The 72,089-nt window shown below is 43.1% G+C and overlaps 1 protein-coding gene across 1 annotated transcript; it reads left to right on the top strand.

The window, feature by feature from the left end:
- Positions 1 to 20,257: 20,257 nt before the first annotated feature.
- Positions 20,258 to 60,096, top strand: LOC140478642 (claudin-16-like). The gene is made up of 5 exons (XM_072571858.1): positions 20,258 to 20,371; positions 38,241 to 38,343; positions 48,164 to 48,328; positions 56,210 to 56,401; positions 60,011 to 60,096. Exons 1-5 carry the CDS (start codon positions 20,258 to 20,260, stop codon positions 60,094 to 60,096), a joined length of 660 nt encoding a protein of 219 aa, XP_072427959.1.
- The last annotated feature ends 11,993 nt before the right edge of the window (positions 60,097 to 72,089 follow it).

Below are 72,089 nucleotides of genomic sequence, written 5' to 3'. Positions count from 1 at the left end.
AGCATTTATTCCCATTCCTAATTAAGAATCAATCAAATTGCTGTGGATCCGGTGTCACGTGTAAGCCAAACCAGGTAAGGACAGCAGTTTCCTTCCCTAAAGGATATTAGTGAACCAGATGTTTTTTTTCTGATAATCAACAATGGATTTGTGGCATCTTTAGACTCTTGTTGAATTTTTGTTGAATTCAAATTCCACTATCTACCTTGGCACCATTTGAATCAGGACATTACTTGGGTCTCTGCAATAACAGACCAGAGACAGTACCTTGGCTATACCCTCCCCTATATTTGCCTTCCTAAGCACTTATAGCACCTGCATGCTTTTTTATAATTCATTCTTGGAATGTGGGCTTTGCTAGCTCTAATTGCCCTTGAGAGGGTGGTAGTGAGCTGCCTTCTTGACCCACTGGTCTAAGCGTTGTAGGTGGACCTGACCTGTAGGTAGACAATGCTGTTAGGGAGCGAGTTACAGAATTTTGATCCAGCAACACTGAAAGAATGGAAAGGTTGGTGAGTGGCTTAGAGAAGAACTAGCAGGTGGTTATGTTCCCATGTAACTGCTACACTTGTTCTTCTGAACATAAGTAGTCATGGGTTTGGAAGGAGCTGTCTAAAAATCTTTGATGAATTTCTGCTGTGCATCTTGTAGATTGTTTCGGGCAAAAGCTTTTGCCCGAAACGTTGATTTCGCTGCTCGTTGGATCCTGCCTGAACTGCTGTGCTCTTCCAGCACCACTAATCCAGTATTTGGTTTTCAGCATCTGCAGTCATTGTTTTTATCTTGTAGATTGTACTCACTGCTGCTACTGAGCATCAGTACTGATGGAACGATTGAACGTTTGTGGATGTGTTTGCAGGCTGCTTTGTCCATGATTATGTCAAACTTCTTGAGTGATGTTGGAGTTGAACTCATGCAAATGAATGGGGAGAATTCCATCATACTCCTGACTTGTAATTTTAAGTGGTCATCGGGCTTTGGGGAGTCAGGAGGTGAGTGAATCTCTCCAGTTTATTTTTTGTTCATTCATGAGATGGGGGTATCACTGGTTAGGCCAGCATTTATTGCCCATTAATTGTCCAGAGGACAGTTTAAGAGTCAACCACTGTGTTGTGGGTGTGGAGTCATACATAAATCAGACCATGCAAGGATGGCAGTTTCCTTCCTTAAAGAGCATTAGTGAACCAGGTGGGTTTTTCTAACAATTGACAATGGATTCATGGTCATCATTAGACTTTTAATCCAAGACATTTTTCATTGATTTCAAATTCCACCATCTGCCATGGCGGGACTTGAACATGGGTCCACAGGACATTACTTAGGTTTCTGAATTAATAGTCCAGTGATAGGTCACTAGATCATTGATTCCCCTTCCTTGCCTCTGACCTGGAGATCTCAGTTGTACTTCGGTCAATGGTATTGTCCAGGATGTTGATAAAGGACTATTCAGCAATGATAACATCTTTGAATGTCAAGAATGGTGGTTAGTTGTCTCTTACTAGAGAGAGTCACAGCCTAGCATATGTATCACATGAATGTTACTTGACATTTGTCAGCCCAGGCTTGGATATTATCCATATCGTTTTGCATTTGGATATGGATTGCTTCAGTACCTGAGTAGTTGCAAATAGTGCTGAACATTGTAGAGTTATATGTTGATAAATCATGGTTCTGTTTTTTCTGTGGTTAAAGTGTATTTGTTTGTTATAAATACTGGTTCTTGTTAAATACAGGAACTTGCTCATTGGTTTCTGTTAGCCTGAGTACATCAGACAGGTGAATTGGGGACTTCACAGGGGACTTCACATACCTTAATTAAATCTTTAATGTCTATGATGACCCCGGAAATAATGGGTTCAAGTTAGGGGTGGCACAGTGGTTAGCACTGCTGCCTCACAACGCCAGAGACCCGGGTTCAATTCCCGCCTCAGGCAACTGTCTGTGTGGAGTTTGCACATTCTCCCCGTGTCTGCATGGGTTTCCTCCGGGTGCTCTGGTTTCCTCCCACAGTCCAAAGGTGTGCAGGTTAGGTGAATTGGCTATGCTAAATTGCCCATAGTGTTAGGTGAAGGGGTAAATGTACGGGAATGGGTCTGGGTGGGTTGCTCTTTGTAGGGTCGGTGTGACTTGTTGGGCCAAAAGGCCTGTTTCCACACTGTAAGTAATCTAAAAAAAAAGTGTAAATGTATCTTCCCAAGTAGGTCATCACACACTTTAAGATGAAATAAAAGGTATGCTTTATTAACAAAGCACTCAAAATGTGGGAATTGTTTGTTTCTTCTATCACACGTATAAACACTCAGGAAATTAAGGAACACAGGAGAAGTCATATTTTATAAATTACAAGTTTCAGTATATCTTTTCATGTTTTCTGGCGAAGACATAGACTTGGTACTGAATAAATCACAGCTGCTGGCTGCCAGGTTCCAACGGCCTGATAAACATAGAATGAAAGTGTAGTGCTTGTACTGAGGTCAGCCAGATGGACTTCATAGAATCTGAGTTCCCTGATTAGGGTTGTCAACCTGGTCCAATCACGGAGCCTTGGCTGACATATATAAACAGGAGATTTCCAACACCCTGGAGTCGTTCAGGGAGAGGTGGGCGCCACAGGGAGTGGAGTGCATCATTTCTCCCTCCAACTCTATTTTGATTTGATCCCTACCCTCCCCTTCACTGTTTTGATCACACAGCATTGCCCTGTGGTTTGAAGGGCAGTGCTTGTCACTGGCCACTCGGGTGTCTTTCCTATCTTCCTGGTGGTGGAAATTGAATAAAGATTCGTGCACTTTGTGTCTTTTCACTGTGTCTCACACCTGCACACACACACACTATGGGTGCTGGGGAATAAAAATAAGCACTACCGCACTTAGGCGGTAAAAAAAAAAGAAAAAAAAAACAAAAAAAAAACAGGAGATTGCCCGGGTGTCCTTGGAGAAGGAGCACGCGGGTGAAAGAAAAAAAAAAAAAATGAATAAACAGGAGATTTCCAACACCCTGGAGTCGTTCAGGGAGAGGTGGGCGCCGCAGGGAGTGGAGTGCATCATTTCTCCCTCCAACTCTATTTTGATTTAGTCCCTACCCTCCCCTTCACTGTTTTGCTCACACAGCATTGCCCTGTGGTTTGAAGGGCAGTACTTGTCACTGGCCACTCGGGTGTTTTTCCTATCTTCCTGGTGGTGGAAATTGAATAAAGATCTGTGCACTTTGTGTCTTTCACTGTGTCTCACACCTGCACACACACACACCGTGGGTGCTGGGGAAAGAATAAGCACTACCGCACTTAGGCGGTAGTGTGGGGTTTAATAAAAAAAATAATAATAAAAAGAAAAAAAAAGAAAAAAAAGAAAAGAAAAGAAAAAAAATTAACAGGAGATTTACGTTAGGAAAAAAAAAAGAAAAAAAAAGAAAATAAACAGGAGATTTCCAACACCCTGGAGTCGTTCAGGGAGAGGTGGGCGCCGCAGGGAGTGGAGTGTATTATTTCTCCCTCCAACTCTATTTTGATTTAGTCCCTACCCTCCCCTTCACTGTTTTGCTCACACAGCATTGCCCTGTGGTTTGAAGGGCAGTGCTTGTCACTGGCCACTCGGGTGTTTTTCCTATCTTCGTGGTGGTGGAAATTGAATAAAGATCTGTGCACTTTGTGTCCTTTCACTGTGTCTCACATCTACACACACACACCATGGGTGCTGGGGAAAAAAATAAGCACTACCGCACTTAGGCGGTAGTGTGGGGGTTAAGAAAAAAGAAAAAAAATAAACAGGAGATTTCCAACACCCTGGAGTCATTCAGGGAGAGGTGGGCGCCGCAGGGAGTGGAGTGTATTATTTCTCCCTCCAACTCTATTTTGATTTAGTCCCTACCCTCCCCTTCACTGTTTTGATCACACAGCATTGCCCTGTGGTTTGAAGGGCAGTGCTTGTCACTGGCCACTCGGGTGTTTTTCCTATCTTCCTGGTGGTGGAAATTGAATAAAGATTCGTGCACTTTGTGTCTTTTCACTGTGTCTCACACCTGCACACACACACCATGGGTGCAGGGGATAAAAATAAGCACTACCGCACTTAGGTGGTAGTGTGGGGGTTAAATTAAAAAAAAGGAAAAAAAATATATAAACAGGAGATACCCTGGCGTTGTTCAGGGGCAGATGGGTGCCACAGGGAGTGGAGTACATTGTTTTCCCCATAAAAAAGAGAAAAGAAAAAAGAAAAAAAAAATAATAAATAAACAGGAGATTTCCAACACCCTGGAGTCGTTCAGGGAGAGGTGGGCGCCGCAGGGAGTAGAGTGCATCATTTCTCCCTCCAACTCTATTTTGATTTAGTCCCTACCCTCCCCTTCACTGTTTTGATCACACAGCATTGCCCTTTGATGTGAAGGGCAGTGCTTGTCACTGGCCACTTGGGTGTTTTTCATATCTTCCTAGTGGTGGTAATCGAATAAAGATTCGTGCACTTTGTGTCTTTCAGTGTGTTTCACACCTGCACACATACACACCGTGGGTGCTGGGGAAAAAATAAGCACTACCGCAGTTAGGCGGTAGTGTGGGGGTAAAGAAAAAAAAAGGAAAAAAAAATAAATAAACAGGTTTGTTATTTCCCCCTCCAACTCTCTTTTGATTTAATCCCTACCCTCCCCTTCACTGTTTTGATCACACAGCATTTTTAAAAAATGATAAACAGGAGATTTCCAACACCCTGGAGTTGTTCAGGGAGAGGTGGGCGCTGCAGGGAGTAGAGTGCATTATTTCCCCCTCCAACTCTATTTTGATTTAGTCCTTACCCTCCCCTTCACTGTTTTAATCACACAGCATTGCCCTTTGATGTGAAGGGTAGTGCTTGTCACTGGCCACTCGGGTGTTTTTCCTATCTTCCTGGTGGTGGAAATTGAATAAAGATTCATACACCTTGTGTCTCTCACTGTGTCTCACACCTGCACACATACACAATGGGTGCTGGGGGAAAAAAATAAGCACTACCGCTGTTAGGCAGTAGTGTGGAGGTTAAATTTAAAAAAAGAGAAAGAAGAAAAAAAAGAAAAGAAAAAAATAAACAGAAGGGTGCACAAAAAAAATAAACAGGAGATTTCCAACACCCTGGAGTTGTTCAGGGAGAGGTGGGCACTGCAGGGAGTAGAGTGCATTATTTCCCCCTCCAATTCTATTTTGATTTAGTCCCTACCCTCCCCTTCACTGTTTTGATCACACAGCATTGCCCTTTGATGTGAAGGGCACTGCTTGTCACTGGCCACTCGGGTGTTTTTCCTATCTTCCTGGTGGTGGAAATCAAATAAAGATTTGTGCACCTTGTGTTTTTCACTGTGTCTCACACCTACACACACACACACACCATGGGTGCTGGGGAAAAAATAAGCACTACCGCAGTTAGGCGGTAGTGTGGGGGTTAAATTAAGCAAAAAAAAAGAAAAGAAAGAATAAAAAAGATAAACAGGTGATTTGCTTTGGTTTGAAGGGCCACTGCTTGTCACTGGCCACTTGGGTGTTTGCCTATCTGGAAAGTTGGATCAGTGTGTGACTGTGTGTGCGTGTGCACGTGCAAGGACTCTCCTCCTTGAAGGGGACTGTCCCTGTTGCTGCTTGGGGCCTGCCTCACTGCTGCTGCCTGGGACTTGCCTTGGGGCCCCTCCCCAGGACCTCCACCAAATAAAAATAAACAGGAGATTTCCAACACCCTGGAGTTGTTCAGGGAGAGGTGGGCGCCGCAGGGAGTGGAGTGCATTATTTCCCCCTCCAACTCTATTTTGATTTAGTCCCTACCTCCCCTTACTGTTTTGATCACATAGCATCGCCCTTTGATGTGAAGAGCAGTGCTTGTCACTGGCCACTTGGGTGTTTTCCTATCTTCCTGGTGGTGGAAACCGAGTAAAGATTTGTGCACCTTGTGTCTCTCACTGTGTCCCACACCTGCACACACACAACATGGTTGCTGGGGGAGAAAAAAAAGCACTACTGCAGTTAGGTGGTAGTGTGGGGTTTATTTAAAAAAAAGAGAATAAAAACCCAGGAGATTCAGAGTCTTCTCAGTTTAGGAGACTGACTCTGTGTTGGCTGGTGCTACAGTCAGCGTTTTACTGTTAACCTGGTCCAATCAGGAAAGCCCTGGCTGACTGATATAAACAGGAGATTCAGCATCTTCTTGGTTTAGGGGACTGACTCTATACTGGCTGGTGTTACAGTTGGTTTCTGCCCCTTTTTTCTGTGGTAGAAACCTGATTCCTGAACTGGCTGAATTATTTATCCAGTTTGTTAATGGACATTCCTTTTCGTGAGGACTGATTGTTAAACTCCTGATGTACATAATGTGTTTCAGGTGTAACTCAGTTCTCTTTAGGGGATTGTTGTTTCGCTGGCTGGTTACAGCCTGTTATTCTTTTTTTCCCCTCTTTGAGGAAAGGATAATGTTAATTTTGTGGTAGGGCCTAGCCCTTGGATTCTAGTTTCCTCTGTTTTTTGTATGTGTCTTCACTTTTTATTGGTGGTTGGACTGAGCCCTTGTGGAAGACATACATTTTACCAGAGGAACTGTTCCTGTGGGGAGGCCTAGCCCTGGGACTGGGCCTCTGAAAATTGAACACATGTGTGGGTGTGCTTGGAGGAGAGCACTTGCTGTATCCTGGAGTTTGGGAGAAGACCTTTCTTTGGGGAGTGGACCAAACCTCTGTGAGTTAACTGCACCTGTACAATGTACTGTTCCTGTGTGTGGGCCTGGTTTTCCAAGGCTGGGCCAGGACTCCATGGAGACTGAACACTTGTGTGCTGTGGGGTGTGCATTTGCTGCCTTCAGGAGTGGACTCCATTTTGGACAATGCACCTCAAAAACTGGAGTGGACTCCATTTCTGGGAAGGGACTATATTTTGAAGTCTCTCTATATATTTGGATTGTGGACCAGAAAGGACTCTGTTTTTACATAATTAACTGTTTTGTGTTGTTTGGATCTATCACTTGCACTGGATTGTGTCCCTGGGTCTGGCAGGCCTTAACTGTGAACTGGGAGGCTCATGGGTCATCCTGAAAGCTGTCCCCCTGAGAGCCGGAGGTTGGGTAGGCTGTTCCGAAAGCTGGAGGATGGTTAGGCCACCCTGATGCCAGTTGCCCTGAGAGCCAGATGGTGGGTAGGCCGTTCTGAGCGCTGTCGTCCCGAGAAGGGGTAATCTGGACGGGCTGTCCTAGAGGTGGTCGAAAGGTGTCAGAGACCCAAGAGCCAGAAGGCGCGTAGGGGCAGGCTGAGATCCAGAAGGCTTGTGGGCTACCCTGCACGCTGTCGTCTGAGGGAAGGGGACGGGCTGTCCTAGAGATGGCTGGAAGGTGTGCCAGGATAGCCCACTGGCTGGATGTCGCATTGGCGTGGGTGAGAGCCCAAGAGCCAGAAGGTGGGTAGCCGTCCTCAGCGCAGTCATCCCAGGCGGGCTGCCCCAGACGTGGTCGAAAGGTGCTGAGGGTGGTTAGTGAAGCCGGAAGGTGGGTAGGCCGTCCTGACCGCTGTCACCCTGGACGGGTACCGGGGTGGGCTGTCCTAGAGGTGGTTAAAAGGTGTCAGGGCGGACTGAGAACTGGAAGGGGCATAGGGAGGATCGAGAGCTGGAAGGTGCGTAGGGGTGGGATGCCTTAGAGTGGCTGGAAGGTGGGAGGGATGGGGGCTTGCTGGGTCTGTATTGTCTGCACCTTTTTTTTAATGTAACTGGATTGTCTTATATATAAACATCACTGTCTCTGTCTTTTTATATTTGAAACTGAGATTTGTGGTTTGTCCTCAATTACGTGTAAACTGGTTGAACAGTAGGGTTTGGGGCCTAGCTTTGCTGCTCCTCTCCCTTGTAAAATTGCTGTTGTATACAGCTGTAACAGTTAACTGTTTTTTGTAATTTTGTTTTAATAAAATATTATAAACAGGAATGTCAGGCATCCTGTTCAATCTGAGCGCTGTCTCTGAGAAAGCCAGACCAGGGTCAAGTACTATGCACATGTAAATAAAGTGACTTGGTGATGGGATGCCAGCCTCTGGAGTTATTTCAGTGGTGGTGAGGGTGGGATTAATGATGGAACCTTGCAAAAGTGCCTACTTGCTGAAGCCCACCTTGACTTCAAATAGGCACTATAACTGGCTTTGTCAATAGAAAATGCACCAAATGAAACATACGTGTTACAGGGTATACCGCTGGAAGTGGACACTCTCTCACCAGGCTGACTGAGCTTGAGGGACACCACTTGAGTGAAGGGAATTACATAGCTTCACTCAGGATAATATCCTGAACAGAGGCACCAAAGTCAAGCCTTGTTCAAATGGTTAACATTTTCTGCAGGATCCGGGCCAGCAAGACAGTGTAGTTGCTGCCAGTATTCGGACGCAATACAGTGAAAGAGTCCAACAAGACCCTAAATTGAGTAAGAAAACTTACAGGCCAGTATCCAGGAGAATGCACACCTTGGAAAGTCCACCCATGTCTGGTTTTGAAACTGGTAAATTGCTTAGCAACGTCCAAATCAGAACCAAAGTAAATGTCTGGTTAAATGGTCATCTAGTTGGGATGGAGGTCAATAACAACACGGTTGTATCAGTGATTGCAGAAACTGTCTTTAACAAACTTCGCTCTGGGCTCCAACACTTAGGTTTGCACCAGGCCTTGGCTAGACTGAGAAACTATACCGAGGAACCTTTACAGATTAAGGGTACAACTTCAGTTCTGGTTTCCTGTGAGAAGCAGTTGGTTAATTTACCACTGATTTGTAATAAAAAGCTTGGGCCCAAGTCTGCTGGGGTGAAATTGGTCAAAAAAGATTCACCTTGACTGGCTCAACATTTCTCAAATAGAAAATGGCTATCTGAGTGAAATCCTAATTAAACAGCCAGACATTTTTCAAAAAAGTCTAGGGACTGTCAAAGCAGCCAAGGCCACCTTGCATGTTGACCAGGAAGCAATTCCACATTTTGGTCTGCCCAGTACCATTTGCCTTACTGGCTAAAGTAGAGGCAGCTATCAGGTGGCTGGAAAGTGAAGGAATCTTCAAAACGGTTCAGTTTCAGGAATGGGCAGCACCAGTTCTGCTGAGTGTGAAGGCTAATGGGTCAGTCTGCCTTTGTGGGGATTTTAAACAAACAGTTAGATAGATACCAATCCTTTGTATTGAGACCTTATATGCAAAGCTGGTGGGGGGGGGGGTGATATCCTTCGCAAAGCTGGACATCAGCCGTGCCTACCTGCAATTGTGGTTAGATGAAGGTTCCCAGAAGTAATTAAAACCTATATTAAAATTAAAACCAGCCTATATCATTTTCAGCAGACAATGGAGAACATTTTACGAGGTCAACAGCATGAGGATGATGTGCTAATAAAAGGGAAGACCATAAAGAACATGTAGAGAACTTAGACACAATCCTTAAATGTTTCCCCCAGGTGAGGGTATACCTTAAAAGTGAAAACTGTGCTCCAGGCATCCTGGGTGACCTACTTGGGCTACAAAGCCGACAGGACTGGATTACATTCGTTTGAAGATAAACTGAAGACAATCAAAGGTCTCACGGCTCCCATATCTGTAACAGAGCTTAGGACTTTCTTTGGATTGTTGAATTATTATGGAAAGTTCATATGTAACTGGTCTCCACCCTGACACCCTTACATCTGTTATTGAAAAAAGGGTCAGCCTTGGAAATGGTCTCGTAACCAAGATGTAGCCTTTAAAGAAGTGAAGAAGCAGCTATTATCATCTAAGGTGTTGGCATACGACGATCGCAGACAAGATCTGGTGCTGACATGTGAGGCCTCCCCAGATGTAGCATTGGCTCACAGATGGCCCAGTGGAGTACGCTTCCAAGACTTTGGCTGATGCAGAGTCCAAATACACCCAGATAAAGAAGGAAGGTGGTCAGCTTTGAGAAAGTTCTACCAATACCTTTACAGATACAAAGAGCACAGGAACAGGCCCTTCAGCCCTCCAAGCCTATGCTGACACATTTTGCCTTTCCATACTAAAACTGTCTTCACTTGTAGGATCCATATCCATCCATTCCCTTCCTATTCATATGTTTGTCCAGGGTTTTCTTGAAAGCTGCTACTGTGTCTGCTTCCACCCCTTCTCTGGTAGTGTGTTCCAGACACTCTCCACACTTTGTGTGACAAAACCTGCCTCACACATCGCTTTTAAACTTCTACCTCTGCATCATGAACCTGTGTTCCCTGGTAATTGACCCTTCTACCCTGGGAAAATATCTCATACTTTCCATTCTATCCATGTCATTTTATAAAAATTTATCTGGCCACCCCTCAACCTCCTGCATTGCGATTAAAAACAAACCCAGTCTATCCAACATTTTGTCATAGCTAAATTCCCCCGTACCAGGCAACATCCTGGTAAATCTTTTCTGTACCCTCTCCAAAGCATCCACATCCTTCTGAATGGGGTGACCAGAACTGTATGCAATACTCCAAATTTGGACTAATTAGAGTTATATAAAGCTACAGCATAATTTGCCTATCCTTATATTCAAAGCCCCTTCCAAGAAGGCAAGCATGCCTTAGGCCTTTTTTACCACCTTATCGACCTGAGTTGCCAGCTCCAGTGATCTGTGGACCTCTAGACCTGATTCCTCTGTATATCAGTACGTCTAAGGGTTCTGTCATTCACTGTATAATTTCCATCTGGACTTGACTTTCCAAAATACATCACCTCATGTTTGTCTGAATTAAACTCCATTTGCCATTTTTCTGCCCATGCCTCCAACTGATCTGTATTCTGCTGTATCCACTGGCAATCCTCCTCACTATCCGTAACTCCACCAATCTTTGTATTGTCCACAAACTTACTAATTAGATCAGCTGTGTTTTCCTCTGGATCATTTGTGTAAGCCATGAACAGCAGAAGTCCCAGCACTGATCCCTGGGGAAGCATTCTTCCACCTCTATCCTCTGTGTCCTATAATTAAGCCAGTTCTATATTTACCTTGCCAGCTCACTCCTGACACTATGTGACTGTAAACTTGTAATAGTAACAGACCACAAACCCCTGCTGGGGGCTACTCAAAAAGGACAAGGCCAAGCTGCCCTTAGCTTCAGGTTGAATTCAGCAGTGGGCTCTCTTTCTAAGTGTGTGTAATTGCAAGTTGGAACACCATTAGGAGACCAAGTAGCAAATGCCTTGAGCCACCTCCCACTGGCAGATACATCACTGGTGGTGCATCCAATGGAAGAATCTGTTCTGGTTTTAAATTTTCTGGATACCCTCCTGTCACTGCTGACAATATCAGACTGTGGATGCAAAAAGATCCAGTCCTGGCAAAATTAAAACAGCTGGTGGTGATGAAAAGAAAAAAAAGGGGAATCCCAACTAGAAACTGAAACCTTTCTGGACTCTGTGAGACCATGGCATATTATTAAGGGGAGCGAGGGTGATTGTTGTGAGCAAAGATCACTGTCAGATATTGGCTGAACTTCACCAGGATCATCCAGGGGTATCCAAAATGAAGATATTGGCGAGAAGTTATGTCTGGTGACCAGAATTGGATGCAGACATAGCTGCCATCACTGGGGTAGTGCCCAAATGTCAACAAGAACAAAATTACTGCATTCCCACATCCATGGGAACGGCTGGGTAAACACTGGATACAGTACAATTTGACTACACCGGTCCTTTCATGAGCTCAACCTTCTTAGCCATTAAGGATGCCCACTCAAAGAGGCTGAACATGCATTTGTCAAGCATGGGGTTGATGATATAAAGGCTGCACGCATCTTTTGCAATACACACACTCCTGAAGCATTGGTCACAGGCAAGGGCCATTATTTACCAACAGGGAATTTGAGTACTTCCTAAAGTCAAATGAAGTGCAGCATATAAGGACAGCTCCATCCCTTCCATTGTCCAATGGTCTGGCAGAAAGAGCAGTCCATACTTTGAAAGCAGTCTTAAAGAAACAGCCTACAGTTTCATTCGATGTCAAACTGTCCCAGTTCCTATTTGATTATCGGACATCCCTTATGCAAACACAGAGAAAACTTCAGCAGAGTTACCAACGGGGAGATTGAATCCGACCTTCCCGGACCTGGGCGGTGCGGGTGGATTGTGTGTTTGGGGGGTGTGGGGGGGGTGTGGTTGGTGACGATGACAATGAAACGGCATCAGGAAAGGCAATGCTGGACACAAGACTTCTCTAAACGAGAGGGTGGTTCACTTCAGGAGATGAAGTTTGATGTTGAAACCATGCATATGGCTTTGCATGGGTAAAAGGCATGATCAACGTGAGGTCAGGCCCTGTGACGTACAAAGTTCGAATAGGTGAGGCAGTTCTGAACAAGCACGTGAATTACATGAAAGCTGCAAACTCTCAAACCGGGCATGAGCAAAACCTACCCGACCCTTCAGAACAGCTGGAAAGGCTGTTGGAACCCATGAATTCACTCCCTCCGTCTTGTGTCGCAGATACCTCAGAGTCTGAGATGGACACAGCACATGTTGCAACCTCGACACTTTATTGCTTGAAGAAGGGAATGAATTTCCTTCCAGTGCAAGAAGTGAGCTAAGGTCCAGTACGCACCACTTGTTTACGAGGCTGAGTCGGAGGAAATGGATCCAGTGTAAAAATGCCACTGGAGTGCCTATGTCCCCGGACTTGGGGGTGAAGGGATGGGACGTATTGACTGTAACAAGGTCAGCCAGGTGGACCTCATAGAATATGAGTTCCTTCATTGGGGCACTTAACCTGGTCCATTCAGGGAGCTTTGGCTGACAGATATAAACAGGAATGTCTGAGGTCTGTTCACTCTGAGAGCTGGCTCGGAGAAAGCAGGACCAGGGTCACGTACAAAGGTCATGTAAATTGTTGATAGGATACTGGCCTCTTGGAGTTATTTCAGTAAGAATATAAGAAATATGAGCAGGAGCAGCTATTTAGCCCCAATGTCTGCTCTATTATTCAATAAGATCGCGGCTGATCAGCTGTTGGACTTAGTTCGCACTCCTGAACTCCTCGAAGTTTCAACAATCTATCTACCCCCTATTTAAATATTTTAAGTTATCTGGCCTCTGCAACTCTCTGGGGTAAGGAATTCCAGACATTCACCATCATCAAAAAATTGACTTTGTGGCCCAGACTTAAATGAAGGTTTCCTTATTCTGCAACCAAATCCCATCGTTGGAGATTGGATCTGTAGTGGAAACATCTTTTCAACCTCAACCCTATTAAGCCCCCTCAGATTCTTGCATGTTTCAATAAAATTACCCTTCCTTTTTCTAAATTCTAATGAATAACAGCCTAACTTGTTTGACCATTCTCAAGCACATGACTTTCAAACCAGGAATCTGCCTAATGAAGCTTTTTTGAACTGGCTCCAGTGCCAGTCCATTCTTTGTTAAACACAGGCCAAACATTGTACACAGTACTCCAGGTACAGTCGCACCAAAACCCTGGACATGTGTAACATTACTTCCCTAGCTTTCAAACTCTAGTTCCCAGCAATAATGACCAACCTTTCATTTGTCATCTTAATTGTTTGTTACACCTTCTTTCTGACGTTTTGTGTTTCACTACACAAGAGCACCCAGATCCCTTTGTCTTTGGGATCTATCTTGATTTCAATAGTAATTTGTTTTTAGAGTCTTTTTACCAACGTGCATGATCTCACCATTTCCCTTATTAAACTTAATTTCCAAACTTTTTGCCCACTTACTCAATCTTTCTTCTCACAACAAACTCCCCCTCTATTTTTGTATCATCATCAAATTTCCTTCCGGGTTTCTCCAGCAATTTCTATTTTTGTTCGTGAATATACATGCCCATTTTGTCTTCAAAGCACAGGGATCCGTTAAGTAGCGTATGCAGCTTCAAGCACAAACAAATGCATCACCCTGTGAGTCTTACAGACAGTCCTGAACTGGTTGTCAGAGTAATGCCTTACCCATTCAGAATTATCCAGCACATGTCCACATTTAATGCTAGACACTATTGTGAAATTTTGTAAGTGTAGGCTTGTTGGGTACAGTCAGTGCATTGCTTCTTGTGAATACCTGACAGGATATGCTGAATGATGCCAGTATTTGGAATGTCTGGCCTAAAATGCCTGGCTTTATGCAAACACTACAACTCATAAACCACATTATTCATTTGTGTTATAGGCAGACTTTATTTTTGACTCACGGCAAATACTCAAGTTCTTTATTACCAAAACAACTTTAAGCCGGTGTTTAAGAATTGCAGATTTATGGTTCTAAGTTTTTGTCTTTTGATGATGTTCATGCCAAAAAGGAGTGATGACATCATACAGGCTTCCCTCTATTTTCATGCTACTTTTGACAAGAAAAATGCTGCAATCAACCAAGATCTGGATACAAGGAAGCCATCTTTCTATATAAAGTTATGTTTGTAGATGGATTTAAGTTGCATTTTCCTCATTGGAGCTGTGTTCTCAGGTCCATTTAACTGTTTTTAAGAAAATACCTATAAGTAAGACCATAAGACATAGGAGTGGAAGTAAGGCCTTTCGGCCCAATGAGTCCACTTCACTATTCAATCTTGGCTGATGAGCATTTCAACGCCACTTACCCGCACTTTCCTCGTATCCCTTAATTCCTTGTGAGATTAAGAATTTATCAATCTCTGCTTTGAGGACATCAAACATCCCAGCCTCCATTGTGCCCCATGGCAAAGAATTCCACAGGCCCACCACTCTCTGACTGAAGAAATGTCTCCTCATTTCCATTTTAAATTGACCCCCTCTAATTCTAAGGCTGTGCCCACAGGCCCTAGTATCCTCTCATTCACCCCTTCTAAGCCATGCATTATCTTGTCAGTTTCTATTTGATCTCCCTCAACCTTCTAAACTCTAATGACTACAATCCCAGGATCCTCAGCCGTTCATCATGTGTTAGGCCTACCATTCCAGGGATCATCCGTGTGAATCTCCGCTGGACACGCTCCAATGCCAGTATGTCTTTCCTGAGGAGTGAGGCCCAAAACTGGACACAGTATTCTAAATGGGGCCACATATAAAATCTCAGTAGCATATCGCTGCTTTTACATTCCAACCCTCTTAAGTTAAGTGACAACATTACATTTGCTTTTTTAACCACGGACTCAACCTACAAGTCAACCATTAGAGAATCCTGGACTAGCACTCTCACATTCCTTTGTACTTTGGCTTTAGGAATTTTCTCATCATTTAGAAAATAGTCTGTGCCTGTATTCTTTTTTCTGAAGTGCAAGTCCTCGCATTTGCTCACGTTGAATTTCATCAGCCATTTCTTGGACCACTCTCCTAAACTGTTTAAATCTTTCTGCAGCCTCCCCACCTCCTCAGAACTACCTGCCTGTCTGCCTAACTTTGTATCATCACCAGAATGCCCCACGTTCCTTCATCCAGAATATTAATATATAAAGTGGACATCTGCAGCCCCAACACTGAATCCTATGGGATAGAACTTATCACCACCTGCCATTCTGAAAAAGAACCTTTTATCCCAAGTCTCTGCCTTCAGTCAGACAGCCAATCCTCAATCCATACCGGTAGCTCGAACAACATGGGCCCTCACCTTACTCAGCACCCTCCCGTGAGGCACTTTATCAAAGGCCTTTTGGAAGTCTAGATAGATAACATCCACTGGGTTTCGACCTCTTCAAAGAATTCTAACAGGTTTTTAGACAAGACTGCCCCTTACTAAATCCATGCTGACTTGTTCTAATCTGACCCTGAACTTCCAAGAATTTAGAAATCTTATCTTTAACAATGGATACTGGAATTTTACCTACAACTAGGGTTTGGCTAATCGGCCTATAATTTTCCATCTTTTAGCGAGTTTTGAGAAGATTTGTAGCTCAAGTTGAGGTTTTGGATGTAGGTTTGTTCGCTGAGCTGGCAGATTCATTTTCAGACATTTCATTACTCTACTAGGTAATATCTTCCGATGTGTAACTGGAACTCTATCAACAAACACATCGAGTTAGACCCCATCTACCACCCCCTGAGAAAAAGAACAGAAATTATATCACCACAGGAAATGACATCACCAAAGAAACCCAAGCATATAAATAGAAAGTAGGAATCATCAGCAGTGCTTCGCCCGGAGACCCACTGAAGATGTTACCTAGTAGGGTGACGAAACGTCTGTAAATGAACCTTCCAGCTCAGCGAGCAAACCTACATCCATTTCCATCTTTTGTCTTGATCCTTTCCTGAACAAGGGGATTACAACAATGATTTTCCAATCATCTGGGACTTTCCCTGACTCCAGTGATTTTTGAAAGTTTACAACCAAAGCCTTCGCTATTTCTTCAGTCATCTCCCTCAGAACTCTAGGATGTAGCCCATCAGGGCCAGGAGATTTATCAATTTTTAGACCTTTTAGCTTTTCTAGCACTTTCTCTTTTGTAATGGCTACCATACTCAACTCTGCCTCTTGACTCTCCTTAATTGTTGGAATAATACTCATGTCTTCCACTGAAGACTGACACAAAGTATTCATTAAGTTCTTCAACTATATCCTTATCTCCCAACACTAGCCTTCCTGCATCAATTTGGAGTGGCCCAATTTCTATTTTTGCTTCTCGTTTGTTTCTTATGTATTGAAAGAAACTTTTACTATCATTTCCAATATTACTGGTCAGCTTACCTTCACATTTGATTCTCTCTTTCCTTATTTCTCTTTGTTATCCTCTGTTTGTTTTTGTAGTCTTCTCAATCTTCTTATTTCCCAGTGATCTTGGCCACTTTATAGGCTCTCTCTTTTTCTATGATACACTTCCTGACTTCCTTTGTCAGCCATGGCTATCTAACCACACACCCCCACCCACAACCTCCACCGCCGATCAAGTTTCTTCTTTCTAAGTAAAGGCTGTGCCTGGAGATTGAATTAGAAAGAAACACTGTATTTTGAACAGCTGTTATTTTGTCTGTGGATGGAGGGAGCTATGGAATCCATTCAAGTAGTGGAATTTAAGCGGACAGCAGAAACTATGGCAACATGAGCAGTACCACGTTCTGTAACTGGATCACTATTACTGCAGGCCAGGCTCTGCAGTCTGTGTTTCAGGGAAAGTATGTGAAAGGTGGAGATTGTTGAGATGATACACGCTGGCATGCAACAGGAAATCAAAACTATCATTGTGCTGACATACAGTGACGAAGATACTAAAATGAAAGTAACGGTGCAGAATAAGGTGTTTCCACAAGGAAAAGACAACACACACAGGTCAAACCTCTCCATCAACAGGAGAAGCAAGGAACATACACTGTAAATTGGGTATCCAACCAGAAATGTTTTTATTTTAAAGCTTTTTTTCATTGTGTTCAAATCTCTCCATGACTTCACCCTCCCTATCTCTGTTACCTCCACCAGAACCTACAGCCCTCCCTATTTCTATAACCTTCTCCAGCCTGTACAAACCTCTCTATCTCTATCATCTCCTTCAGCCTACAGACCACTTCTTATCTTTGTTGTCTCCCCTAGCATCTACACCCACCTTTTTCTGTAACCTCCTCTAGACTGTACAGCTTTCCTTATCTCTCACCTCCTCCAGCACTCACACTCCTCTCTATTTCTGTAATGTCATCGAGCCTGTGCAACCCTCTCTATCATCTCTTCCAGCCTGTACACCCCTTCCTAATTCTGTCACCTACACCCCAGCATCTACACTCCTCCCTATCTCTGCAAACTCCAACCGTCCCTATTTCTGTCACCTCCCCCAACCTTCACAAACAATCTTTTCTCTGTAACCTCCACCAATTCTTACAACCCTCCCAACTTCTGTAACCTACCTCTGCCCCATATAACCTTCCCTATCTCTGTAACCTCCTCCAACTCTCTCTATCTCTATCACCTCCTCTAGCCTCTACCATTCTTCCCATCTCCATATCCCCCTACCCCTACATACATTTGAAGTCCTTGCTTTTCTCCAATTCTAACTTCTTGAGGATCTTTAAGTTTGTGCACTCTGCTAGTGGTAGTTGTGCTATCAGTTGCTTGGTTCCTATGCTCTGGAGCTCTTTTCTTAAAGTCATCCTACCTCTACCTATTTCCCTTCCTTTCAGATGTAAAATTAAATACTTTTACAAAATCAACTGTTGTTTGAAAAAGATTCTGTAAAGTGCTGCAGGATGTTTTACAATGGACTTGGGAGGTCATGTTGCGACTGTGCAGGACATTGGTTAGGCCACTTTTGGAATATTGTGTGTAATTCTGGTCTCCTTCCTATCGGAAGGATATTATGAAATTTGAAAGGGCTCAGAAAAGATTTACAAGGATGTTGCCAGGGTTGGATGATTTGAGCTATAGGGAGAGGCTGAATAGGTTGGGGCTGTTTTCCCTGGAGCATCAGAGACTGAGGGATGAACTAAAAAATGGTTCATAAAATCATGAGGTGCATGGGTAGAATAAATAGACAAAGTATTTTCCCTGTAGTCTAGAATAGAAAGCATAGATTTATAGTGAGAGGAAAAAGATATAAGGGGGATGTAAGGGGCAACTTTTTCACACAGAGGGTGCATGTATGGAATGAACTGCCAGAGGAAATGGTGGAGGTTGGTATAATTGCAGCTTTTAAAAGGTACCTGGATGGGTGTATCATAGGAAATGTTTGGAGGGATATGGGCCGGGTGCTGGCAAATGGGACTAGATTAGGTTAGAATATTCGTTAACATGGATTACAGTCATGGAGTGATAGAGATGTACAGCATGGAAACAGACACTTCGGTCCAACTCATCCATGCCGACCAAAAAACCTAAATCAATCTAGTCCCATTTACTAGCACTTGGCCCATTTCCCTCTAAACTCTTCCTATTCGTGTACTCACCCAGATACTGTTTAAATGTTGTAATTGTACCAGCCTGCACCACTTCCTCTGGCAGCTTGTTCCATACATTCACCACCCTCTGCGTGAAAACGTTGTCCCTTAGATCCCTTTTAAATCTTTTCCCTGTCACCCTAAACCTATGCTCTCTAGTTCTGGACTCTCCCACCCCAGAGAAAAGACTTTTGTCTATTTACATCGCCACCTGCAATTTCCCCTCCAAGTGTCCTTGTGTTCTGAGGAAAGGTCACTCGAGCTGAAACATTCACTCTAATTTCTCTCCACAAATGCTACCAGACCTGCTGAACTTTTCCAGCAATTTTTGTTGTTGTTTCTGATTTACAACTTGCATAGTTCTTTCAGATTTAATAGAGTCAGGCCAATCAGCCCATCAAATCTCTGCAGACACTTTCGAAGATTGTCCAGTTATTGCCACTCCTCCTGCTCTTTCTCCAATATTCCCAGAAATCTTTTTTCATCAAATATTTAACCAATATAGTTACCACCTGTTCCCATTATTAGTTATTCACCGTCCTATCTGGTTCATTATCCACTTCTTTGTCTGTCCAACTGTTCTTCTCTTCTTTGGTCTCTATCTCCACATACCATTACTCCTGAACCCCTCCCCGCACCCCATCTTCTGCGTATAAACCGACATTTTTCTAGCTAAGATTGGTTCTGAGGAAGGGTCACTTGACTCGAAATGTTAACTCTGATTTCTCTTTGCAGATGCTGCCAGACCTGTTGAGTTTTTCCAAAAATGTTTGTTTTTGTTCCTTTTGAAGGCTTCATTTCGTGCACAAAATTAAAAATGTTTTCCTCATCTCCCATTTGTTATTTTTCAGTTACCTTACACCTGTGTCCTTTCGTTATTGAGCATTCCACCACTAGAAACAGATTCTCCTTATTTACTGCGACTAAATATTTCATCCTTTTCAACACCTCCTCTAAATTAATAATTATCTTGCCAGTTCCGTTTTTGGATTTTGAATTATCTCCCTTGCTTTCCTGGCCCCTACTGTTGGTTCTTTGATCATATTGTACCATTCCTGAGATTTTTTTTGTTCTGACCTGTATTCTTGTCAGCTTATTCATTTCTGCTGTTTGTATCCTTTAATTCATCAACATTTTTCCTGCTGTGTATAATAATTCACTAATTATGACCTCTCCTTCATTCCAGCTTTGTTCCAGATCCTCATTGCTTTCCTGTTGTCCTTTACAATGTCCTTGAGTTTACACAGGTGACTTCCTCAACTCTGAAATAAAAAGTCCACAGTACTAATGAGATGGTGTGATTGGCTGGAGTCTCTGATCAGTCACCTGGTATTCAGGTGAGTTTGACCAAAGTCAGTCAGTGCAGGAATCTGCAGCGAGTGAAGCACTGAGAGCTGGGATTGAGAGTGACGGTTTGTTGACCTCTCAATGTTGTTTGCACCTTGATAGTCCAGGCGAAGACGGGCTAGGATGAGGCAGGTGCTGCAGGTGGTAGCTTTTTTCATCTCTCTGGTTTCTGCCTGCTTCCTTATTGTGGCCACATGGACAGACTGTTGGATGGTGAACGCAGATGATAGTTTGGAGGTGAGTCTGCCAGGTAGTCAAGGAAGGGAGGGATGAGGACGAAAATCAGAGTTGAGGCTTTTGTAGCATAAAATGCAGATCTTCTTTCTGAGAACTGTTTCCGAAATCCTCAGCTGCTGGGCAAAATTACTTATAAAATTTTGACATGAGGTTACTGTTGAACCTACATTTATTTTAAATTCCACAATAAATCCAAACCTGATTGAAACAACTTCTTCTGAATCTGGCCAACGCTTTGGATCAAATAGCACTGTGTGAATTAGCAATTAAGTGAGGAGGGAGGGTCACAAGCCCCTGTGGCGTCCTTGAATTTTCTGAATGTTAATTTTAAACAGGTCGGTAGAGTTGATGAGGTAAGGGGATGAAACAGTACAAGACCAATATTGATAGATACAGAGAAGAAGTGTAATCATGTTAAATGGTGAAATAGGCTGGTGAAGCTGAATGGCCTCCTATTCCTGTATTACTGGCTCAAAGGGGCAGAATTGTTTCCTCCAGGCCCTGTGCAACAGGGTCAATGGAGCCGAATGGTCTTTTCTCCTTGCTAGGTTGAAGAAAATTGAAGTTTTCTTGGGGCAGGTCTGAAGTAAAATGGGAGTACTTTTTCACACAGACTGTGATCAGCAGCTGGAGCAGATTGTCAGGAAGGGTGTGCATAGTTGGGACATTAGATTAGAGTGGTGCTGAAAAAGCACAGCAGTTCAGGCAGCATCTGAGGAGCAGTATAATCAACATTTCGGGCAAAAGCCCTTCATCAGGAACACAGGCAGAGAGCCTGAAGAGTGGAGAGATAAGTGAGAGGAGGTTGGGGTTGGGGAGAAAGTAGCACAGAGTACAATAGGTCAGTGGGGGAGGGGATGAAGGTGATAGGTTACGGGGAGGGGGGAGTGGATAGGTGGAAAAGAAGATAGGCAGGTAGGACAAGTCACGGGGACAGTGCTGAGCTGGAAGTTTGGAACTGTGGTGAGGTGGGGGAAGGGGAAATTAGGAAACTGTTGAAGTCCACATTAATGCCCTGGGGTTGAAGTGTTCCGAGGTGGAAGATGAGGCATTCTTCCTCCAGGTGTCTGGTGGTGAGGGAGAGGGGGTAAAGGAGACCCAGGACCTCCATGTCCTCGGCAGAGTGGGAGAAGAAGTTGAAATGTTGGGCTACAGGGCGGTATGGTAAATTGGTGCGGGTGTCCCAGAGATGTTCCCTAAAGCGCTCTGCTAGGAGGCGTCCAGTCTCCCCAATGTAGAGGAGACTGCATCGGGAACAACGGATACAATAAATGATATTGGTGGATGTGCAGATAAAACTTTGGATGTGGAAGGCTCCTTTAGGGCCTTGGATGGAAGTGAAGGAGGAGGTATGGGCACAGGTTTTGCAATTTCTGCGGTGGCAGGGGAAGGTGCCAGGGTGGAAGGGTAGGTTGTAGGGGGGGGTGGACCTGACCAGGTAGTCACGGAGGGAACGGTCTTTGCGGAAGGCGGAAAGGGGTGGGGAGGGAAATATATCCCTGTTGGTGGGGTCCGTTTGGAGGTGGCGGAAATGTCGGCGGATGATTTGGTTGATGCGAAGGTTTGTAGGGTGGAAGGTGAGCACCAGGGGCGTTCTGTCCTTGTTACGGTTGGAGGGGTGGGGTCGATAGTTGGGACATTGAATTCAGTTGATGAATTATGGGATTCTGTCATGGGAGACAGATGTGTTTAGGTTCTGAGAGGAGAAAATTTGAACTGGTTAAATGATCCTCCTTCAGCTGAGCTTATCAGTGGGCCTCAATTGCTTCATTTACCTGAAGGTCACCCACTTGGAGACTTGAACACATAGTCCAGGCTGACATACCCAGTGCAGGAAGTGCTGCACTGTTGGAGGTGCTGTCTTATGAACCGGCAGGAAGCTTATCTCCTCTTACAGATAGACATAAAAGATTCTGCTACTCTAAAAAAGAGCAGGGTAGTTCCAGTGTTTGTTCCTCATCATAGTGGCTGAGTGGTTAGCGTTCCAGCCGCACAGTGTTGATTCCACCTTCAGGGCAACTATCTGTGTGGGGTTCACACATTCTTCCCATGTCTGGGTGGGTTTCCTCCCAACTATGCTCCAGTTTCCGCCCACAGTCCAAATATGTGTACGTTATAGGTGGGTTGGCTATGCTAACTTGACCATAGTGCCTAGCTATGTGTAGATTGGGTGGAATAGCCATGGGAAATGTAGGGTCACAGTGATAGGGTAGGGGGTGGGATGCTCTCGGAGGGTCAGAATGGACTCGATGTGCTGAATGGCTTGCTTCCGTACTGTAGGGATTCTAAGATTCTAACAAATGTCACAAAAAAGAACATCTTCGTTCTGTTTGTGGAACCTTGCTGTGTGCAAATTGTTTGCTGCATTTCTAGCTTACCACAGGGCTATTTCAATGGCTGAAAATTGCTTCACAAAGTACTAAATGTATGAAAGGCCTGTAAACACAAGTCTTTCTTTGTGATCTTGTGAATAAAGATCTATCAGCAAAAATAGCTAATTATCATAAAACCAAATCATCCCAATTGAAAAGCTGCATGAGCTCCTGAACCTCCCATTGGGCTAAACATCTGTGAAGAGGAAAAGTGCCTGGAAATTCGGTATAAACAGGGATTACAAAGCAACTTGAATTCACAATTCAGAATGTGGTTATTTCAATGTAAACTCAGTGCTTTACAGTTTAAGGGGGAGGGGGGTGTTTAACCACCAGCCACTCCCTACCCAGTGATAGTGACAAGGGAAAATAATTGTCGAGTTGCCTTGCAGTGACTTCACCCTCTTCTCACCATGTAAGCAATCAAACACTGAGCTGAGAATGGTTATTGCGGTCTTTCTCAACTCACCAACAGTTAAAGACCTTAAGTAGCCGATTACTGGCCATTTTAGTTCCTCAACTCACCACTGTCACCACTGGCCAATTATTTATCTTCCCAGTAGGTTAGAAATTTGGGGCAATTGGATTTACTGGTGGGAGCTTTTGGGGGGGGGGGGGGGGACTAGCCACTATCTTCACTCTTGTCCTCCAAGGCCCTGCACCCCATCTCCCCATTCTAGTAAGAAGCAACAGAAAATCAGTTGGATTCCCTACTGTGACTAGGTCTCAACTAAGTGTCTTTAGGACACTGATTGGCTAGCCTCCAATTATCTGGCAGCTTCTGGTGAGGCAGGATTCCATGGAAAGGCTCTTAATAGAGCAAAAAGCTTGACAGTCTGCTTTTTATAAGTTGATTGGATAATAATTTGGCAAGTTTCCCATTGAATGGATGTAGTCTGTCAGTTGCCAGACAGAGTTCTATTGTCAATGTACCCAGTGCCACTCTGGACCAGGTGGGCTGAATGGCCTGGCTCAATGCTGCACGGTGGCACAGTGGTTAGCACTGCTGCCTCACAGCGCCAGAGACCTGGGTTCAATTCCTGCCTCAGGCGACTGACTGTGTGGAGTTTGCACGTTCTCCCCGTGTCTGCGTGGGTTTCCTCCGGGTGCTCTGGTTTCCTCCCACAGTCCAAAGATGTGCAGGTTAGGTGAATTGGCCATGCTAAATTGCCCGTAGTGTTAGGTAAGGGGTAGATGTAAGGGTATGGGTGGGTTGCGCTTCGGCGGGGCGGTGTGGACTTGTTGGGCCGAAGGGCCTGTTTCCACACTGTAAGTAATCTAATCTAATCTAATCTAAAAAAAACTTCTATATAATATTTAATATTGTGTTCATTTTAGGTGGTTAATTGTGCGTGTAATGCAGATGAATGTCAAGCCTCACAGGGTCTGGTAATATTCAGATCATAATAATCAGCAGGAGCTGTGTGTGAAACCACTGTGTTATAATAAGCTGCTCACTCACTCTGAAAGATGCACACTATTCAATGTAATGATTAACTTGATTTAACACACATTAACTTCAGAAATTTCAGCCTGATTTGGAGATATTCCCACTCTCAATTGTTCAGACTTCCCAATTAGGTCATGCCAAGATCATCATATCTCCCATGGTTGGTGGTGACCTTTAACTGGACTGGGATTGTGGTGGGACATTACATCTAAGTCACTACACTGAAGCAGGCTATTCAGCCCAACCACCTTGTGCTGTTGCTTACCCTCCAATGTTAGAAAACAGTCCTGATCATATTTACATCACTCAGTTCCTCCATCTCTCTTACTCCTTTTCCTTCATCCCAATTCCTAAACCCCTCAATCCCATATCATTGGAAAGGACAAAAACTGAAGAATTTGAAAGTATTTTCAATGAGAAGTGTCAAATGAATGATCCATCACAGCATCACAGTTGCCAGTCTTCAACTAATTCAATTCACTCCATGTGAAAACACTAGAAGCTGGATAGAAAGGCTATGGGCCCTCATAACATTATGCAATAGCACTGAAAATTTCTCCAGAACTAGCTACAGCTGCAACCAAACTGTTCTAGCACGCAAAAAATACTGTCACCTTTCCTGAAAATGTGGAAAATTGTCCAAGTTTTGATGACACATTGTGTGTGGTTTATAGATAAATTAATATCATTTTTAGAGTTTGAATTTTAAGGCAATTTGCATATGGGTTTGTTTACTTTGGAGAAATGTTTTGAAAAGTAGTCAAAATGTCTTTCCACAACAGTGACCTACCACAGCATCTATCAGACAGCAGGTGACTGCAAACCTTTACAGTTTTAATAGAAGATTGTTCATACTGCGTTTATGACTGGGAGTATAACCATTGAAAGGTATTGGCTTATTTTTCACTGAAAATAACCAGAGTTAGTTCTAGTTTAAGAAATCCCAAAGATTGAAAGCTCTCAGGGCAGTTTTAAAGGTGATCTGACTAGTGTCATGATTTGTAGACGCCGGTGTTGGACTGGGTGTACAAAGTTAAAAATCACACAACACCAGGTTCTAGTCCAACATGTTAATTTGGAAGCACTATCTTTTGGAGCACTGCTTCTTCATCAGTTGGTTGCAGCGCTCTGAAAGCTAGTGCTTCCGAATAAACCTGTTGGACTAGAACCTGGTGTTGTGATTTTTAACTGACTGGTGTCAGAAGTTTATTTCGTAGAAAAATATAGGATGATTCAGGGAAAGCTGAGGTACCTTTAATGTAACCATTTAGCTTGTAAGATTTCCAGAGCAGGGGACTATTTGGTTCGAAATTAGTAGAAGCAATTAAGTTAACTTAATTATTTGATATATCAGGATAATTTCTCTTGATTTTGATCACTATAACGTAATGATTTTTGGGAATAGGTAAGACTTTGTTTTGCTGTGTATTTAAGATTTTGCAAACTGTGTTCTGTATTTAAATCGCTTAATTTACTCTGCTTTATTCTATTTCTCATATAATAAAGTTCTGCTTATTGTCAGAGAAAATCTGTAGCTTTGTGTGAATATATTTCCGTGAATGTCCACCATTTTTTATTTAAGAAAAGAGGTTTATCACACCAGGTGTCATTCTGGGTTCTGACTTGTCCACTAGTAACATCAACTAAGGTCATAATAGTATGTGGTGTCCACAAAAAACAAGACAATTCAACCCAATTAATTACTGCTTCATCAGTTTACTTTCATTAATCAGTAAAGATGGTGTCATCAACAGTGCTGGCAAATGTAGTAATCTGTTCATTGAGGCTTAGTTTGAGTTCTGCCAGGGCCACTCGGCTCCTGATTGCATTCCAGACTTTCTTCAAAAATTGACAATAGAGCTGAATTCCAGAGGTGAGGTGAGAGATCCACCCTTTGACATCAAGCCCGCATTTGATCAAGTCTGACATCAAGGAGCCCCAGCTAAACTGTTGGAACCAAGGGGGGAAACTGATTGGTGGCACACCCAGCACAAAGGAAAATAGTTGTGGTTTTTGGAGGACAGTCACCTGAGCCGCAAGACATTACAGCAAAAATTCCTCAGGGTGTCCTCCGTCCAACAATTTTCAATAATAATGAAAAGAGAAAATGCTGACCAAATTCAGCAGTTCCAGTAGCATTTATGGAGAAAGGGACAGAGTTAATGTTTCAAGTGAAGGTGGTGGGTAAATGATATTTTAGTGCTGTTGACAAAGGAGGAACAGCAGTGAGTGGAACAGATGGTGAAGTTAGGTGCCCAGAACAACAGACAAAAGGAGTGTTAATAGTGGCAAAGGAGAGATTTAGGTTTAAAGTAGGTGTTAATGGGGGGGATCCGAGATGGTGGTGAACTAATAGGTCTCCACATCACAACATAGGCAAAGTGATGTTTTTACCCTCCCCTTACTGGCTGTTTTTGTACAAATCGGCAGTTTTAAGTTCCCATAATCTCTGTACATTATTTTTAGTGATCAGGGAAGATGACCAAAGGTAAAGGGCTGTGTCGATCGCAACAGTTAGGGCATCCCCCTGCAGTAACGGACATGCCCACAGCCGCAGCGCCAACCTCTGTGGAGACTCCTTTGAACTTAACCTGTTCAGCAGAGCCTGGTTCCAGGGTTGTTACACTCCGAGAGAAAATCGAATCAGCGATGGAGGAGACCCAGACTAGGCTGGAACCAATTTACAAAAGCATGAGCAGGAGATCCAGCATTTCGGGCAGCACGTGGAGGAGGTTGAGCAGCAGACTGTGGCGTTGGAGACAGTGGCAGGATCCAGGACTTGGAGAAACAGGTACGGGCAAAAGTGGAGCAGGTCGACGACCTTGAAAATCAAGGTCAGAGGAAGAATATCAGTGTTATTGGGTTGCTGGAACGAGAGGAAAGGGATCAGCCAGTCAGCTTCTTTGAGTAATTGCTTCAGCAATTCTTGGTAATGGAAGCCAAGGTGGGCCAGGTGCAAGTCGAATGAGCTCACCGGTTCACAGTGCGCAGGCCTGGATCAGACTAGCACCCCTGCCCGGTTCTAGTATTATATTCTATATTATATTCTATATTCAATACTATATTCCAGTATTATATAGACAATTAAATGGCATTGGAAGCTTCCAAAACGTTGGGGAAGGATCCACAGGCCCTGATCTACAAAGGATTGAAAATTATGTTCTTTCAGGACTTTTCTGCAGCTGTGATCCACAAGAGGAAGACCTTTGATGAAACAAAGAAGAGGCTGAGATACTTGAACATTCAGTACTCTGTAAGGTACCCAGCAGTGTTGCGTTTCAGCCACGGAGGGTCCGTGCATCTCTTTGATTCATCAGAAAAGGCAAAGGACTACCTGGACAAAGTGAAATTGACTGGCTGGTTCAAGTAATATAGACAATAGTGTTTTATTTGTTTTCTCTGTTGTTTACTTTGTTTACCTGGTTTTGTCCCTTTAATATGTGGGGTTTCTTTCTTTCCCCCTTTATTTTATTCTTCCCTTTTTTTTCTTTTTCTTGATTTGGGGTGTTTTTTAAATCAGTAATAACAGAGGTTGATGTATGGGTGGGATGGGTTAAACGCCCCCTTCTAATTCCCTTGTTTATAAGATACATGTATTCTTTACTTTTGTTTTGCCTGGGTTTGGGGCGTGGCTTCAGCTAGAAATAGCCATGGAGGTGTTAGTGGGTTGTGTGAGTGCCCCCTCTGGGCAAGGGGGAAAGTCTCCTATTATCTGTTTTTTGTGTGGGTTTACTGTAGGAGTTTTGTTTTAGTAGCTTTTGTAGTTGTGTTTTCTAGACTTTATGGAATTTTTTACTGTTTCCACTCAGCGCATTATGAGTAGGCTCCTTCCTCTCGGGGGGTCACAGGCTGTTTCAGATAGCTATGTTCATTTAAATGGTGCACCTGGAACATTAAGGGGACATCACTCACTGATTAAGAGAAAGAAAGTGCTTTTGTTTCTTAGAAAAGAGAGGGTTAATGTCGCTCTGTTGCAAGAAACCCATCTAGATAATAAGGAGCATTTAAAGTCCCAGCAGGGAGGGTTCAGCTTGGTGTTCTTTTTGTCTTTCAATTCTAAAAGCAAGGCAGTGGCTATACTCATTCAGAAGAATCTCCCATTTCAGCTGTTAGACCAGATTAAGGACAAATATGGACGGTTTGTGACTCTCAGAGCTCTAATACTCGGGGAGGAATATGATATCTTTATTGTCACCTGGCACACCCCCTTAAAGTTTTAACTGATGCACATTCCAGGCTGATGGCCCTTGGAGTGTACTATCTGATTATGGGGGAGACTTCAATTATCTTATGGATTCTGATGTGGACAGGATACGCAGGGGTCTCCCAGACACCTCCCTGCAATCCAAACAATGGTGGACTTATGTGTGGAGTTAGGGCTGGGCGGATGCCTTCACACTGAGGGTCGGGACTTTACCTTTTTCTCCAACCCACACACGTGCCACACAGGTATTGATATATTTTTTGCTCCGACAGTATTTTTTTGGATTCGGTACTATCCTGTACAATTGGGAACATAGCCATTTCTGATCATACAGCAGTGTATTTGAAGATTAAGGCTAGAGGTAATGGGACAGGTTCACAGCATTAGCGCATGGATCCTTTTCTCCTGAAGGACAGCAAGTTTATTGGTTACTTTATGCGGGAGTTTTAAACTTTCTGGGATATTTGGGTACGGCCAGTAACCCGTTGTTGCTCTGGGAGACTGCCAAGGTCTACGCAAGGGGTATAATTATCTCTTCTTCAGTGAGCTGGAAGGTAGTAAGTTTGCAGATGACACCAAAGTTGGAGGTGTAGTGGACAGAGAAGAGGATTACCTCAGATTACAACAGGATCTGGACCAGATGGGCCAATGGGCTGAGAAGTGGCAGATGGAGTTTAATTCAGATAAATTTGAGGTTCTGCATTTTGGGAAAGCAAATCTTAGTAGGACTTATACACTTAATGGTAAGGTCCTAGGGAGTGTTGCTGAATGAAGAGACCTTGGAGTGCAGGTTCATAGCTCCTTGAAAGTGGAGTCGTAGATAGGATAGTGAAGAAGGCGTTTGGTATGCTTTCCTTTATTGATCAGAGTATTGAGTACAGGAGTCGGGAGGTCATGTTGCGGCTATACAGGACATTGGTTAGGCCACTTTTGGAATATTGCATTTGATTCTGGTCTCCTTCCTATCGGAAAAATGTTGTGAAACTTGAAAGGGTTCAGAAAAGATGTACAAGGATGTTGCCAGGGTTGGAGGATCTGAGCTACAGGGAGAGGCTGAACAGGCTGGGGCTGATTTCCCTGGAGCATCGGAGGCTGAGGGGTGACCTTACAGAGGTTTACAAAATTTTGAGGGGCATGGATAGGATAAATAGACAAAGTCTTTTCCCTGGGGTCGGGGAGTCCAGAACTAGAGGGCATAGATTTAGGGTGAGAGGGGAAAGATATAAAAGAGACCTAAGGGGCAACGTTTTCACGCAGAGGGTTGTCCGTGTATGGAATGAGCTGCCAGAGGATGTGGTGGAGGCTGGTACAGTTGCAACATTTAAGAGGCATTTGGATGGGTATATGAATAGGAAGGGTTTGGAGGGATATGGGCTGGATGCTGGCAAGTGGGACTAGATTGGGTTGGGATATCTGGTTGGCATGGACAGGTTGGACCGAAGGGTCTGTTTTCATGCTGTACATCTCTATGACTCTATGACTCTATGATAGAAGGGAGAGCAGCAGCATATGCTTGAGGTCTGGTTGAAGGCAGCCAAGCTGCATATTTTGACAGACCGTTGCGTTCTCTGAATTCTGCACTCACTCAGACAGCAAAGAGAGAGATTTCCTTTGCAAAACAAAGGCTATCAAGTATGGTGATAAACTAGGTAGATACCTGGCATATCTAGCCAGGAAGAAAAGCACCCCCCAATCTATCACATCCATTAGAGAGGGTACTGGTACTCCCACTTGTGAGTTGGAAAAGATTAACATGGCATTTAGGAAGTTTTATTTTGATCTGTATCAATTGGAGGGCTGTGAGGACAGGTTGGTGAGGATGGAGTCCTTTTTTAAATAACTTGGACCTTCCAGGGGTAACTTCAGAGCAGGCGTCCCTTTTGAATGCTACACTGTCAATCCAAGAGATCCAGGAGGTGCAATGCAGGTCCAAAGTGGCAATGCACCCAGCCCAGATGGATTTCCGAGCAAGTTTTATAAGGAGTTTATAAATATGCTGGCCAGGCTAACGTTGGACATGTACAATTATTCGTACAGTCAGGACTGCCTTCAGTCCTCTCTGAGAGAAGCTAAAATCTCCCTTATTCTCAAGACAGAGGAAGTCCCAGAGGGCTGTGCCCATCTCACTGCTAAACATGGATTTTAAAATTCTGTCTAAAACGCTAGCGTTGAGATGGAGAAGGTCTTGCCCTCTGTTGTAAAGGAGGATCAGGCCGGTTTTATTAAGGGTCACAGGTTCTCTAACAACATTAGAAGAATGCTGAACGTGGTCCGGGTGTTCCAGCAGAAGCCAATTACAGGCTTGCTAGTCTCCCTAGATGCTTATTATATCCCATATGAGTACTCCCGTTGATGTTAACTACATAAGTGTTGCAGAGACTTAATGGTTGGCTTGGTTCTAGCGTCACAGGCAACCTCTTATTAAGCTTGCTAAACTGCAGCTTCCACAGGGGATTGGCAGGAGGGTAGAATTCCTAGACTTCAAGAGATAGCAAATAAGTTCCCTATTACCTTATGTGAATGAGTAGACTTGTCAAGATCTGAGGTCAATATGGCTGGACATTGACGCCTCTCAGGCAAAATGTCCCCTTATTGGTATGCTGATTATGGACAAGATGAGGACTGTCACAGAGCATTGTAGAAATCTGATTGTCATTAACATGGTCAAAGCATGGAGAATGATATGACAAAACAAACTAAACTTATATAAAGTCTCCCTTTTACTCCCATAGTAGGAATGCCAGGATTGATTGATTCTGCCTTTAGATTATGGGAATCTAGAGGAGGCTCCTGTCTGGGAGACATATTCGATGGGGAGGTCATGATGTTTTTCGATTGGTTGTCATTAATATGAAATGTCCAGTCGGGACCTCTTTCGTTATTCAGATTAGGGACTTTATACAGAAAAAGACCACACTATTGATTAATCCTTATAAATCTAATGTGGAGAGGAGAGTACTTGGCTCCACAGGTATTCTCTCGATTAGTACCCTCTACCATTTACTGGGAGGTGGCACTTCAAGAGACATTGGACAGCTCTGTGGGATCTGGGCTTGAGAATTGGCAGTGGACATCTCGTCAGAGGTATGGGAGGACATTTGGGAGAACGTGAGAAAGATTTTGATCTGTAATAGAACATGGACTGTGCAACTGAAGATTGTCCACAGGGCCTATTTGGCCCAGAGCGGCTTGCGAAATTTTAAAAAGGAACGTTTCCAATGTGCCTCAAATGCAAAATTAGCTTTGGTACTCTCACCCATTGCTTGTGGTTGTGCCACAAGCTTTTCAGGTTTTGAGGTGCTATAGCAAATGTTTTGGAAGTGATCTTGGAAACTCAAGTCAAGCTAGACCCAGTATCCCTCCACTTGGGCCTGCCAAATCTGCCTTCTCTAGACAAGCATGGGAAGAAACTGTTTAATATTCTTACATATTGTGCGAGGAAGGACATTCTGATGAGCTGGATCTTAGAAAATGCTCCCAGCCTGTCAGGATGGCACAGGTTAGCTATGGAACTTGGCCCCCTAGATGTCCTTACCAGTATGGTGCACCAGAAAACGGAACTTTTTTATAAGACGTGGCAGCCCTTTTTTGAACTATATAGTTACAGACATGTTGGCTGTATTTATTGGGGCCTTTGTATAGCCACGAGGACTAGCTCTGGCAGGAAGAATACCGAATAAATATGGGTATGCCAACTGATGCTCCCAATGATGGGGAGCTTCACTGAGGTTGCGCTAAGTAGTGTAATTTAATTTAACTTAATTGAGTTTAATTTATTTTGTTTAATTATTTATTGAATTGTAGTATGGGTAGATTTTTTCTTTGATTTGTTTTGTAAAGTAGAGTAGTAGTTAATTTATTGTTATTGTTGTTACATTATAAGATTGTTATACTATTTTTATTGTAATCTTATAATTTTGTAAAAAATAACCTTTTTCAATAATTAAATAGGTGTTAATGATAGGTTTGAATAAGAGAAATTAGGTTTGTTCTACTGAGAGCATGGCCAACAAAACGTGGTGGTTGTAATCAAAATGCAGGATAATGTTCATGCTCTGAAGTTGCTGAACTCATGTTGAATCCTGAAGATTGTAAAACATCTAAATGGAAAATCAAATGTTCTTCGGCTGCCTGAAAGCAGCTTCCGTGGAGGCCTCAGATTGAAATGTGACCATGCAGCAAGGTAGCTTATTGAACTGACAAGCAACTGCAAGGTCTGAGGTCATTCTTACAGACAGAGATGTTCCTCATTTCAGTCATGTAGCCTGCACTTGGTCTCACCATTGTAAAGGAGACTGCATTGTGATCAGTGACTATAGCATAAGAGTTTGAAAGTGAGGCTCTGAACTGTGAGGAAGAAGAAAATGAATGAGTAAGTGCCACTCCTTCTGTGATTGCAAGGTACTGTGAGGGGTGGGTGAAGAGATGTTAGGAGTGATGGAGAAGGAACAGGGTGTCACAAATGGAGCAATCCCTGTAGAATGCTAACAGTGGAGGGGAGGAGAAGATGTATTTGTTGCTGGTTACCTGCTGGAGGTTATGGAAATGGTGGAGAATGATCCATTGAATGTGGAAACTCGTGGAATGGATATAAGGGCCCTATCATCATTCTGGGAGAGAGGGGAAATGGTGAGGGCAGAAGTGGGTGGGAAATGGGTCAGACATTGCTGGAGCCCCTGGCAACTACAGTGGGGGAGCCCTTGGTTGAGGGAAAAGAATGACATGTTGGTGGCAGTCCAGTGGAAGTTGGCATCTTCAGCATAGATGTGATTATTCAACTGCCTCATTTTAAAAAATGAACTTATTTGGACATTTTATGACACACCCTCAGTGCAAGATAGGAACAAATCAAAACTGCCACAGGACCCTGTACTTGAATGACTTCAATGATCCTCCAGTCGTTATAATGTCAAAGGTGCAGGTATCTGTTGATAATTGCACAATGGTCAGTAATGTTTGTGACTCCTCAGATACCGAAGTCGGAAGACTTGAACATTATCAGCTTTGATCTGACAAGTGGTGAGTAACATATGTGCAAGTACCAGGGAAGAATCATATCCAACTAGTTAGAATCCAACAATCACTCATTTACATTCAATAGCAGTGCTATCACTGAATCCCCTATTATCATGGGGGTTACCATTGCCCAGAAACTGAACTGGACTTACCATATAAATACTGTGGCTTCAAGAGAAGGTCAGTGATTCTATTTTCTCTTCGTTCTTCAGTTTCTTGGTCCTCCTTTGCAGTATTCTAAAATGCACTCAATTGTCAGGATTACTTCTACTTTGGTCATTTTATAAGGTTCCCCCATTAAGCTAATACAATTTTTATTTTCTCTTAGTTGGCACAGTTGGATCACATTTCTTGTTGGTTTTTGGTGCCTCAGGGGAATGTAAATTTATTATAAATCATGTATAAATATTTAAAATGCCAGCCATTGGCTGTCTATCATCATGTCTTACACTGTAATTTTACAATTTACCACACCCTTTTACTTTCCTGACTACATTTATTTAGATTTGAGATTCCAGTTTTGGATTAAACTTAAAACGTAATATATAGTTTTGTCATATTTGGTCACTCTCTTCTCAAGGTTGCATTACAATTAGCTTATTAATTATCCCTTTCTCAGCGCCTAATTATAGATCTAAAATAGCCCATTGTCTATTTGTTTCCTGAACATACTGTTCTAAAAAATAGTCATTACACATTCAAGGAATTCATCCTCCATCGTTTTGTGCCAGTTAGGTTTACTCTATGTATAGAATGAAGTCCACCATGATTCTGTGTTACCAGCGTTCCATTCACCTCAAATTTCCAGATTTATTCCACATCCTACATTGTCACTACTGTCTGTTAGCCTATAAACAACTCCTACCAATGTTCCCTATCCTTTGATTTATTTTTTGGCTCCATCCCGACTGATTCTATACATTGTTCTTCTGACCTCTCACTAATGTACTGACAAGAAATAAAAATAAGAAATTTTTCCTACATCCGAGTTCAGCTTGGTGAACTTTCTCGGGACTGATTCTAATGCCAATATATATTTCCGTAGATAAGAGGAGAAAAACTATTCATGACATTCCAGCTTTTATAGTACAGGCTACGAATATCCCGAACTTGTTGGATGATGACGAAAGCGGAGATTCCTCCACTTCTACCTTCTCGACTGCCATACCTACCGCACTCACAGCCACGTCCTCCTTGAACAGAGATGAAATCAGACCACTTAATCCCCTCCTAGAAAAAAGCATCTTGGGAACTTGCTGCCTCCCTGATACATCACAGTGATTGCACCTTGAAGTTCCATCAGCCACATTCATGTAATGCAGATCCATAAACCATGGATCACACATGTCCCTGAGCTCACACATACTGCAGTCACCACACATCACCTGGTATGGCATCTTTATAATATGTAATTGATATACAGATTATATTTTGTTAATGTCTCTTATATTATTCTGTACTTATGATTGTTGAAACAAAAAAAATTATATTCTACTGACCCTGACTGAAATTTCCCAGTAGAGCTAACCAGAAAATTTCTAGCATCTGCAGTCCTCACTTTTGCCTAGAAAATTCTCACCCAGCCTCTCTAAGCTTTACCACTAATAGCCAACCTTACTACTGAGAATAAACCTTAGAATTACTAAAATTACCCAGGTTTGAAAGGTAAATTAGAAAAATACCATCACCAACCAAATATTTACCCACTTTCCTGAAACACACAACTTGTTTTTTTCAGATTATGGTAGGTTTGTTCTGAAGCCACAGATTAGACAGACTGGACACTGTCAGCAGGTCCTTCTCATTCCCTTTCTTTTGCTTTTACAAGGAAACAATCAATGAAAACCTTCTCAGCCTCAGAGCTAAGTTGTCTACCTAGTGCCAGGTTAACCCTCACTCTTTGACTGAGACATGAACTAAAGTATTTCTGTAGCATAAAGTCATGCGTTTTACAGCATGGAAACAGACCCTTTGATCCAACTCGTCCATGCCAACCACATATCTTAAATTTATCTGGTCTCATTTGCAAACCTTTGACCAATATCCCTCCAAACTGCCTTCCTATTCATATACCCATACAGAAGCCTTTTAAATGTTGGAGTTCTATCACCCTCCACCACTTCTTCTGGCAGCTCATTTCACACATGCATCACCCTCTGCATGGAAATGTTGCCCCTTAGGTCCTTTTTTGCTTCATTTATTTTTCAATCTTGGTTGTTGCCAGTCTGGCTGGTATTTATTGCCCATCCCTCCTTACCCTTGAGTGTTTTGCTAGAATTCCTACCATGTGGAAACAGGCCCTTCGGCCCAACAAGTCCACACCGACCCTCCAAAGAGTAACCCACCCAGACCCATTCCCCTACTCTATTACTCTACATTTACCCCTGACTAATGCACCAAGCCTACACATTCCTGAACGCTATGGGCAATTTAGCATGGCCAATCCACCTAACCTGCATATGTTTGGATTGTGGGAGGAAACCTACGCAGACACAGGGAGAATGTGCAAACTCCACAACACAGACAGTTGCCCAAGGCTGGAATTGAACCAGTTAAAGCAAAACACAATTAGAAGAAAATCACATTAGAGTGGAGTTGAAATCACACATCAGCTTAGACAAGGTCAGGACACCAGATCCTTTGATAAAGAAGAAGTAAGCAGTTGGCATTTTATGGAAACCTGCCAGCTTCATGGTCACTTTTACCAATGGACATTTATTTATTTTTCAAAGTTTAATGTATTCTCAACATGACAGGATGTGATTCACCTCCTGGTTCCTAGATAGTTATTTGATTACCCCTGCCCTTTCCCATGTAATCTTTCACCCCTTCTCCAGGAATGCCTATAATTCTCACAAATGTACAATTATTTTCAAACCAATTCATTCCATGTGTCAGTCAAGGTCCTCTTATATCTTAGCATCAAAAGATGTGACTTCAACCCCCACTTGAGAGACAGAGCATATGGAATATAAAACACTACAGTATAGTACAGGCCCTTCAGCCCTTGATGTTGTGCCAGCCTTTTATCCTACTCTAAGATCCAACTAACCCACATGCCATTCATTGTACTATCTTCCATGTGCCTATCCAAGAGTCGCTTAAATGTCCCAAATTTATCTGAGCCTATCACCACTGCTGGCAGTGCATTTCATGCACCCACCACTCTCTGTGTAAAGAACTTACCTCTGACATATCCCCTAAACCTTCCTCCAGTTATCTTAAAATTATGCCCCCTCATGATAGATATTTCTGCCATGGGAATAAGTCTCTGGCTGTCCACTCTCTGCCTCTCAACAGCTTGTACCCCTCCATCAAATTACCTGTCGTCTTTTTCACATCAATGAGAAAAGCCCTAGCTCCCTCAACCTTTCTTCATAAGACACGCCCTCCAATCCTGGGAAATCTCCTCTGCACCCTCTCTAAAGCTTCCACATCTTTCCTACAATGAGGCAACCAGAACTGAACACAACAATTTAATGCATCACTCGCAGAACAGTGCTGAGTGAGGGTCACCTTGTTGGACGCCTGTAGGATGCGTTTCCAAAGCATGGCCTGCCTACCCTTTCAGGTGGACATTAAACATCCCATGACACTGTGCAAAGAAAAGTCGATGAGTAGTTCTCAATGACTTGGTCATCATTGATTCTGTAACCTGCAAACAAATCATTGTTCTTTTCAAAACGAAAATATTATTTCATGAGATGTGGTCTTTACTGCCTGGGTCAAAGTTTGCTGCCCTGGAGAAGATGGTAGGAACTACCTTAATGAACTGATGCAGTCCATGTGCTGTAGGTATACCTAGAATATTGTCAGGGAGGGAATTCTAGGACTTGACCCAGTAACACTGAAGGAATGAGTATATATTTCTACGTCAGAATGCAGAGTGGCTGGAAGGGGAACATACAGGTGCTGGTGTTCCCATGTATCCACTGCCTTTGTTCTTCTAGATGGTCATGAGCATGTATTTGGAAGGTTGTGCTGAGCAGTCTTGGTGAATTTCTGCAATGGATCTTGACACTGCAAAGGGGACAGAAGTTTAAGCTTGGGATGGGGTGCCAATCAAGCAAAGTGTTTTTTTCTGGATGCTGTTAAGTTGCTTGAGTGTTATTGGAGTGACATTCATCCAGGAAAGTGGAAAGCATTCCATACACCTTTTACTTTTGCATTTTAGATAGTGGACAGGGTTTGTGGAGTCAAGAAGTAAGTTAATCATTGTTGATATCCTAGTCTCTGACCTGCTGTCACAATGAAAATATTTATATGACTAGTCCAGTTCAGCTTCTGGTCAATGGTAACCACCAAGAATTCAGTGATGTTAATAATATTAAATGTGAAAGGGAGATGGTTGGATTTGCTTATGTTGGAGATAGTTGTTGCATGACATGAGTTCAGCATGAAAACTGCTTTCCACTTTTCAGCTCAAGATTGAACATTATCTGGGTTCCACATGGATTGGACTGCTTCTTCCATATTTTGGATTAGTGGTGTTGGAAGAGCACAGCAGTTCAGGCAGCATCCAACGAGCAGCGAAATCGATGTTTCGGGCAAAAGCCCTTCATCTGCTTCTTCCATAGCTGAGAAGTTGTGAATTATGATGAACATTGGGCAATCATCATGATCCTCTCAGACTGCCATTGTGGAGGCAATTGTTGAAGCAGCTGAAGCTGGTTGAGCCTCAGACACTACCTTAAGGAACTCCTGCAGAGGAGGCATGACACATCCTCAGTTGCTAACTGTGTTTACCACACTTCAGATGGGTTTATTCATTTTTTATTCATTTACTGTTCAGCTTTTATTCTTAGTTTCTGCTTTTTGTTTGCCCAGGTGAGCCAGAAATGCCGAGGACTCTGGTGGGAATGTGTCACAAGTACAGTCGATGGGATTCGAACATGCGATGACTACGATTCAATTCTGTCCGACCTTCCCTGTGAGTAACTGCTGGTCAGTTTTGTGCTTTACCTTAGTGCATATGTACTGTTAATATATGTACTCTATCTATTTCAATCAAATACTACTTTCCAGCATCTATCAAGGAGGATTCCACAGTCACAGAATGGTTTGGTACTGAAAAAGAGCATGACAGGAAATGGAATAAATTCTCCAAATTGTACTCTGCTAGAACCTGGTCACCATGTGAAATGTGGAGAGTTACCCCACAAACTCCTCTAAACATGATCACAACATTTCAAATAAGACTGTTGCCCTCGTTATTTATCAGCCATCAGTGCAATCAGAGTTATAGAGACATAGAGTCATACAGTATGGAAACAGACCTTATAGTCCAACTCGTCCATTCCAAACAGGTTTCCTAAACTGAACTCATCCCATTTGGTCCATATTCATCTAAATCATCCCCATTCATATATCTGTCCAAATGTGTTCATCATTCTTTATGAAAGTAAAAACATCTTGGAGTCTGGCAGCAACAACATAAATACTGCAAAGGCAAGTTTTCTTCTCTTCCTTAATTTCATGTGGCCATCACTGGTAAGGCCAGCACTTGTTATTCATCCATAATTGCCCTTCAAAAGGGAGTGGTGAGCTACCTTCTTGGATACTACAGTTCATCAGGGAATAGGTACATCAACATTGCCATTAGGAGCTGAGTTCCAGGGTTTTGATCCAATGCCACTTGATTGTGAGCTATACTGTTCATCAGGAAAGAATGCTGGATGTAGTGGATGGGGTGCCCATCAGTAGCCTACCTTATCACAAATGGTGTTGAGCTTCTTGAGTGTTGTTAGAGCTGCACCCATCTAGGAATTAGGTGGGTTAGGGATGATATTCCATGCTGTGGAGATGTGGCATAATAGCATTGTTACTGGACTAGTAATCCAGAGACCCATGCCAATGCTCGAGGGACATGAGTTCAAATCTCACCATAACCAATGGGAAAATTTGAAACAATGAAAGTTGGAAATTAAAAGTTAGTGTAATAGTGACCATATAGTCCCTTTAGCAAAGGGAATCTGCCATCCTCAGCAAGTCTGGCCTTCATGTGACTCCAGAACCACAGAAATATGATTGACTCTTAACTGCCCTCCAAAATAGCCTTAATACGTCAGTACAAGTGGCAATTAGGGATGTGTAATAAATGCTAGCTTAGTCAGTGATGCCCAAAGAAAATCATACTCCTAACTTACGCTTCATAGATGGTGGACAGACATTGGGGAGTCATGACATGAGTTACTTGCAGTAAAGTTCCTAGTCCCAGATCTGCTCTTGTAGTCACATTAAATATATGGCAGCCACCAGGATGTTGATCGTGTTGGATTTGGTGATGGTAATGTTAATGGGTGACAGTTAGATTTTTCTATTGTTGGGGCTGGTCATTACCCAGTAAGAGTGTGGTATGAATGTTACTTACCATTTATCAGCCAAGTCTAAATGTTGTTCAGGTCTTCCTATACATGGACACGAACTGCGGATGTGCAGATGGAGCTGAACATTGTGCACAATCAGTGAATATTCCTAATTCTGACCTCATGATGAAGACCTGAAGATGATTGGGCTGAGGACACTGTCTTGAGGAACTCCTGCAGAGATGTGTTTTTCTTTTCTCTCTGTCTTGTTCACCCCTCAGGTTATTTATGCCCAGCGACAAAAAACTCCATGACATCATTGCAAAGTTGCTGCCGTGTTCAAAATCCCTTACACAACGATAAACCTGCCCAATATTCAATAATCTGCAGAAAGTAAGAAAATAGATTTGAATAAATTGTGCTTAAGTTTTCTGAAAGAGTCATCTTGTGACATAAAAATTTGAAGCCTCTAATTATTAGCATTAACTTGAAGAAGCTCACTGTGGGAGCTGGATAAAGCAGGGATTAGCAAAATGACATACAAAACTCATTTCTTTCCATGTCAAAATGATTGATGTCAGTACTTGGTCGAAGACAACCTATCCAGATCTATGATTTGGAGATCTCGGTATTGGACTGGGGTGTACAAAGTTAAAAGTCACAACACCAGGTTATAGTCCAACAGGTTTAATTGGAAGCACACTAGCTTTTGGAGCGACGCTCCTTCATCAGGTGGTAGTGGAGGGCTCAATCCTAACACACAGAATTTATAGCAAAAATTTATAGTGTGATGTAACTGTAATTATACATTGAAAAATTGATTGTCTGTTAAGCCTTTCATCTGTTAGAAACTATCACTGTATTCTAACAGATGAAAGGCTTAACAGACAATCAATTTTTCAATGTATAATTTCAGTTACATCACACTGTAAATTTTTGCTTTAAATTCTGTGTGTTAGAATTGAGCCCTCCACTACCACCTGATGAAGGAGCGTCGCTCCGAAAGCTAGTGTGCTTCCAATTAAACCTGTTGGACTATAACCTGGTATTGTGTGATTTTTAACTTTACTCGGATTTAGTGTGTGAATATCAAACATGCCCAGGGCTGTCAGATGCCGAGTAAAGGTCTTTCTACACTGTCCCCATCAATACTTGATACAGCGCAGGGTTAGATAAAGAGTAAAGCTTCCTCTACGCTGTCCCAATCAAACACTCCCAATATTGGTACAGCATAGAATTAGATACAGAGTAAAGGAAGGTTTATTCTTTAAAACTGAATGGAAAGCTCCTCCTCACTGCCCTTATCTAACACTCTCAGGACAGGAATTGCATGGGGTCATTTACAGAAGAAAGCTCTCTCTATTCTTTTAAACTGAAAGTAAAACTCACTTCACACTGCGCCCATCAAACACTCCCAGACATGGCAGTGCAGGGTTAAATACAGACTAAAGCTCAACTACTCTATTAAACTGGAAGTAAAGCTCACTCTACTCTTTTAATCTATTAAACACTCTCAATACGGGGTCAGCATGGGGTTAGATGCAAAGTAAAGCTCCTTGTATATTGTTCCCATCAAACCCTCCAAGGGCAGGCACAGGCTAGGGTTACTTCCAGATAAATCTCCCCTTGCATGTCTCCATCAAATATTCCAAAGACAGGTTTAACACAGGGTTAGATAAAGAGGAAAGCTCTCTCTACACTGACCCAAGAGATTACTTCCCTCTCTGGTAGCTTTACCTCTTTCACAGTTTCTGTAATTCACTGGGTTTCAACCCAAGAACGTGAATGATGTCACTGCATTAACAGACAAGACAAAGACTAACAGTCTGAGGCTGTCCTTATAGCCTTCGGAACTAGGTTGTGGAATGAAAAATTTGAAATCCAATTCAGTTTTTTGACCTGAAAGGTAATTTAAAAATGTATACCTTCCATGAGGAACAAAATAAACATGATTGGTATGACTTTACACTCTTCAAAGAATAGTATCAAAGAAGTATCTTAAAGGAAGGAAGAGAGGCAGAGTAATTTCTGGCAGAAATTCTAGAGTTTGGGAAAACAAGCCTGAAACCACAACCATCAGTGATAGAACAGTTAACAGTAAAGACATTCAAAGTGCCAGAGTTGGAGGATGCGGAGATCTGGAAGGGCTCGAGGGATAAAGTAGGTTACAGAAATGTGGAAAACTGAGACTGATCATAGAGAAACAATGTAAAACTCTCAGGACCACAATCATTCTGAATTTCAGATTTGCCTTGATTTTGCACACCCAGTCTGGCAAGTCGTTCAAAGTAACGTGCTTTATTGATGTGTAGTAAGTTCAATCACAGTTAGTCACAACTAAAAAAGCAAAAAACATTAAGAGAGAAGAAGGTGAAATAAGAGGGCAAGCTTTAGTAATGTAAAAGAAGATTGCAAGAGTTTTTCTTTAAGAGAGGCAAGAGGGGACATTGGACTGCTTAAAAATGAGGCTGGGAAAGTAGTAATAGGGAACAAAGAGATGGCTAAGGAACTGAACAGGTACTTTGCAACAGTCTTCATGGTGGAAAACACCAGAAGCATCCCAGCATTCAAGAGAGTTGGGGAGCAGAGGTGAGTGTAATGGCCATTACTAGGGTGAAAGTGCTGGGGAAACTGAAAGATCTGAAAGTGGATAAATTACCTGGACCAGATGGAATACAACCCAGAGTCTGAAAGAGATAGTTGAGCAGATTGTAGAGGTTTGTTGATGTTCTTTCAGGAATCAATGGAGTCAGGGAGGGTTCCAGTCGACTGGGAAATAACTAAAGTAACATTCTTGTTTAAGGAGGAAGGGGAGCAGAAACAGGAAAGTGTGAACTCAGTCGTTGTTAAAATTTTAGGGTCCATTGTTAGAGATGCTATTGTGGAGTAGTTGGAAGTGTATGGTAAAATAAGGCTGAGCCAGAATGGCTTCATCAAAGGAAAGGTTATGTCTGACAAATCTATTAGAATTCTTTGAGGAGGTAACGTGCAAGTTAGACAAATAGCCAGTAGACATGATATATTTAGACCTCCAGAAGGCCATTGACAAGGTACCACACGTGAAGCTGCAAAATAAGATAATAGCCCATGGTGTTAGGGACAGAATACTGGCTTGGGTAGCAGTTTGAGTGACTGACAGAAGGTAGAGAGGGTGGATAAAGGGGTCCTTTTCAGGATGGCAGCCAGCAACTGGTTCTGTAGGGGTCAGTGTTGGGACAGCTATTCATGTTATACATTAACAGTTTGGATGAAGGAACTGAGGGCATTGTTGCTAAGTTTGCAGATGACACAAAGATAAGTGGAGTACAGATAGAATTGAGGAAGCAGGGAGGCTGCAGAAGGTCTTGGACAGACTAGGAGAGGAGGCAAAGAATTAAAACACAATATGGGAAAGTATAAAGTTATACACTTTGGCAGGAAGAATAAAAGCATAGACTACTTTCTAAATGGGGAAAGGATTCGGAAATCTGAAGCACCAAGTGACTTCATAGTCCTAATTCAGAATTCTCTTAAAGGTAACATGCAGGTTCAGTTGGCAGTTAGGAAAGCCAATGCAATGTTAGCTTTAAATTCGGAAGGATAGAATACAAGAACAGAGATGTACTGCTGGGGCTGTATAAGGATCAGGCCAGAATGCATTTGGAATATTGTGAGCAGATTTGGACCCCCTAGCTAGAGAAGGATGTGCTGGCCTTGGAGAGGGTCCAGAGATGGTTTACAAGAATGATCCAGGGAATGAAGGGCTTGTTATATGAGGAGCAATTGAGGACTCTGAGTTTGTACTCAATGGTATTTAGAAGAATAGGGTGGAGGGGATCTCATTGAACTTATAGAGAGGATGGAGTGGACGTGGGAAATTTACTTCCACAAGTATTACAGACTTGGACACAAGGGCGCATCCTCAGAGTGAAGGGATGACCCTTTAGAACAGAGATGAGAAATTTCTTCAGTCAGAAGATGGTTAATCTATGGAATTCATTGCCGTAGGAGGTTGCAGAGGCAAAGTTATTGTGTGTTTTTAAGACAAAGATCAATAGGTTCTTGATTAGGAAGGGGATCAAGGGTTATGGGGAGAAGGCAGGCGAATAGGAAAAACATATCAGCCATGATCAAATGACAGAGCAGATTCAATAGGGTGAATGATCTAATTCTGCTCGTGTATCAATGGTCTTATGTTAATAGATGATGTTTATGCCCAGTACTCATGCAATATCGATCATCAGTTTAATAATGACTGGCTTTTTTGCATTGTGAGGGCATTGCCAATCAGACCTGAGCTAGAATTGATCCAGAGCAAGACTCAGTGAGCCTGATCAGCCTACATTTCAAAAATGTCCAGTTACTCAAATTGATTCCTTGTTTTTGTTGAGGTGAGATGTCGTCAAGATGTCATAATGTAAAACAGCACATCAATCAGCAGCCTTTTAGCATGGCTATCCCTCTTCGGTCAGCGTGTCATGGCTCAACATTAAATTTTTCTCTTATAAACACGTCCGGTTTTCAAACAATTCCAGTGTTTGAACAGCAGGATTTGAGCACTGTTCTAATTCTCCATGTTCCATTTTGCCCTTTGGTGCTTAGTACAAGACAACCTGGCTAGTTGTCCAGGTCTGCTGGATACAGAATAAAGCTGCGTTGATGTAGCTCCCCTCTAACAAGCTTCTTTCAAAAGCTGTCTAATGTCCAGCACAGCAGAGGTCACCTTGCCAACTCATTGTGGGTTGTCCTTCAAATTCATGTCAAGATGATTCAAAACACCGAAAGGTTACGCGAGTGAATGATCCTATTAATTATATTTCATCCTCACAAATATGCTTTGCCACAGGCATATCTGAGGACTCCATAAAGTAACCAGAACATCCTAAATGGGAACCCTTGCTTCCCATGAATTGAGCTAAACATTTCGGGAATATTCAAGACGTAAGAACAGAAGTGCATGAGAACCAGGAGCAGGAGAAGGCCAATTGGCCCATCCGCCTTGCTCCAGCATTCAATAAAGCAATGGCTCATTGAGGTATTAACTCCACTTCCCAGTCTGTCTCTCATTACTGTTGATTACCTTGCCAATCAAACATCTGTCTAACTCAGTCTTGAAAATACTTCATGACTGAGCCTTCTCCACTGTCTGGTGAAGAGAATTCCAAAATCTGATTGGCCTCCAAGAGAAGAAATTTCTCCTTGTCTCCATTGCACAGCAGAGATTCCTTATTTTGAAGCGTTGCTCCTTAGTTTGAGAATCCTGTATAAAGGGAAATATCTTCTCAGCATCCAGACAGTCAAACACTCTCAGAATATTCTATGTTTCAATATAATCATCTCACAATCTTCAAAATTCCAAATTGTGTTGGTACAACTTACTGAGCCTTCCCTCCGTGATCTGGAATGCATTGCCTCAAAAGGGGATGGTGGAAGTAGATTCAATACTAACTTTCAAAGGGAATTTGAAAAATGAAAGCAGGGGAGTAAGATTAATTTACATAACACCATCAAAGCACTGATATGGGTTTGATGCATCAGACAGCCTCCTGGCCTGTAAAGGAAGCTATGAGGTATTATTGTTTGTCTGTGTGCGTGTCTGTACGTGTGTGTGCACGTGTACACATGTGCTTAATTCTGGGGATTCAATATTACATGAATATTAAAAGCATACAGTAAGCTGGATGCTGGAAATCCAAAATGAAACAGAAATTACTGGAAAAACTCAGCAGGTCTCGCAGCATCTGTGTTGAGAAAGCAGAATTAATGTTTTCAAGTCCAGTGACCTTTAGTTCTGAGGGCAGACCAGCTAAATTTCTCCAGCAATTTCTATTTTTATTACATGAATATTGTTGACATTTGGTCAAGTCTAGGTTGAAAGTTCCAAGTGTATAAGAATGATCAACTGAGAGTAGTTCATGGCTCCCTGCTGCCATCAGCACTGTCTTGTCCTGCTGCTGCAATTGGTGCAATGTACAGGCTCTGAGTCAGGTACAGAGAATGAGATCAAAGTGAGGGGAGGTTCATTCCTCACTGCTGACAGGAGGAACCTGGTGGCCTAGAGATTCAAAGTGATGTTCTTTGGAGAACTGGTGTGGAGATGCGTTATGTTTACAACAAGGTCAGCCAGGTGGGCCTCATAGAATATAAGTTCCCTGTTTGGGGTATTAATCTGGTCCAATCAGGCAGCCCAGGCTGATGGATATAAACAGGAGTGTCAGGGGTTCTACTCACTTTGACAGCTGGCTGTGAGGGAGCTGGGTCAGTATCAAGGACTCTGTGTGTAAATGAAAGGTGACTTGGTGACAGGATACTGGCCTCTTGAAGTTATTTCAGATACATGTCTGGGGCAGGGAGAAGTCATGTTTGATACACTATCTCTTTCTATAGTTTTGGATAGGGGATGCAGTCCCTATAAAATGATGGACTTCCTTCGCAGCTTTCCAGTCCCTGAACTGAGCTCCCCAACTTTGTTCATTTTAATTGAGATGTCCAAATCATCAGATAAAAATCAACAAGCTTTGAAGTGCAAAGTATGGGCATATAGACACCCAATGCCCAGAGAAACAAGAGACCGTACTTTGGTCTCAAAATGTATGTGCTTGTTTTCCCCTTAAATTGGTATTCTTGTGAATTGTTCAGATGTACTTCAACAATACATCTTTTTTCAGCAACATGTAATTTTTCATTACCAATATTTTTAATTCAAAACTTCCATTTTGAATCAGTTACAGAAAAGCAGAAATTGTAATTTTCAGTTCTGAGACCAGATGATGGTTAGATATTGGAGGTGAAGAATCATTTTAAAACATACTGGCAGCAGTGTTAGCATCTTAAACCCGGCTTCTTACTCTGAGATTGTGTTCCCTGGCTTTAGACTTCCAGTCATGGACAAAATTCCTTCCTACATTTCCTCTGTTGAGCACTGCAAGAATTCTGAATGTTTCAATGTGATCACCTTTCATTCTTCGAAATTCTAAACAGAAGTCCAGTCTATTTAACATTCCCTCAGAGGAAAATCCTACCATCGCATGAATTAGTTTGACGAACATCACTGCACTCATTCTAGGACACATATATCTTTCTTCAGGTAAAGAGTCCAAAACTTCACACAATGCTCCAAGTGTAGACTGACCAAGGCTCTACATAATTGCAGTAAGACATTATTACTCCTGAACGCAACCTTTCTTGTAATAAAGAGCAACATATTGTTTTACTTCTTCATTTCATGTTAATGTACTGTGTTTCATAAACAAAGACACTCAAGGCCCTTTGAAGTTCAACACTTTCCAGCCTCTCACCATTTAAGACAAACTTTAGATTTCTGTTTTTCTCAGTGCTTATAAATATTCTGTTATCATATCTTTATTATAGATTTTTGGATTTTCTCTAAAACTGATGCCATATTAACAAGTCTGCCGTTCCCTCTTTTGCCTTTCTCTTTTGCCACCTTCCAATCTGCAGGAATCTTTCAGAATCAGTAAAGGTTTGGAAGATGCACCAAATCATTGACGACCTCTACAGTCACCTCTTTGAATATTGTGGGATATAAGTCATTAGGCCAAGGAGATTTATTTACTTTCAGTTACATTAATTTCTCCAGCAATTTTAACAACAATTAATGTCTTTCCTGTTTATCCCAGTTGCTGAATTTTTCAATTTTTTTCTCACAGATTTTTGTATTTTATACTTTGAAGATAGACACAGTTTTTTTTTCAGTTTCTCGTTGTTTCTGTAACGGTTTGATTCTTCTAACTGCTTGTGATGGATCCATATTTCTTTTGGCTAATCTTTTCCTTTTCAAAACACCAACAGAAGCTTTTACAGCATGTTCCTCACTAGTTGACTCACATAGTCAATTTTCTCTTTCTGAATCTTTCACTTTGTTGTCCTTTGCAGAATTCTAAAATGCTCCCAGTCCAAAAATATCAGCCTCTTATTTTGATCAAATACAATTCTTGATTACTTAATTTAGCCACAGCCAGAACACTTGCTCAGTTTATTTCATCAAAATTATTTATTGGTTCTTTAAATGTTATCCATTGGTCTTTTAATGTAGTTTTCCAATCCAATTGTAAATTTGCACTTCCCCCTCCCCACCCCATAGCTCCATACTTTCCTTTGTTTAGATTTTCAAACTCTACCTCAGAATTTTTCTCAGAAAGATTATCATTGTACCAGTGAAGATGGGAATTGCATGTCAGCCTCAAGGTGGCGCCCCAACATAGCTGACTCCTTGGGAACTATTCTGGAAATTGAGACCTTGGATGAGGAATTACCCAGCATCAGAAATTCTCTTAAGAAGTTCCCAACTCTGAGTTACAGTTGAAAACTTCAAACGGTTCCAACTAACTCAAAATCAATAGTTAATCATGAAATGTTAGAGCAATTAAACCCATCATTAGGGGTTGAGGCTTTTTCAAAGAATGCTTCTTTGCTTCTATAATTCCTGTTGTTTCCTTCTCACAGTGAAGTTGGTGATGACGCGGGCTCTGATGATCACTGCGGATATCTTGGCTGGATTCGCCTTCATCATCCTTATCCTTGGGCTGGACTGCACCAAGTTCCTCAAGGATAATCCAGCCATTAAACTGAAGATATGTGTTATGGCAGGAATTACCTTGCTGCTAGGAGGTAATCGTTTGGTCTGTTACGGACCCAGGAGCCTAATTACATTCCAGGACGAGAGGAAAACAAAAAAGTTTCATATTTCTGTGGTGTTCAGCCTTAGAATGTACAAGCAATAATGTATACTTAAAGTGTAGGCATGGTTAAAATATAAAAATTCAATTCAATAAGAGTATGAGTCCCAAACTTGGGTATGACCCCTCACGGGGCTACCAGCCAAATCTTTCATATGTGTGAGTTCCAAAAGAACATTGCCTGCTGTGGAGTTCCAATCGTGTGCTTGTATCTTGTGGCTCCTTTAAGTTTTTCTTAATTTTCAATAGTGAGCATGGCCTAAACTGCCAATTCTGTCTGTCTCATTGATATCCCAAAAAACCTTAAAGGAAGGGTGCAAGTGATGGATTAAAAAGCTTTCATTTTTGCCACACTCACAAGTCTCCCAACCTTCTCAAACCTACCACCACCCCACTTTCTCTATTATCCTCCCCTCCAGATTTCAAACCATAACCTAGATCTCACATGTCAGCCCTGCTACAACTCTTTAACATGTGTGGTCTCACCAAATTCCAAGCATCAAAATTAGACCACATTTATTAGTTATTATTGGGCTGCTCATGTGAGCTAGCTAGACTAGCATTTATTTTCAATCCTTTGTTGCCCTTGAGAAGATAGCCATGAGCTATCGTCTTGATCAACTGCAGTCTATTTCATGTAAGTACCTCCAGAATGCCCTTAGGGAGGCAGTGCCAGGAGTTTGACCCAATGACACTGAAGGAATGACAATTTCTTTCCAAATTAAGATGGAGAGTGGTTTGTTGGGGGATATTTCTCACATGGGGAGCAGGAAAATCGATGTTTTGGGCAAAAACTCTTCATCAGGAATCCTGATGAAGGATTTTTGCCCAAAACATCAATTTTCCTCCTTGGATGCTGCCTGACCTGCTATGCTTTTCCAGCACCACTCTAATCTAGACTCTGATCTCCAGCATCTGCAGTCCTCACTATTGCCTAACATTTCTCATATATCCATTGCCCTTGTCCTTCTTGATGGTAGTGGTCATAGTATGGAAGGAACCTTGTTGAATTTCTGCAGTGTGATTTGGAGATGACACACACTGCTGCTACTGAGCATTGGTGATGGAGTGGATGTTTGTGGATACTGCACTAATCAAGTGGGCCACTTTCAAAATGGATCATCCAAGTGTCATTAAACATGGAGTACGGTTGACTTGTCAGCTAAAGGGGCGTGGTCCATAGTAATCAGGAGACCTCATTGCCATGTTCATGGGATCGGAAGTCAATGTTGAGATCTCCCAGAATAACTCCCTCCTCATTAAATGCCACTGTGCCACACATCTGCTAGGTCTGCCAATGGAGCAGGATATACCCAAGGAAGATGATGGTATTGTCTGAGACACTGTGTGAAAAGTATGTTTCCATGAGTATGACTATGTCAGCTTGTTGCTTAACTTGTCTGTGAGACAGCCTTCCTAATATTAACAGTAGATCATAGATGTAAGAAGAGATTTACAGAGTTGACCGGGCTGTATTTGCTGCTGTCATTTGTGGTGCTTAAGACAGCCTAGCTTCATTATTTTAATGTGACGTGTAGAACTGAATGGCTTGTCAGACCATCTCAGAGTGCAAAGTAGACAGGCAGGAGGCTGAAAGAACACAGCAAGTTAGGCAGCATCAGGAGGTGGAGGTGGAGAAATCAACGTTTCGGGTGTAACCCTTCTTCAGGACTGGGGGTAGGTGTAGGGGGAGATGCAGATAAAGAGGGTGGTGGGGCAGGTTGATGAAGACAGGCAGAGGATATGACTTGGTTTGTCAATGGTAGGAATGAATCTAATAGGTGGCTGGGAAGGGTTGAAGGGAGGGGGAGGGGCTGGGAAGGGAATCAGGGGATGAAAAGGGAGGTTACTTGAAATTAGAAAAATCGATGCTGAGCCCTATAGGCTTAGGCTGCCCAGGCAGAAGATGAGATGTTGTTCCTCCAATTTGTGGTTCAGTTCGTTGTGGCAATGGAGGAGGCCAAGGGTGGTCATTTTGGAACGGGAGTGGGAATGGGAATTAAAATGGCCGGTGACTGGGAGGTCTGGTTGGCCACTGCGGGCCCAGCTGAGAAGCTTGGTAAACCATTCTCTAAATTTACATTTGGTCATTGTCATAATCCACCAGTCCCACACTCTCCAGTTCTACCTGCTCCCAAAGATCCATAAGCCCAACTATCCTGAATGACCCATCGTCTCAGCATACTCCTGCCCCACTGAACTCATCTCATCCTACCTCGACTCCATCCTCTCCCCCTTATTTCAGGCACTTCACAGCTACATCAGTGACACCAACCACACCCTCTCTCTCTTCAGTAGCTTTCAGTTGCCTGGCCCCCAGCACTTTTTCATTACTTTGGTCGTGAAGTCCTTATATGCATCCATACTCCACAAGGATGGCCTCCAGGCTCTCCACTTCTTTCTCTCTAATGGACTCATCCAGTCTCCCTCCACCAATACCCTCCTCTGCCTCATTGAACTGGTCCTCACCCTTAATACCTTTCCTTGAACTCCTCCCATTTCCTCCAAAGCCCAGTGGGCCCCAGTTATGCCTGTTGGCTATATAGAACATCCCTCTTCAGTACCTACACATGCACTGTGTACCAACTATTCTGCCATTACATCGAGTGCAGCATCCTGCACCCAGGCTGAACTGGAGCAATTCATCGACTTTGCCCTCAACTTCCACCCTGCCCTCAAATTCACCTGGTCCATCTCAGACACCTCTCTCCCTTTTCTTGACCTCTCCATTTCCATCTCCGGTGACAGTCTCCAGATGGACACTTATTACAAACCCACAGACTCCCATAACTACCTGGACTACACCTCCTCCCACCCAGTATCCTGCAAGAACTCCATCTAATTCTCCCAATTCCTCCGCCTTCACTGCATCTGCTCGTACAAGGAGACATTACATTCCCAAGCATCCCAGATGTCCATCTATTTCGAACAATGTGTGTTTCCTCCCTCTGCCATCCAGACAGTCCTTCACTGCACCACCTTCATTCCCCGTTCCACTGCTCTAAACCCCACCCCGCCTCCAAACACAATAAAAACAAAGCCTCCCCTGATCCTCGTCTACCACCCAACCAGTCTCCGCAACCAAAGCATCATCCTTAAACACTTCCGCCAACTCCAACTAACCCCACAACCAAGAACATCTTCCCCTCCCCAGTCCTCTCTGTCTTCCGCAAGGGCTGTTCCCTTTGACAGTCCTTGGTTTGTGCCACTCTCCCCACCAACCCCGCTGAACCTAAGGTACCTTTCCCTGCAATCAGAAAAGATGAAAAACCTGCCATACATCACTCCCCTCACATCCATCCAGAGCCCCAAACAGTTCTTCCAAGTGAGACAGAAGTTCACCTGCCTCTTTTCCAGGTATTCCCAATGTGGTCTTCTCTACATTGGGGAGACCAAATGTAAACTTAGGGAACAATTCACTGAGTATCTCAGCTGGGCCCACAGGGGCCAACCAGACCTCCCAGTCACTGGCCATTTTAATTCCCTTTCCCTTCCATTTGCATCATGACCATCCTTGGCCTCCTCCATTGCCACAACTGCCCAGAGGAGTCAACGTTGAGTTCTTCAATTTCAAATAACCTCCCTTTCCACCTCCTGAGTCCCTTCCCAGCGCCCCCCGCCTTCCACTACTCCCAGCTACCTTCCGGATTCATTCCTCCCACTGACCAACCAGGTCATACCCTCTGTCTGTCTTCACCTATCCTCACCTCACCACCCTGCCCCCGCCTCCCACTTTATCTGCAGCTCCCCCTTACACCCACCCCCAGTCCTGAAGAAGGGTTACACCAAAATTGCCAACTTCTCCACCTCCTGATGCTGCCTGGCTTGCTGTGTTCTTCCAGCCTCCTGCTTGTCTACTTTGGAACCCAGCATCTGCACGTTTTTTTGTCTCATTTCGGAGTGCAGGCAAGAGTCAAGCACATTGCTGGGAGGCCAGGGCAGGTAAAAACAGCAGATTTCCTTCCCCATAAGACCAGAAGATGTAGGATCAGAAGTAGACCAATCGGCTTTTCGAATGCGCTCCACCATTCAATGAGGCTGAGCCTGATCTGATCATCCTCAACTCCACATTACTGCCTTGTAACCCTTGATTTCCTTACTGATTAAAAGTGTATGTCACCTACTTTGAATAAACTGAATAAGTCAGCCTCAACAGCCCTGTGCAGTAAAGATTTGTCTAGATTCACTACCTGCTAAGAGAAGAAATTCCTTTTTATTTGTCTGAGGATAGGCCCTCTGCACCTAGACTCTCCAAAATATTCCCACATCTATCCAATCAAGTGCCCTATGAATCTTATGTTTCAATAGGTTTTCTCTCATTCCCTTAAACTCCAATGATAGCTCAACCTACACAAACTCTCTTCACAAGCCAATACCTCCATATCTTGGATCAACTTGATGAACTTTCTCTGGAGTACCTCCAATGCCAGTATATCTTCTATTAGACAAGGGGAACCAAGACTGTTCAAGGATTCCAGGTGTGATCGAATTAGTTTCTCGCATATTTTTAACAAGACATCCCTATACTTATCCTCCATTCTCTTTGAAATAAAGGCCAACATTCAATTAGCTTTCCCTATTACCTGCTGATCTTTGATGCAAGATTTTTATGATGCATGCATAATTCTAAATCCCTCTGTGCTGCAACATTCTGCAGTCTTTATCCATTAAAATAATATTCATCTCCTCTACACTTCTTGCCAAAGTTTGACTTATGTTTTGTCTTATTGTATTCCACACACAAAGCTTCTGCCCATTCATATAGCCTACTTATATCCCTCTGTAGACCCCTTGTGTCATCCTCACTGCTTGACTTCCCCTGAATTTTTGTGGCCTCTACAGTGAACTAGATAGGATGCCACAGCAGTTGTTTCATAGTTTCAGATTTGATTGATTCCACCATAGTGTGATTTAATCCCAGATCCCCATCAGGTCTCTGAATAATGAATCTACAAACAAAGCAACGACTCCATCACTTCTCCTGAGTTTTGGAAATGCTGCAATCAGATCTTACAAATCAGGAATGTGATAATAAATGGATAATCTGCTTTTGTTAAGTTGATTGAGGGATAAATATTGACCAGGGCTCTGAAGAGAGCTTGCGCCTCTTTTCCAAGATAGTGCTATGGGTTGTTGAGTGTCCTCTGCAATGACCCAGCCAGTCACTCAGCTCAAGAGCAATCAGGGATGGACAACAAAGTGCTTTGCCAAACAACACCCACATTCAATGAAATAATAAATTTTCACATAAGTCTCTAGATATCCACCTGTGAGAGAAGATGTACCATAAAATATCTAATGACAGTGACACTAATAATCCAGTACTGCACTGCTGTGACAGAACACAGGAACACAAGAAATAAGAGCAGGAGTAGATTACTCAATATGATCTTGACTGATCACACCATTGATGATGTGCGAAGGTTCCTGAACTAAAGCAGGAACACCAAGAGCAGCTCCTGCTGACCTCATCTCTTCAGGAAGTGAGAAAGGCTTCGGGGTTGATCTGAATTCCACATTGAATGAGTTCTTGACCAAGTGTGAAAATCACTACCCTGTTTCTGTTTGTGGAATTACACCAGGACAATCTAGAACAGGCAATTGAAGAAGGGGGTGGACAGAGTTAGCTTGTCATTAACATAAAAGAGGATTTTCAATTGACAGATGATTGTTCTGAACAGTGGCGGGTGAAGGAAGAGGCCTCTGGTGGCAGCGACAGCAACACCAGGATGAGCCAGACACAGCTCCAGCCCAGCTCAGGATCTCCCAGCAAGCAAGGAGAAGGTCCTGGGCTGCCTGTCAGGCTAGGCCAAGGCACCAGGTCCACAGCTAGGCCTGAGCGCCTGCAGGAGGGGAAATGGCAGTCTCGGCACAGTATATTGATCTCCTGGTGTGGCAGTCTTGTTGCATCATGGAGGTCTCTTCCCTGGAGGCCTTCTTCATTTTGGCTTCCGGGTATTCCTGCGGCCAGGCAGGTGGTCTTGTCCAGGAGTGACATCTTGGCCCAGCATGGCATCTTTTTCAGCAGAGACTTCAGGACCAGTATTCCAGCAGCCCAGTGTGGTGGTCGCATCCCAGAAAGGTAGTCTCATCCCAACTGTATCTTCAGAGTATTCCATCATTCCTTAATCAGCTTTCCCTGAGCCCAGGAGCCGTTAGCTGAGTTGTAATAAATTTTGTCCTAATTTTACTTCTTTAAAGTTATAATGCATGATTTGAGCCATTGATGTAGGTGCTGTGGTGGGTGACTTATAAAACTACCATATAAAAGTACATGAGACAATAAATTTCTATTCTATTCTATACTAAGACTTAAATCTTCTGACTCAGTGTATTGAGGTGGGTGAGAATGGGGTTTAATCAGATCAGTCATTGCAGAACAAACTCAAAGGGCTGCGTGGTCTATTCCTTCAAATGTTGGTATGCATATGTGGCTCCAGACATACATAACATGATTAATAGTTAACTTCCTTCTGAACTGTGCAAGGAAGCCACTCATTCATACCAAATCCACTGCCAATGGTTAGTGAAAGATGCCTAATATCACATTCTCAGAGCAATGAGGGATACAACAGGAGTTTACATAAAACCTTTAACATCCCAAAGTACTGTGAAAGGTGACATCAAAGTATTTACGAGAGATCAGGACAAATGACCAAAAGGTTAGTTGTAAAGTTGAGAGGGAGATGTAAGGAGAATATTTCTGGCCCAGGCAGTTAAAAGCACAGACACCAACAGCGCGGTGATTGAAATAACAATTTATAAATTCTGGATTAGTGGTGCTGGAAGAGCACAGCAGTTCAGGCAGCATCCAACGAGCAGCGAAATCAACGTTTCGGGCAAAAGCCCTTCATCAGGAATAAAGGCAGTGAGCCTGAAGTGTGGAGAGATAAGCTAGAGGAGGGTGGGGGTGAGGAGAAAGTAGCATAGAGTACAATGGGTGAGTGGGGGAGGGGATGAAGGTGATAAGTCAAGGAGGAGAGGGTGGAGTGGATGGGTGGAAAAAGAGATAGGCAGGTAGGACAAGTCCAGACAAGTTATGGGGACAGTTACTGAGCTGGAAGTTTAGAACTAGGTGAGGTGGGGGAAGGGGAAATGAGGAAACTGTTGAAGTCCACATTGATGCCCTGGGGTTGAAGTGTTCCGAGGCGGAAGATGAGGCGTTCTTCCTCCAGGCGTCTGGTGGTGAGGGAGCAGCGGTGAAGGAGGCCCAGGACCTCCATGTCCTCAGCAGAGTGGGAGGGGGAGTTGAAATGTTGGGCCACGGGGCGGTGTGGTTGATTGGTGCGGGTGTCCGGAGATGTTCCCTAAAGCGCTCTGCTAGGAGGCGCCCAGTCTCCCCAATGTAGAGGAGACCGCATCGGGAGCAACGGATACAATAAATGATTTTAGTAGATGTGCAAGTAAAACTTTTCTGGATGTGGAAGGCTCCTTTAGGGCCTTGGATAGAGGTGAGGGAGGAGGTGTAGGTGCAGGTTTTACAGTTCCTGCGGTGGCAGGGGAAAGTGCCAGGATTGGAGGGTGGGTTGTTTGGGGGCGTGGACCTGACCAGCTAGTCGCGGAGGGAAAGGTGGCAACGTTACCAGTGCTACCTATTTCCAGGAAAACGTAAGAGTGGTCAAGATGTCAGTTTATAGATACCTTCAACCAACCTGTCAAGGTCTCTTATGGTGTACCTCTGAACTAGATGGTATTTGAACCTAGACTTCCCTTACGCTGAGGTATAGACACTACCACTGCATCACTTGAGCCCTTGGTAGCATGTTGTGAAATGAGCAATGCTAACACATTACTATTTCTCTAAATCCAACAGGAATTCCAGGGATGGTTGGCTCGGTTTTGTATGCTGTTGATGTGTATGTGGAGCGAACTACATTGGTCATTCAGAACATCTTCCTGGGCATCCAGTATCAGTGGGGCTGGTCTTGCTGGCTGGGCATGGCTGGATCAATGGGCTGCTTCCTCTCAGGGTCTGTCCTTGCCTGCTGCCTTTACCCTTTTAAAGGTAGGAAGCTCTCCCTTCTCTTTATCAATGTAATGTTATTCTGTCCACTGATGAAGTTGCTGAGACTTGTGCACCTCCTCTCTGTGCATTCATCATGAGCTATCTAGCCTGGGGAAGTCAGAGTTGAGACCAGTTGTTAGAATTGTCATGGTGATGATGACAGGTTACATCACCTTTGTATGGTGATTCTTGTGACCCTACCCCTGAACCAAGAGGCGTAGATTCAGTGCCCCCACACCCCCCCCCAGTTCTAGATGTGTGTAATAACATTACTGAGCAGGTTGGTTTGGACAATATCTACACAGGGCAGACACACATCATGTTCACTGGCACAATGAACATTGCAGAGGCCTGAGTGCAAAATCTCTGTGGAAAAGCAAATTCATCTCTCTTGTGATAGAGGAATCTAATCATGTAGTAGTAATGTCCCTACCTCTGAGCTAGGAGGTTCAAACACCGCCTGCTCCAGAAGTATGCCTGAACAGATTGATATCTCAGTGTTATTGTGAGAGATCTGTGTGGTGCAGTGCTAGTGTCTCTATCTTCGAGCTAAATAACTTGAGTTCAAGTGCCACCTCCTCCAAGGTATATAACATCCCCGAACAGGTTGATTTAGAAAATATTTTTCTTCTTTATTAAAGAAATGGAGAATTTCCTGATTAGAAGTTTGGCAATGTGCTATCTCTTGATCTTGTTTCTGAACTTGATGACACCTCTTTGAATCTGATTATTAAACCGGATTCATGACACCTGGTGATTTCGGGCCTGGCATCAGAAAGCTTAAATTTTTAATTTAGTTATTTTGTTTAAAAAAAAGGAGTGATTCCTCCTCTCAGTTTGGGTTACACAGCCCTCACTGCAGGATTCAACTCCATGGATTTATAGGACAAATAGGATTGAATAGCAAATATCAGCCTTGCCAGTGAGGCCTAAGTTCTGAGAATTAATTTTAAGACATATGAGAAAAGGAGTTGGATACAGTGATATATAGGCACTGCAACAATCACATCTTAGAGATTTCAGAGCTCTGAGATGCAGGGTGATCCAGGTGTCTTAATGCAAAAGTATTGAGGTTATGTTTCAGGCATTCAGAGCACTAGTAAGACTAGATCTGAAGTACAGCACACAGTATCGGTCAAATTAACTAAGGAAGGACTCCAACCTTGCAATCACACAGCTCCTTTTTGCGCCTTTATTTACATCTTTACTGCAAACCTAACCTCCCTTCACCATTATTAGCAACCCTTTTGTCTTTCACTCTGAGTACCTTTACAAAATGTTCCAGTTGCATCCTCACCCTAACCCCACATCATAGAGTCATAGAGATGTACAGCATGGAAATAGACCCTTCGGTCAACCAGATATCCCAACCCAGTCTAGTCCCAGCTGCCAGCACCCAGCCCATATCCCTCCAAACCCTTCCCATTCGTATACCCATCCAAATGCCTTTAACTGTTGCAATTGTATCAGCCTCTACCACTTCCTCTGGTAGCTCATTCCATACTCATTCCACCCTCTGCGTGAAAAAGTTGTCCCTTAGGTCTCTTTTATATCTGTCCTCTCTCACCCTAAACCTATGCCCTTTAGTTCTGGACTCCCTGACCCCAGGAAAACGACTTTGCCTATTTACTCTATCCATGCCCCTCATAATTTTATAAACCTCTATAAGGTCACTCCTCAGCCTCCGATGCTCCAAGGAAAAAGAGCTCCAGCCTGTTTAGCCTCTCCCTATGGCTCAAATCCTCTAACCCTGGCAACATCCTTGTAAATCTTTTTTGAACCCTTTCAAGTTGCTAACCAGTCTCCCATGGGGAACCTTGTCAAACGCCTTACTGAAGTCCAAATAGATCACATCTACCACTCTGCCCTCATCAGTCCTCTTTGTTACTTCTTCAAAAAACTCAATCAAGTTTGTGAAATATGATTTCCCACACACAAAGCCATGTTGAATATTCCTCGTCAGTCCTTGCCTTTCCAAATACATTCTGTCCCTCAGGATTCCCTCCAACAACTTGCCCACCACCGAGGTCAGGCTCACTGGTCTATAGTTCTCTGGCTTGTCCTTACCACCTTTCTTATACAGTGGCACCACGTTAGCCAACCTCCAGTCTTCTGGCACCACACCTGTGACTATTGATGATACAAATATTTCAGCAAGAGACCCAGCAATCACTTCTCTAGCTTCCCACAGAGTTCTAGGGTACACTTCATCAGGTCCTGGGGATTTATCCACCTTTACGCGTTTCAAGACATCCAGCACTTCCTCCTCTGTAATATGGACATTTTGCAAGATGTCACCATCTATTTTCCTATATTCTATATCTTCCATATCCTTTTCCACAGTAATAACTGATGCAAAATACTCATTTAGTATCTCCCCCATTTTCTGCGGCTCCACATTAAGGCCGCCTTGCTGATCTTTGAGGGGCCCTATTCTCTCCCTAGTTACCCTTTTGTCCTTAATGTATTTGTAAAAACCCTAAACTATTTTCAAACATTTTCAAACCTCTTCCAACTCTGAAGAATAATCGTATTGGACTTGAAACGTTAAACTCTGTTTCTCTGTCCATATGTTGCTACCAGATTTGCTGTGCTTCCCCAGCAATTTCTGATTTTATTTCAGATTTCCAGCTTCCATAATATTTTGCTTCTATTAAAAGAATGGAAATCTGTTGGAAGGTGTTTTGAGAAGATTTACCTGACTAATTCTGGATTGCCTTATAAGGATTGGCTGAACAGAGTAGGCTTGTATCCACAAGAGTTTAGAAGAGTAAGAAGTGACTTGATTGAAATAAATAAGATTTTGAGGGGTCCAGTCAGGGGAGATGTGAAGAGGAAATGTCATTTGATTGGAAAATGCAGAACTAAGGAACACTGTTTTCAAAATAAAGAATCATTATATGAAACAGAGAAAAGATGAAATTATTTCTCATAGAGTCTTTGGATTCTCTCTTCCTGAAAAGACAGAAGTCACACAACACAATGTTATAGTCCAATTGGCTTATTTGAAATCACAAGCTTTCGAAGCACTGCTCCTTTGTCGGGTGAAGACTGACACTTCACCTGACGAAGGAGCTGCGTTCCAAAAGCTTGTGATTTCAAATAAACCTGTTGGACTATAACCTGGTGTCATGTAACATCTACCGTTGTCCAACAAGGAGACTAAAGCAGCACACAATACTCTAGGAGTGGTCTCACCAAGGCCCTGTACAATTGCAGCAAAACATTCCCACTCCTGTCCTCAAATCCTCTCACAATGAAAGTTGACAACCATTTGCCATCTTCGTCTCCTACTGCACCTGCATACTTAGTGTCCAAGGGCACCCAGATCTCAATACTCATCTTCTTTTCCCAACCAATCACTATTCAGTACTCTGTTCCTGCTTTCTCCCCATTCCCTATCATCCCTTTAGCTATAAGAACCATATCAAGTTCCTCCTTGAATACATTCAATGTTTTTGCCTCAACCACTTTCTGTGGCAGAGAATTCTACCTGCCTGCTTTTGCTTCCAATGTGAATAACCACAGTTCACCCACCCACTCAGCTTTGTACCATCTGCAAACTTGATGTCCCACATTTTCACAGAATTGCCCTCTTTATCTCTACAGATACAGCTTCCAGGAGGAATCATTTCATCTATCAACCTGGCAGGAGTGCCATTGGAAAGATGTATGCCATTGATTCACGCGTGTAGACAACCAGGAAGTTGCACATATCCCCAGCGTCTACAGGACTCGTCATCACACTTTCCAAACAACTGCTGTGAGATTTTACATTCCAGTTACACACCTGATAAAATTGAAGCTGAAGAAGAGGCATTCAGTCCCACAGATCTCTACCAATGCTTACTCTCCACATCAATTGTCCCCAAGCAAATCCCATTTCAATAAAGCAAAAGTCAGCAAGAGGTTTCACAATGCTTTTTCATTAATTGCTGAGCACAGTGGTATTATGTGTCAGCAATAAGCAGTCCTATCGTGTCACCATCAACACTCTCTGGTTAGGTATAGCATGAGATAAGATACAGAGTAAAGCTCTCTCTATACTGTGCACATCGACATTGTGCACCCTTCTGAGTCTCAGACAAAATGAAGTGAGGGAACGTGACAAGGCTTGTGGGACTAAGACAGACCCTTTATGAACCAGGAAGTATGATCAGATTCATAGCTGTTGTAAGGTTTACAGCCAGATTAAATTTATCATGTATTTTTTTTCTTGTGTCCCAGTGACTGTCTGTGGCCTATAGAGACATCAAATGTTATAGAGTCATAGAATCATAAAGTTTACAGCACAGAAACTGATGCTTTGGTTCAACTTATCTGCTCCAACCAGGCATCCCAATCTGACCTAGTTCCATTTGCCTGCATTTGGCCCAAATCCCTCTAAACCCTCCCTATTCATCCATCCATCCAGATGCCTTTTAAATGTTGTAATTGTACACATCTCCACCACTTCCTCTGGCAGCTCGTTCCATACATGCACCATTCTCTGTGTGAAAAAATTACCCCTCAGCTCTTTTTTAATTCTTTCCACTCTTACCTTAAACTTACTCCCTCTAGTTTTGGACTCCTCCAAACTAGGAAAAAGACTTTGGCTATTCACTATATCCATGTCCCTCATGATTTTACAAACCTCTATAAGGTCACCCATCAGCCTCTGACATTCCAGGGAAAAAAAGCCCCAGCCTATTTAGCCTCTCCCAATAACTCAAACCTCCAGTTCCAGGAACATCCTTGGAAATCTTTTTTGCAACCTGTCAAATTTAACGATATCTTTCCCATAGAAGTGTGACCAGATTGTTGATCAGTCTTCCACCATTCTCTCCTGGTCCATTTTATATGGCGCTCTCTGTTTTACTTCTGAATAATTTGGAGTCAGATTATCACTTTCCATTTATGTTGAGTCATCATCAATAAGATTCTTTGTCATTACTTTCATTTCAATCATTCTTCTGCTTACCAAGTATACTACAGTGTCTAGGACAAAATCTTTAGACACTAAATGTAATATCAAACACTCCAAGACCAGCTACAGGCACAGGTTTAGATAAAAGGTAATACTTCCTCTACATTGTCCCCATCAAATACACCCCAAACAGTGCATCACAGGGTAAGATACAGAGTAAAGTTCATTCTACTCTTTTGAACTGAAAGTAAAGCTCATTCTACATTCTACCTATCAAACGCTCATAGGACAGGTACAGCACAGAATTAAATTCACAGTAAATCTGCCTCTATATTGTCTGATGAAACATTCCCAGGGCAGCTGGAGCATGGAGTTAGACACAGAGTAAAGCTCATTTTACATTGTCAATCGTACTGCTGAAACTAATGTGAATCTCAGACAGAACGAATGCCAGGAATAATACAAAGTTTCTGGAATCTAAAACAGACCCTCTATCTCCCAAGAAATGTGATTGCATCCATTTCTGTGATATAGTTTTCACCCAGAGTAACTTTAGAATTTGTTTTCTCGGTGATTTTCAATGACTGCCTGGAAACTTCAAATGTTAATCAGTCTTTCATCGCCCTCTCTGGTATTCACTAACTTTGTCTTATTTGCAATTCCAACCTGGTCCATTTCACACATTTTGATTTTGAATAACCATGCCAGTCTTTTCTACTTCTGTTGAGATACTATCAGGATGATTCGTCGTCAATCTCATCATTGCAATCATTCTGCTTATCAAGATTTTTGATTTTGGGGTCTAAGTCTCACTGGTTGGGCCAGCATTTATTGTCCATTGCTTATGTTTCCATGAGAAGGTGGTGTTGAGCAGCCCTCTTGAAGTACCTATGGTAGACCCACAAAGTGGTTAGAGAGGGAATTCCAGGATTTTGACCTAGTGTCACTGAAGGAACAGCGATATATTTCCAAGTCAGGATGGTGAACAGCTTTGTGATCATGTTCCTATGTATCTGCTCTCCTTGTCCTACATGATGAGAGTGGTCATGGGTTTGGGAGGTGCTGTTGAAGAAAACTTGGTGAATTTCTGCAATGCATCTTGTAGATGATAAATTGTTGCTACTGTTCGTGAATGGGGTGCTGTTCAAGCACTGGATTAGTGGTGCTGGAAGAGCACAGCAGTTCAGGCAGCATCCAACGAGCAGCGAAATCAACGTTTCGGGCAAAAGCCCTTCATCAGGAATAAAGGCAGTGAGCCTGAAGCATGGAGAGATAAGCTAGAGGAGGGTGGGGGTGGGGAGAGAGTAGCACAGAGTACAATGGGTGAGTGGGGGAGGAGATGAAGGTGATAGGTCAAGGAGGAGAGGGTGGAGTGAATAGGTGGAAAAGAAGATAGGCAGGTCGGACAAGTCAAGGAGTTAGTAACTGAGCTGCAAGTTTGAAACTAGGATGAGGTGGGGGAAGGGGAAATGAGGAAGCTGTTGAAGTCCACATTGATGCCCTGGGGTTGAAGTGTTCCGAGGCGGAAGATGAGGCGTTCTTCCTCCAGTCGTCTGGTGGTGAGGGAGCGGCGGTGAAGGAGGCCCAGGACCTCCATGTCCTCGGCAGAGTGGGAGGGGGAGTTGAAATGTTGGGCCACAGGGCGGTTTGGTTGATTGGTGCGGGTGTCTCGGAGATGTTCCCTAAAGCGCTCTGCTAGGAGGCGCCCAGTCTCCCCAATGTAGAGGAGACCACATCGGAGCAACGGATACAATAAATGATATTGGTGGATGTGCAGGTGAAACTTTGATGGATGTGGAAGGCTCCTTTAGGGCCTTGGATAGAGGTGAGGGAGGAGGTGTGGGCACAGGTTTTACAGTTCCTGCGGTGGCAGGGGAAAGTGCCAGAATGGGAGGGTGGGTCGTAGGGGGGTGTGGACCTGACCAGGTAGTCACGGAGGGAACGGTCTTTGCGGAAGGCGGAAAGGGGTGGGGAGGGAAATATATCCTTGGTGGTGGGGTCTTTTTGGAGGTGGCGGAAATGCCGACGGATGATTTGGTTGATGCGAAGGTTGGTAGGGTGGAAGGTGAGCACCAGGGGCGTTCTGTCCTTGTTACGGTTGGAGGGGTGGGGTCTGAGGGCGGAGGTGCGGGATGTGGACGAGATGCGTTGGAGGGCATCTTTAACCACGTGGGAAGGGAAATTGCGGTCTCTAAAGAAGGAGGCCATCTGGTGTGTCCTATGGTGGAACTGGTCCTCCTGGGAACAGATACGGCGGAGGCGGAGAAATTGGGAATACGGGATGGCATTTTTGCAAGAGATAGGGTGGGAAGAGGTGTAATCCAGGTAGCTATGGGAGTCAGTGGGTTTGTAAAAAATGTCAGTGTCAAGTCGGTCGTCACTAATGGAGATGGAGAGGTCCAGGAAGGGGAGCGAGGTGTCAGAGATAGTCCAGGTAAATTTAAGGTCAGGGTGGAATGTGTTGGTGAAGTTGATGAATTGCTCAACCTCCTCACGGGAGCACGAGGTGGCGCCAATGCAGTCATCAATGTAGCGGAGGAAGAGGTGGGGAGTGGTGCCGGTGTAATTACGGAAGATCAACTGTTCTACATAGCCAACAAAGAGACAGGCATAGCTGGGGCCCATACATGTGCCCATGGCTACACCTTTGGTCTGGAGGAAGTGGGAGGATTCAAAGGAGAAATTGTTAAGGGTGAGGACCAGTTCGGCCAAACGAATGAGAGTGTCAGTGGAAGGGTACTGTTGGGGACGTCAGTTGTTTTTGCCTTGCTGTTCAAGCAGGCTACTTTGTCCTGGATGGTGTCAAGCTTCCTGACATAGAGTGCAGAACAGTACAGCCGTTTTGCCCACCATGTCTACACTGACCATGATGCCATTCTAAACAAATTCCATTGCCTGTGTATGGTCCGTATCCCTCTAGTCCTGCCTGTTAATGTATCTGTCTAAGTGTCTCTTAAACATTGCTATACTTCTACCAGGTCACTCCTCAATCTCCGATGCTTTAGTGAAAAAACTATATTTGTCCAACAGGTTTGTCCTTATATCTAATACATTCCAATTTAGGCAACATCCTGCTAAATCTCTTTTGCACCACCTTCAAAGTGTCTACATCCTATATTTTGGCAACCAGAACTGCACACAATACTCCAAATGTGGCCTCACTAAAGTCTTATACAGCTGCAGTTTGACTTCCTACTTTTCAACTCAATGTCCCGCTGGTGAAAGGAAGCATGCCATAAGCTTTCTTTACTGCCTTATCCACTTGTGTTGCCACTTTCAGGGAGCTATGGACTTGCACCCGAGGATTCCCTCATATGTCAATGCTCCTAAAAGTGCCACCATTTACCGTATACTTTCCTCTTGCATTTGACTACCCAAAATGCATTACCTCACACTTGTTTGCACTAAACTCCATCTGCCAATTGTCTTTCTGACTTTCCAACTGATCCTTTGATAGCTTTTCTCAGTTTCTACATAACCACCAATTTTCGTGTCATCTGCAAACTTACTAATCAGACCACCTGCATTTTCATCCAAATTATTTATATATATTACAAACAATAGAGATCCCAGCATTGATCTTTGTGGAACACCACAATTCACAGATTTCTAGTCAGAAAATCACTCCTCCATAGTTAATCTCTGTCTTCTGACTAAATCAATTTAGTATCTAACTTACCAAATGGCTGTGGAACCAATGCGTCTTAATATCCTGGACCAGCCTGCCATTGTCAAATGTTTTAGTAAAGTCCACGTAAGCAACATGCATGGCCCTACCTTCACCTATTATCTTTGTAACTTTATCAAAAAACTCAATAAAATTTGTGAGATAAGATTACCCTCACCCAGAGCCATGGTGAGAATCCCTGAAAACTAATTATTTTCTCAAAAGTGAGTAAATACTATCCCTAAGAATCTTCTCCAATAACTTCCCTATCACGGGCCTATATTTTCCTGGATTATGCTGGTTGCCCTTAATAAATAAAGGAACAACTTTGGCTATTCTCTAATCTTCTGGAACCTTGCCTGAAGCTAGAGAGGATAAAAAGATGTCTGACAAACTCCCAGTAATCTCATCTTTTGCCTCTCTATCTATCCAGGGATAGATCCCATCGGGCCATGGGACTTAGCTACCTTAATCTTCTTTTCAAGATGCCCAAAAGCTCCTCTTTCTTAATCTCGACATCCCTAGAATATCAACATACCTCGCCCTAATTTTACTATCATCCATGTCTGTCTTCTTAGTGAATATCGATGCAAAGTACACATTAAGGGCCTTGCCCACTTCCTCTGGTTCCACAAATAAATCCCTTTCTTCAACCTTGAGTGCATTTACCTTTTCCTTAGCTACCCTCTTGCTGCTAATACATATCTAAAATATAGATGCCCTCAATTTAATTTCTGCAGTTCCTGCCTAATTCTATTGTAATTAGCCAATCCCCAATTTAGCACTTTCACTCAGGGACCAGTCTTAACTTTGTCCATAATTATCTTCAACTGTACCAAATTATGATTACTATTCCCAAAATGATCTTCCACTGAAAATATGGTCACTTGGCCAGCCCATTCCCCAATACAAGATCTAGTATGACCCCTTCTCTAGTTGGATTAACTACATATTGTTTCAAGAAATCCTCCTGGATGCACCCAACAAATTTGGACCCATCTAAATCCTGGCACTAAGAGAGTCTCAGTCAATATTAAGGAAGTTAAAGTCACCGACTACACCAACCCTGTTGTTGCTACATCTTCCCATGATCTGCTTCCATATCTGTTCCTTTATCTCCTGCTGGCTATTGGGAGCCCTGTTATGTAATGCCATCATGATGATTGCAGCTTTCTTAATCCTGAGTTCTACCCGTACTGCCTTGCTGGATGAGCTATTCAAGCTGTCTACTGTTATTGCTGCTGAGAAATTCTCCTTTTTCGGTAATGCAACTGAGACAGTAAGGACTGCAGATGCTGGAAGTCCGAGTTGAGGAAAAGTGAAGTTGGTAAAGCACTGCAGGTCAGGCAGCATTGGAGTAGCAGGAAAGTTGACGTTTCGTGTTAGGACACTCCATCTCCTCCCTTTTCACCTCCCTCGTTATCTCTCCTGCAACAAGGTTAGATACAACACAAGGTTAAACACAGAGTAAAAACTCCCACTAAACTATCTGGATTAAAATCTCCCAGGTCAGGCACAGCACAGAATTATGTACAGAGTAAAGCTCTGCACCTTCTCCATCAAATAATCCCAGGATAGGTAAACTGTAGGGTTAGATACAGAGTTAAGCTTACCAGAGGCTGTTTAGTTTAGAAGAGTAGAAAGGAGGATTTGTGACAGTGAACTATCCTAACCACAAGCCATGAGTAAAAGGCAGTGCACCTTATGAAAGTGGTCAGACTGTAATAGTATTTAGGACAGATCACCTGTCATTCAAACATTGTACAGTTCATCAAAATGCTGCTGGGGTGTCAGTCTATCTCGTTATTTTGGCTGTGAATTGAGGGCTTGCAAACAGTGAGGTTTACAAACGGAGCAGCAAATCTACTTCTGGTCACCCAGTTACAGGAAGGATATTATCAAGCTGAGAGGGTTCAGAAGGGGATGTACCATGATTTTGCTGGGTATGCAAGGTTTGAGTTATAAAGAACCTTGGAGCATAGGAGGTTGTGAGGTGAGCTGAAAGAGTTTATAAAAATAATGAGAAGTACAGATTAAGTTGATGGCAGTTGTCTTTTCCCTAGGATGGGCGATTTCAAGACTAGGGGACACATTTTTAAAGTAAGAGGAGATTTTAAGAAATCACATGTGGCAATTTTTTTTACCAGAGTGTGGTTCGAGTGTGGAATGAACTTCCTGAGGAAATGGTGGATGTGGGTACAATTACAACATTTAAAAGACATTTGGATAGATACATGAACAGGAAAGGTTTGGAGGGATATGGGCCAGGAGCAGGCAGGTGGGACTGGTTTAGTTTGGGATTGTGTTCGGTATGGACTGGCAGGACAGAAGGCTTTGTTTCCGTGCTGTGTGACTCTATGACTCTCAGAGATGGGGAAATGGATCACACACTTCTGAACAATAACAAAAGTTTCCTAATAGAAACCCACATACATATTGCTGAGTATTTAACTGAAACTAAAGGAAAGACATATCTTTGTAAAACATCTTTCTGGGCCTCAGCAAGTCTCAAAGTGCTTTACAGCCAAATAAATACTTCTCAAGTAAAATCACAGTCAGAATGTTGGACATCCTAGAACATCTCAGACAGAACAAAGACAAGACTTGACTTGAGGGGTCTACAGCAGACCCCGTATGTCCCAGGAAATATAATCAGACTAATGGCTGTGGCTGAGTTTCCATTGAGGTATGTTTATTATTTATTTTCTTAGAGTTCCAATGACTGCCAGCAGCGTATGGGAGACTTCAAATGTTGATCAGTCATTTATCGCCCTCTCCTGGCCATTCACTTTATCTCATTTGCAATTCTATTCTGGTCCATTTTACGGAGCAATTAATTTTGAATGAGGATTTCAGACTATCTTTTTCCTTTTCTGTTGCAACATTATCAAGAACACACTTCATCATTAGCTTCATTTCAGTTATTCTTTTGCTTATCAAATATGCCACAGTGTTTGGAATAAAATCTTTAGAACATTAAGTATGACATCAAACACTCAGGACAGGACAGGGTCAGAAACAACTTAGAGCTCCCTCTAAACTGTCCTCAACAAACACTCGCAGGACAGCTACAGCACAGGGCTAGAATCAGAAGCTCAGTCTAGTTAAGTTCAGATCATTGATCTTGAACATGAGTTTCACAGTGTGGACACTGAATTCAGACAACACATTAGCCTTTGGTAATCAACTCGATGCTTTGCTCAAACCACACAACCCAAGGTGTGTGGAGGACTGCATACCGAGGAAGTCAATCCCGGTGTTCCCCAACAGGAAACCCTGGATAAATCAGGACATACAGAACCTCCTAAAATCAGGTGTGAGTCCTTCAGATCAGAGCACCCACTCAAATATAAGGAATCCAAGTATGACCTTCGCAGAGCCATTAGGACAGCCAAGGACCAATACTGATCCAAATTAGAGACCCAGACAACAATGGCAAGGACTGAATGACATCACAGGTTCTAAAGAGAGACAGTGAAAGATAGACTTTGATACATTCCTACCAGTTCGTCTCAACGCCTTCTACACTCGCTTTGAGCAGAATTTCGATTATATCAACAAGTCACTGCAATAGTCCCAACAGTCACTGCATCAGAGGTCAGATCAGTGCTCCTTCATGTGAATCCAAGGAAAGCGATGGGACCAGACTGGGTAGCAAGCCATGCACTCAGAGCACGCACAGATCAACTGGCAGAGGTCTTCTCGGATATTTTCAACCTCTCCCTGCAGCAGGCCACTGTCCCTGCCTGTTTCAAGAGGGCAAACATCATCCCTGTGCCTAAGAAGGCTCATCCAGCATGTCTCAATGACTCCCGCTCAGTGGCCCTAACTTCGGTGGTCATGAAGTGCTTTGAAAGGCTGGTCATGGCATTAATCAACTTCAGCCTCCCTACTGATCTTGACCCACTCCAATTTGCTATTGGACCAACCAATCCACGTCAGATGCTATATCACTTGCCCTTCACTCTTCCCTAGATCACCTTGACACCAAAAATATCTACGTAAGAATCCTATTCATTGACAACAGCTCAGCCTTCAACACTACTATCCCCTCAAGACTGATTACTAAACTTAGTGATCTCAGACTAAGCCCCACTCTCTGCATCTGGATCCTCAGTTTCCTGACCCACAGGCCACAATCAGTGAAGACTGGGGACAATATTCCATCCTCACTAACACTCAAAACTGGAGCCCCCAAGGGATGCGTACTCAGCCCCCTACTGTACTCACTGTATACCCATGACTGCGTCACTAAATACCAGATCAATGCCATTTACAAGTTTTCTGATGATACCACCATAGTCAGTTGAATCTCAGATGGTGATGAAACAGACTACAGATGGGAGGTGGAAAAATGGTGTACTGAGAACAACCAACTCTCAATGCTGGCAAAACCAAGGAACTCATTATTGACTTTCAGAGGGATGTTACTCATGCTTCCCTAAACAATAACAGCAGAGAGGTGGAATGAGTGGAGAGTGTCAAGCTCTTGGGAGTGGTCATCCACAACAAGCTTTCTTGGATGCTTCATGTAGAGGCACTGGTTACAAAGATGTAACAACGTCTCTTCTTCCTCAGGCAGCTGAGGAAATTTGGCATGACGGCAAATACACTTGTTAACTTTTACAGTTGCACCATCGAGAGCATTCTGTCTGGATGTATCACTACCTGGTATGGCAACTGTACCATTCAAGATTGGAGACGGTTACAGAGAGTGGTGAACTCGGCCTGGACAATCACAAAGGCCAACCTCCCATCTATAGAATCCAACTACTAGGGCCGCTGTCAAGGAAAGACCACCAGCATTCTCAAAGATCCAACCCATCATGGCAATGTTTTACTACAACCTCTGCAATCGGGGAGAAGGTACAGAAGCCAGACAAAACTGTTTCTACCCTACTGTTGTTAGAATACTGAATGGACTCACAAACTCTTAACATTCGTCTGTACCTGTGTTTTTGTTTTTGCTGCTGTTTACCTATTATTTATTTATCTATGCTACTTAACTATGTGATCTGCCTTTATTGCTCATAAAACAAAACTTTTCACTCTGCCTCGGTACACATGACAATAAATAAATTCGATTCAATTCAATTGTGTAAAGCAGGCGTTGACAAACTGTGAGACATTATGAGACTTAATCAGCGATACCATGAGTGGGAAAAATTTGTTGGAGCACAGCGATGACCACTGTCAAGGTGATGCCATGGCAACCTGGCATGAGTATTGGTTGACCACTCTGGGGAAGGCCATTGCTCATTAAAAACTGAAAGGTTCATGCTGAGTGTATTGGCAGGGCAGGCGGGAAGGACAGGACCAGTACATTTTCCTTTGGTTCTGCTTGTGAATGGCATATGTTGGGCAATGAGACACCACAACATCAATGGTCTTAGGAATATCCAGCCATGAGACACAGTTATGGGAACTTGCTTTTCACTTGATGATGCCTGTGTGTCCTTCACATAAGCAATAATCAGCCTGAAGCTTATGGAAAGAGAATCCTGTCATTCTGGAGTAGCAGACTGACTCCCCCGGGCCAAAGTGCCTACATTGCTGGAAACACATTTAACTGTATTGTGTGGAAACTAACCAATGGGGCAACATTGTTGGATTTGGGGGCATACTCAGCATCAACTTTTTAACTCTTTTGGATTTTGTCAAACTTTAGTGTGGTCACTGCCAGACTCTAATTGCTCAAATGAAAAGAAGCAGAAGATTTAATGTAGAGTGGATTTGCTCCCGAAGGATGTGAGGCATTAAATTTGCCATGGCCTGTAGCTTGTCCTGGATTAATCTAGTTATAGCATCGAGATGTATGAGTCAGAACTGAAATCATTGGATCGGGGATGACATCTTCATCAGCTCTTTAATAGAAGGGTGATCTGTCTAGGTAATGAATAGAAGGCCAAGACCATAGTCAGGGAACTTCCCAGTGACTGCTAGGGCCTCTTCCTTGAACAGTGTGTACCATTGTTCAATATCCATTAGCATCCTGGAGGTATATTATCTACTTAGACAACTGAAGTGATTCTGTTAAACCTGAAGTAGACATCCCCTAACCCATAGAGGAAATATTGGGCTGCAGCAATGGAAGGAAAATATTGGTCAAAATAAGCTAGATTCTGGGCAGACATCAACATGCCTTTTATCAAAGTTGTTGTGCCTCCCAGAACTATGTCTGATCTTGTTTCAGGAATAGCCTCTGATATGTGTCAGATAAGCAAGGAACTTGCCCAATAGATTAACAATGCTCATGAAACAATGAGGGTCAGTGAAATTCAGGGGAATGGAAAACTCCAAATAGCTATTGTCTTGCAGCAATACACTTTAGTTCCTGATGTATCCACTATATGGCCCAGGGAACTGATGGAAGGTTTAGATTCAGCCTGAGACCTACAGATATTTGAGTATGGCCCCCTCACTCTATGGGTCATACTTTACCATGGTGGAGCCATGGATAAGAAAGTCTGCCATGTGCCAATTGACTCACTGCTGGCCCCTTGGGATGCCAGTCATCATGCACTGAAAAATTTCACTGTAGTGGTGATACCAAATGGTAGGTAGTTTAAACAAACTCAGAATAAGGGATTGTTAACAATGGTTAAAGGTTTGGAATCTTACTTTGTTTAGACCATAAGATCATAAGAAATAGGAACAGGAGTAGGCCATTTGGCCCCGAGAACCTGCTTTGTCATTCAGTCAGATGATAGCTGATCCAAAACTCCTCATGTCCATTTTCCTGTCCTTTTATCATAGCTCTTGTTTTCCTGACTGATCACGAATCGATCTCTGCCTGAAATATGTTGCCTCCACAGCTCTCTGTGGCAAAGAGGTTTGAAGACTCACAACTGCCTGAAAGCAGAATTTCCTCCTCATCTCAGTGTTAAATTTTACCCCTTATTCTGAGACTATGCCCCTGGTCCTAGAATCTCTCATGAGGGAAAACATCCTCTTTGCATTTACCACGTGAAGCCCCTTAGGAATCTTTTATGTTTCAATGTGATCACCTCTCATTCCTCTCAATTCCAATGAATAGCCTCAACCTGTTTAACCTTTGCTCATAAGACAATCCCTCCACATCAGGGATCATCCTAGAGAACCTTCTCTGAACTGCC

The sequence above is a fragment of the Chiloscyllium punctatum genome, chromosome 6 (assembly GCF_047496795.1).
Source record: "Chiloscyllium punctatum isolate Juve2018m chromosome 6, sChiPun1.3, whole genome shotgun sequence".
NCBI lineage: Eukaryota > Metazoa > Chordata > Chondrichthyes > Orectolobiformes > Hemiscylliidae > Chiloscyllium > Chiloscyllium punctatum.
Note: the sequence above shows the minus strand (reverse complement) of the source record. Positions and strands in the feature narration are given on the sequence as shown.

Bases quoted from the DNA above. Each gene is read 5' to 3' on its own strand.
- LOC140478642 (XM_072571858.1), top strand. From the start codon at position 20,258: ATGAGGCAGGTGCTGCAGGTGGTAGCTTTTTTCATCTCTCTGGTTTCT. The intron at 38,344-48,163 runs GTGAGTAACTGC...TCCTTCTCACAG, and splicing joins AATTCTGTCCGACCTTCCCT to TGAAGTTGGTGATGACGCGG. The intron at 48,329-56,209 runs GTAATCGTTTGG...TAAATCCAACAG, and splicing joins AATTACCTTGCTGCTAGGAG to GAATTCCAGGGATGGTTGGC.